The 72,089-nt window shown below is 37.9% G+C and overlaps 3 protein-coding genes, 1 long non-coding RNA gene and 1 pseudogene across 5 annotated transcripts; 1 reads left to right on the top strand and 4 right to left on the bottom strand.

Moving 5' to 3' along the window:
- Nucleotides 1-21,314: 21,314 nt before the first annotated feature.
- LOC148691781 (uncharacterized) lies at nt 21,315-23,533 on the top strand. The gene has a single exon (XM_088683410.1). It carries the CDS (start codon nt 21,416-21,418, stop codon nt 23,531-23,533), a length of 2,118 nt encoding a protein of 705 aa, XP_088539536.1. The 5' UTR covers nt 21,315-21,415.
- A 12,383-nt stretch (nt 23,534-35,916) lies between these two features.
- Nucleotides 35,917-36,906, bottom strand: LOC137736029 (putative pre-mRNA-splicing factor ATP-dependent RNA helicase DEAH5 pseudogene; annotated as a pseudogene).
- An 840-nt stretch (nt 36,907-37,746) lies between these two features.
- On the bottom strand, nt 37,747-44,348 carry LOC137737138 (lysine--tRNA ligase, cytoplasmic). Its single transcript, XM_068476526.2, has 17 exons — nt 44,065-44,348; nt 43,814-43,880; nt 43,210-43,278; nt 42,952-43,114; nt 42,759-42,861; nt 41,827-41,912; nt 40,718-40,836; nt 40,571-40,633; nt 40,038-40,163; nt 39,636-39,918; nt 39,440-39,536; nt 39,190-39,349; nt 38,652-38,795; nt 38,489-38,557; nt 38,263-38,406; nt 38,126-38,177; nt 37,747-37,968 (listed from the first exon to the last, which is right to left on the bottom strand). The coding sequence occupies exons 1-17, from the start codon at nt 44,139-44,141 to the stop codon at nt 37,952-37,954; spliced, it is 1,839 nt and encodes a 612-aa protein (XP_068332627.2). The 5' UTR covers nt 44,142-44,348; the 3' UTR covers nt 37,747-37,951.
- Nucleotides 44,349-47,375: 3,027 nt separating this feature from the next.
- On the bottom strand, nt 47,376-50,029 carry LOC137738205 (uncharacterized). The gene is made up of 3 exons (XR_015954672.1): nt 49,597-50,029; nt 48,892-49,034; nt 47,376-47,696 (listed from the first exon to the last, which is right to left on the bottom strand). It is a non-coding gene; the product is annotated as an uncharacterized LOC137738205 (long non-coding RNA).
- Nucleotides 50,030-63,340: 13,311 nt separating this feature from the next.
- LOC137737524 (homogentisate phytyltransferase 1, chloroplastic) lies at nt 63,341-70,045 on the bottom strand. 2 transcript variants are annotated; one of them, XR_015954834.1, is made up of 13 exons: nt 69,773-69,994; nt 69,247-69,294; nt 68,231-68,517; nt 67,950-68,033; nt 67,783-67,857; nt 67,544-67,627; nt 66,790-66,879; nt 65,878-65,979; nt 65,415-65,510; nt 65,185-65,256; nt 64,977-65,072; nt 64,323-64,492; nt 63,341-63,698 (listed from the first exon to the last, which is right to left on the bottom strand). XR_015954834.1 is itself a non-coding variant. In XM_068477033.2 (13 exons), exons 1-13 carry the CDS (start codon nt 69,813-69,815, stop codon nt 63,657-63,659), a joined length of 1,224 nt encoding a protein of 407 aa, XP_068333134.2. In that variant the 5' UTR covers nt 69,816-70,045; the 3' UTR covers nt 63,341-63,656. The 2 variants fall into 2 exon arrangements, 1 of the variants encoding a protein (XP_068333134.2); XM_068477033.2 differs by having other exon boundaries at nt 64,323-64,427; nt 69,773-70,045.
- Nucleotides 70,046-72,089: the final 2,044 nt, after the last annotated feature.

Raw genomic sequence — 72,089 nt, 5'->3', positions numbered from 1 at the left:
CAATTTGAACCAAAAAAAAATTGTAAAGTTGCCTCACATCGTATTAAGTAACTAATTTAGAAAAAGTACAAATTTCAAAAAGAACACGCTGAACATCAGGTCTTGTATCGTGCGCGTGCATACTGGGGAAAGAGGCCTCTGAAGGACCAAGAAGTTTTTATTATTATTTCCCTTCAAGGGTAAACTATATATGCATACAGGGATATATACCTACTTTTGTAAATTTGGATATTATATTAGGAGTTGAAATGCATAAGAGTCTAGGTTTATAGTTTGCCCCTCTAATCCATATTCTAATATAGTATACCAGCTCGACTCCTTCGTAAGTGAAAAGGCAGACATTTTTGTAAGCTTAGAAGAATTGAAAAACAATAATGTATGTTTCATCTAAGGGTCTACAACACGGACCAATATTGTCTGCCCTCTCCCTTCCATCCCTTTCTATTTTTCCAGTTATTGATTTCATGTTAAGTTAATTTAATGCTCCAGATTTTGCCACCTCACACATTTTTCACTCTCCTATCTTTCTCTTCGCGTTTGCTGCTGCATTCATAGACCAAGAAACATTTTCAGCTGCACAACAACAACATCCTCCACCAAGAATGCCATTGAATTACAATTGAGGGCTGATTTTCGTTCAGTGCATAAATGCACCATACACATGGTCCACAACATAATGGAGCATTCCCAGATTCACAGTCACCATTTTTCAGAGAAACCTAGAAATTCAAACACCAAAATTTTACAAAAAATGGTTTTTTTTATCAATTAAAAAAAAAACCCAGATTGGATTATATGCAAATTTTCAAAAACAGAGAAGAACCCAGAATCCAGAGTGTTGGAAAAAATAAGAATTTATGAATTTAATCATCTAAAAGTCACGATTTGGGGATGAACAGATTAGAGAGAACTAAAAAAAATTGAAATAAACACTCGGGAACTGTGGCGATTGTGAATCAAGAGGCTAAGGCAATGAAGAAATCAATGGGAGATTGAGAAGAAGAAATCCATGAGACAGAAGCAGATGAGGGGAGAAGGGGTGGTGAGAGAGCCGAAGAGATCCATAATGGGAAGGCGAAAGGGGAGAGGGGGAAGAGAGAGAAAGAACAAATCAAACCAAAACAAAACAAAAACTGTGGGCTGAGAGTAAATATGTTTCTTGGTCTGTGAATGCAGCAGCAGAAGCGAAGAGGAAGAAATGAGAGTGAAAATGTGTGAGGTGGTAAAATCTGGAGCATTAAATTAACTCAATATGAAATCAATGGCTAGAAAAATAGGAGGAGATAGAAAGGGATGGAAAACGAAAGGGTAGACAATCTTGGTCCCTACAGCACGCCTGATGTCTTAATTATATAAGTGTATGCATTATTTGGGAGTTAAATTACGAACCAAATTGACAACCAAGCTGCGTGACGATACTCTGATTGGCATGATAGGATACCGTGTCTAATGTCTTGACAACGTATATGTTCTGTTAACTACTTATTGACCTTTTGTTTAGGCTTATCTGTTTGAAATTAATTAATGAGAGCAATATATATTGTATAAAAAGAAACTCTTCTGATCGATCATGACTAACTCATCCAGTTTGTTTTCACCTAAAAACGTAGGTGTGCTCTATCAGAAAGAAATAATACGTAAGCATGCGGCATGTAAATGTCATCTGTATCGCCGATCCTTTCTTTTTATTTTGAGAGATAATTGGCTTCACAAAATTACGGAGGAAATTTGACACAAAAACATTGTGGCAGATTTATGGGACTTCTTGTTTATGATCTTTACTTTTTATTTTGAGAGATATTGGCTTCACAAAGTTCTGAGTTTTTATAGGTAAAATAAGAAGAGAAATAGGTTCGACTCACATAAATAACCCACTACTGAATTATTATTGATTTTATGATCCCATCACAAAGTTGGATATATATCATGTGGTAGTACATTGTCAAATAAACAAAGAATCATCCATAAAAAAAGGGCATAATTCGTCAAGAAAAAATGGGGTCTACAAATTAATGTGGGTCAGTAGGATTTGATCAAAAAACAAACCCTAGTATCACCACCTTTCCTAGTACTTGGAGGAAATATAATGATGAACTTGCTGAATGATGAGGATCTAAAGGTGATGATAATGACAGATTTACCAAGGATTAAGGATCGAGTAGTGAAAGTGAACCGTGAAAATGGAGAAGTCCAGTTTTTTGGTTGCCAAGTTGGAAAAACATGACAAACGATTGTACCCAATGTGTTATTCTTGAAATGAAAAGTAAATGCAGCTGAAATGGAATTAATTTGTGCTTTTTCCAGAGGCAAAAAAATTTAAAAAAGTAAAATCAATCTTCGAATTTTCCAACTTTTGTTCTTATGAATTTTTCTTCCACTCTATAACACATACATAGTTCTAAAAATTCTCACTTAGCACCACCTAGGTGTTAGGTGGCTGGCCACCATTCCGTTGAATCCCTAGACGTTTAAAAATTAAGAAGAGGTGCCTAGACTTGCTTAGTTGTTTGGCTAACCCACCTTGGTACCTACCAAGGACGAAGCTAAAGAGGGACAAGAAGGGGCGGCCGTCCCTCCCCTTGCTGAAAAACAAGCCCAGGAGCAGTGGTTCCTCCCCTTTAGTCTCGTCAGAAGTTCTGGTTTCACTACAGTTCTGGTTTCCTTGTTGTTGCGCAGCTCTGCTGTGTGTGAGGGTTTTAAATATTTTTTGGAAAGGCCAGGACAAAATGACGGCGTTTAGGTCCTGGTTGATTTTTTTTTATAAAATTCCCATTAGTGGGACAACACCGTTTCATTGGCTAGTTAAATTCTTTTTGAAAATTCCCACTTTCGTAACCAATCAGATAGCAGCAGCAAGAAGCTGTGCCCCCAAAATTGGAATCCAATTTTTGCCCTTTCAAAAAGTCAAAAGATCTCTCCAAACCACAAACTGTAAATCGATATATGCCTATAAGGGTTCCAACTCGTTACATGAAAAGAGATTTTATTAAAAAACACATAAGTGGAGTTTACTTTTGAGAGAATTATTTCAAATTTGGAACTTCATTCATACGAACATATGTAATGACTACTAGTTTGTCATCCTAAATAGTTCAAACTTGAATAACACAATATATTTTGAAACTTTCAAGATTTTGGGATATATTTCTAGTCCAATTTCAATTTTGAGACAATGTATGTTGTTTCATGCTGTATTCCGGGCACATTGAAGAACCTCTCCACATATATATAGTTAGGGTGGTTATGTTTGTATCAGGAACCGTATGGATTACATGGTCCGGCAGCCGGACGTGAAATTTCTGCCTTAACAGTGGATGGAAAATTTGCAAATTAATCAATAAATTTCAGACACCTATTTTCTTAGTGAAAAAGGATTGGGCTAGAATATTACTTTAGGTTATCCCCTTCCAAAAATATTGACATCTTGCCCACGGTTCCTTTGGATGGATATCTGATTTTTTTTTTTTTTTTTGGTCTTTTTGTGTATGCTACAAGACAACAGGGCTGCTACGGTACCTTCTTGTTTTTGCTTTTATTGATAATAAGTTAATTATGCGACTTTTTCATAACATAAAATTTTGTAGTCAACAATAATAACTTATTGTATTGATAAATTATGAATGAAACTAATATTGTCTATTATCTAAAAGGTTTTGGTTGTCTACATGTTTTTTGAGACCGTATATCCGTTTAAATTTCGCCCCTCCCCTCCACGATTTTTGGTGCCTACCTAGCTTGCCTAAACTCGCTTAAGTTGCTACATTCACTTAGACAGAATATTAATAACTTTCATTTTGCATTTGTTTTTAATAAAATATCAAATATAAGAGCCTTATTGAATACTTGGATAAACACTCACTATATACTTATTCTCCATTTTTCAATATTTTCTAATACTTTGTATATATAATTTTATTTTGCAACTTATGTATCCCAATACAATTATGTTTTTTAAGTATAAATAGACAGTATTTATACAATATATAATAAATTTATTTAATTCCGCCTAGTTCACCTACACCTCCTCCTAGGCTCTTTTTAGGCGCTAGGTCCCAACCCACCACCTGACTAGTGTCTAGCGTCTTTTAGAACCTTACACACGTATAAATTTAGCTTTTTCATATATAGCATGTATATCTCGCTCCATAATAAGATAGTACCCACGTATTAAACCAATCAACACGATGATACTATTTATCTCATCCTGCGATCAGCAGAGCGGAATGCACTTAAGTAGGTGGTACATATAAAGATTAGAGTTCGTATTAAAGGCTATAGATATATTAAAGGGAACTTTAATGAAAAGCTCTCGGTATTATTCATTTAATGAAAAATTATATTTTTACTTTAAAAATAGTCAATCATAGTACTATTCAATTTACCTTTTATTTTATCCTTATCTTTAATTCCAATCCCATGCCAACTTCGACCATCATCACTTATACGTACACCCACGCATGCACTTTTGAGGACGACAAATTGCAAGGGAAATTCAACTGGTGTCTCACCTATTATTGCTAATGCCCACAACTCTTTTGGCCCACAATTGCCTTTTAGGCAGTCAAGTTCTTTTTATAGATCATTCCTCATTATTCAGATTCTTGAATAAATGGCTTGTTTGAAAATAATGAGGTATGACATGCAGAAAAAAGAAAGGGTAATGCTAGAGAGATCAAATATTCAAAATCAAATTTGCAAATCAAATTACGTGGTGGTTTGATGATTGAATTATTTCTTAAGTATTGATTAATGTACTTATTTTCTATTGGTGACACATTATTTGATCTGCGAATTTGGTTTAAAATTTTGATCTCTCTAGTATTACCCAAAAAGAAATGGCAATATTCTCACTTGATTTTCTTTTTAGGGCAATTTTCTTGGTAGGATACTTGGAATTAGGTCATGAGATTTGCAAATACATGGAAAGTACATTCTAGTCACCAAATTGGCCTTTTGGCTTTTGCTGCTTGTCTTTTTTTTTTCTTAGACAAAATTAGCTATGATATTTTTGAAGCAAGGGACTTTGTTCTATGTTGTTCTAGAGTATAGGATATTTTGGACTTTTTAACTATTAGATCGTGGTTTTATGTTTTTAACCAAAGATGATAAATAGTCTAGCTATTCTATAATTTGGAGCATAAATTACCTTATATTCATTCGGCACATACTTGAAGAACACTCTAGACACTCGAGTTTATCATTGAGCGTGAATCGGCCCGCAGATTCTTAAACAGGACATAGCAAATCAGTGAAGGGATGAAGCAAAGCCAGGAAGAAACAAATCGTTTGCTTGCTACATGAGTCATTGAGTTTCGGCAAAGTAGATCAATGTCCAGAGCTGAGAAACAACCACAAAGTATAGCTCTATCAAAAAAGAAGATTGCTTTTGGTGGGGAAAGGTCGCTGCTACCACAATTATGATTGATTTAGAATCTTCTTATGGGCTTAGGCGTTTCGTCCAAAACTGGTGACAAAGGAGTCTGTAAGAATTGATATGGATGAGACAGCGAATGATTGATTCGGTGGTAAAGAAAGGGTTGATGATCCCATGATTCATTCACCCTTAATCTCCCTTGAGGGTTCAAGATCCTTGGCTTTAACCTTTTTAGAGGCAAGTCTAGCCTCTCCTCGCTTGAGCATATTTCTCAATTCACTGCTTAGTGTGGGGATGCCAACCATGACTATCACAAGTTATGACAATTCAAATTTTCCTTGACGGCAACTGTATTTTCATAGTATATAAGCCTATCATCGAACTCAGTATAGACTTGGGATGACTTAGTCAAAAAATTCCACAAGCAATTTTATCGAGCCAGGATGAAAGTCTCATTCTCTTCATTGGTTAGAATGGCTCAGGCACCCGATGAGTCACCTACTTAGTACCTTTAGAGATTTAAGGTGGCTAAAAGTTTGTGGTGAGTACCCCTACCCAAGGGAAAGTATGTTTGTGTAGCTCAGAATGGCCTCAACATGGAGATTCAGAAAAAGTTCCTCGACATGAACTTCCGCGACATGTATGAGCTGGCCGAACAAGTGGAATAGTACGACTCACTGCTTAGTGATGAGATAGCCATGAAAACTGCATCACTAGGGACTTTGGACAAAAACCCAAGCATAAGTTACGCTTTTGACTGGTGACGTAGAATCATAGTATGTCAAAATTGACGTGGTTGAAACCATTATTGATAAGCCCCTCGTTTGCAAAACATTAACTCACGCCAATACGAAGGATACCAGGACCTAAACAACATTGGATGAAGTTAGAGTCAAGGCATCAAAGGTTTACACCTTTGACATTACTAAAGCCAACCCAAATTTTGACCAACTTTTTATGATAAAGATAATTAAGCTTTGGCTTGGTCATAATATACCTAAGGCTGAAGATATGAAAAGGAAGGTGTATTGCAAATACCACGATTCCAACAAACATGCTACCAACAACTGTGTGATATTTCGAGACGTCATCCAGAGTTGGATCGATAATGGTAAGCTTAAGTTTCCAAAGAAAACCCAGATGCTGGTTGACATCGACTCTTTCTTGACGGCAACAGTAAATATGGTTGATGCCCACTTGCTGAAGAAGAATGGTCAATAGAAATTGAGTGACCTTTATGCGGTGGTATCCTATGTACTTAAACAAAGTCCTCAACCAAGGTTGAAGATTAACCTTTCTCATAACAATCTTCCAATGCATCATTCGGCCCCCACACAACTTGCTGCACATAACTAGGAATCATGTTCAGGTGACTTTAAGGAACTAGTCGTACTATGCAACTGGTGCAGATCTAAAGTCACCATTACTAGGACAAAATTGAATAGCTTGGTCGAAAAATTGCAGCCTTCGGGGCGTCATAAGAAATTAGAAAGGTAAGTTAGTCCTCTAGCTCCCAACTAGCTGACCGAGCTTCAAAATAAAGGCAGATAAGGGTATTCGACAGGCTCGATCCTCGGCCAACAGATCAAATGCCTCTGGTCCAATGACGACTTAATTTCGATGGACTGTTTTAGGATGAGGAGTATTTTACTTATAATTCTAGCAATTCAAGTTCATCACTAGCACCAAGGACTTTCAAGCCACCAAATCCTAAGGATAATCGTGGGCATGGATACAATTCATATGCCAATGCGTATATTATAGAGTCCAAGGCTCAAAAGCACTAACGCTAACGCAATGAATGTAATGCTTAATGCCGCATTGAGGCTGCTAAGGCTCGAAGTACAATTCTAACATTGCAGCCCAAGAGAAAATTCAAGAAGATTTCGTGGAACAAACATCTACCATCCATGCTGAGATAACCTAATAGAAGAAGTCAAAGTACCAGTAATTGAGACTAAAATAAAAGAATCTGAAGAAAAATAAATAAGGTAAAGCTGTTACTTCAGCTTAGAGAGATGAAGGCTTCAATCGAGCACTTTGCTAAAAAGGCCAAACAGGCCATTCCTTCACTCCCACCACATGTCTTGTTAATCAAGGTTCTGCATAATAGGCATCCTCCATTCACTGGTGAGGCCTTAAAGTATGTGAAGGAATTCAACAAGAAATACTCGACCAATAATTTATATCGTCTCCTAAAGAATGCCATGAGTGTCTTGATTTGGTGTTAACTAGTCCTACCGTCGAATTTTTTTTTTCCAAAGTGAGTCAAATCTGGCCATGAAAGCTATGTTTCAGTACATTCGCGAAGCCAAAATTTTAGGATTTGAAGTTGACTCGTATGTCGACATAGACCTCATAAAACTTCCTTTCTCTTTGGATGACCTGTGATATATTCCTGGTCGTTTCCAAGTATTCTCAGTCGTCTCACTGTTCAGCATAATTGAAGCAGAAACAAAGAGGATTAAGCGGTTACATTCATAATTAGACACTTGAAACACCAAGATTGCCTTCCATCACCAAGTTTACAAGGTAGCTTAGTCTGCAGCAACCAAACTTGTTAAGAGCCTAATAGATAAAAAAGCCATCCTCGGCTTTGTAGCAAATAACACAGGTGTAGAACCTAAGGTTAGTAACACACCTAAGGTCAACCCTCCAAAAGATTTGGCCATACCTAATGCTACAAACATTCAACCACCTCTATTACTAATGAAGAATTTGATTAGGACACAGACGTGGGCTTTGGTACCGAAGATGAATCAGCATAAGAAGAACAAGATGCTGCAATAAGGCCTTCGGTCTTATATAATGTGGAAATTAACATGGTGCATGTTCTCCTTCTTGAATTCCAGTTAGCATGTCAATAGTTGAGCTTCCTAGAAGGAGATATGATGGTTGAGGATGTTACTAAAGTGGATTTTGTGATAGCCCAATGAGTTGAAAAGATTAGCATGGAAGAAAGGTTTTAATTTGCTTTATTAGAAATCTTTCCTTGGAGTTTGGCTACCAATCTACACCATTTGAAGGTCCTATATGTGACTGCGCACATTAAGGGTTTCTCTATCTCTAAAGTGTTCGTAGATTGTGCCAACGGTTAACATTATGCCGGTCTTGGTCATGAAAGCCCTTAAATGATCACCATGAGTAGCTTTGTAGGAGACAAGTCCCAGACCAAGGGTGTTTTACCTTTGGAAGTCAAGATTGGTGGTCGGTCACACATGAAAGCATTTATCGTTGATTCAAAGACTGAGTATAATGCCTTGTTCAATCGAGATCAAATCCACTAAACTAGTTGCATCTTGTCTTCATTGTATTAAGTTTTAATCATTTAAGATGGCAAGTCAACCGTAGTTCATCTGTCCGACAATTAGCCATTTGAAACCAACATGATCTAGGCCCGCTATTACGATGAACATGTGGGCTACATCACGCACCAAGGCTTTAACGCTGTCAGATAACCGACAAGTATCTCTATTCAGAAAGCCATCGAGGTTGGCACCAAAATGATTCACCTAGATTCAGCAAGACTCAGTTTAGTTGATCTAATCAACCTATCCAATGATTAGTACAACCATCCTCGATAGACGTTGCCCATGGTTTCATCGATCATGGAACATGTACTCGCCTATTGGTATGCAATTTCCAAAGAGCCCAACTATAGGATCAACTTAATTGAGTTCCTCACTGAAGAAGATAACATCAAAGCTTTTCCCCTCAAGAAGGTCAAGGCATCCACAGCTAAAATGAAAGATAATTGGTCAGAGGTCCAAGATCCTTTAAAGGAACTTAATGTAGAAATGGTTGATGACCCTTGAATTCTTTTTATTAGTGCTTTATTACCTCAGACCATAAAGGTCGAGCTTTGAAATTTACTTATGAAGTTCAGAGATTGTTTTGCTTAGATTTATCACGAAACGCCTGGCCTAGATAGGTCTCTAGTTGAACATGAGCTTAAAATAAAAAAAGATTACAAGCTATTTAGCCAACTACCACAACAATTGTTGACTAAAGTATAGCTTGACATCAAAGATGAGATTGCTTGTTTGTTGAATGCTTGCTTCATTCGGACGACTAGGTATATGGTGTGGCTGACGAACATTATGTTGGTCTTAAAGAGGAACGGTGCCCTTCAATTTGCATTGATTTTCGCAATTTGGATTTGGTAACTCCCAAAGATGACTACATAATGCCAATATGAATAATATGCTGAGCATCGGGCAACTTTCGATCAAATCAAGGCATCCTTGACTAATCAACTAGTTTTGATGCCACCCAACAAGGAATGCCCTTGAAAATTTATCTCTCAGCCACCAAAGAATCCATTGGCTACCTACTGGCCCAAGATAATGAAAACAATCATAAAAAGGCTATATTTTACCTTAGTCGCAATCTCAATTCAGCCGAAATTAACTACACAGTCGTCAAGAAAGTATGCTTGGCCTTCTTTTTTGCAAAATCCAAACTGCAACATTGCATGTTGCCCTTGGTCACTCAAGTCACCGCCCAAACCGTCATCATCTGTTACATGCTTACTCCGTCCATAGTCAAAAGTCGAATCAGCAAGTGGACAATGGTCTTGTCTGAATTCACTCTTTAGTATGTTCCTCAAAAAGTCACCAAGGGGCAGGCTTTGGCCAGTTTCTTAGTGCAACATTCTTCTCCATATGGGTTTGGGGGTGAAGATGATGAAATCAACATGCTTCAAATGTAGGATAATTTCTGGACCATGTATTTTGATCAAGGTTCTAAAAGACGCAAGGCACTAGTCAAGCAGCGAGTTAGGGCCTAGCACCTAGGCGGATTTAAGTAAATTTATTATATATTATATAATTAAATTAAATTTACTATAATAAATATATAAACATAGACTAATATGTTATCTTTTAAATAGAACAATTTATGTGAAAGGTGAGAGTTTTTAAATATATAATTATATAATTATATGGTGTGGTCTAAAAAAAGAAGATTCATAAAATATTCCCTAAAAAAAGAATAAAAAAAAATTAAAGAGTAGAAGATGATTCGTTCAGGAGAAAAAGGAGTCAGAGAAAAGATGTGAGGTTCAAAAAAAGAATATAAAATAATGAATAGAGAAGATAGTGGGACCACAAGAGGGAAAAAGGAGGAAACTGTGGGTTAGTGAAAGAGGAAAAAAATGGGAGTCATCTTCTTCCTCCCGCAACGCTGAACTTAGAACCCAACCACAACAACAAGTTTTTTTTATTTTTTATTTTTATGTATTTTTTTTCTTTAGATTCTGGCGTTCTCCACCTATCCCCACCTAGCCACCGCCCAACCTTGCCTAGCTTTGTGATAGGAGCATATTTAGGCAACTTAGTTGGCTTGTTCTTGTGCATTTACGTTGTTATTTCTTAGTTCTTTAAGTCTTTTAAGTTATTTTCGTATGTTTTCAGGTTCTAAGGGCTAAAGGAGCAAAGAAGTGCATTTTGGAGCCTTTTGGAGCCTTTTGGAGCCTTTTGGAGCACTTTTGGGCTAAGGATGGATAGCTTATGCTTGGAGCCAAAGTGTTGGACGAAAGGCAAGGCCTTGTATGCACTTTAGGACATAAAACAAAAGGCCTAGCCCATTCCAAAAACACAACCATTGCCGTGCATCCCCTCACCAACAAATAATTCAGCCACATGTATTCATCATGCACTCCAAATACAAATGTATTCTTCCATTCACTCTTTAATCATTCACTCACATGCCTCACCAACAAATAATTCAGCCACCATCCCTTTTTCCCATCCTTTGCCGTGGCCTTCCCACCATTCCCCACTCCATTCCAGCTTTCCACCAACCTGGCTGCACCCTACATGCATTAAGTAGTCATTCTTTTCATATTGCAGCCACCATCATGCATATATTCCCCCCTTAAGCTGTCACACATTCCCATTCTCTCCCCAAAAACCATCCCTTTGCCGTGCATCTCCACATTCCAGCTTTCCCCCTTCATTATTGCAGTCACCAACCAACCTAGCTGTCATTCCACATGCATTCCTTCTTTAATCATTCAGCCACATTCTCTCACATTCTCTCCCATTCTCTCCCTATAGAACCATGCAATCCCATCACACATCCACACCATTCCACACCTCCATTCACCACAGAAATTCGTCCATAATCTCCCACACACATCCATTCATACACACTTCACACCATAACAACATCCTTGAGCCGTGCAAAACCATCCATTCCAAAAAATCCTCACCATTGCCGTGGCCTCCCCTTCCATTTCCAGCACTCCCTATCCCTCCAAAACACTATCCAACCACTCCCCACTCCATTCCACATACAAATACCACCCCAAAAACCTATCCTTAGACCTTGTGCCGCAACAAAGAGGAGGAGAAGAGGGCCTAAACGTTCATACAATTCAAGTTTGAGTTGTTGGAATTTTTAGGTGTTTTCTCTCCTTGATTTCAATGGTTAAATTTACTTATCTTTGTCTTGTACGTATGAGGAACTAAACCCCCCATTAGCTAGGGGGTGATTCGAAACCATGTTTATGCTTGCAATATGAATTGATTACCTTTGGTTAGAATTTCATGAGTTGTGGATTCAATTTGTTTAACTGTTTGATTGATAACTTATTTATGTATGTTTATTGAGAGTGCACGCTTAATTTTCATGCATGAATATGACGCTAGAATATAAGTGAGTTTCACCTAATAGTTATGAACTTATATTCACAAGTAGTGGAGGTTGCTTATAAACAATCGCGTTAAATGAATTCTTGGCACTAGTTTCATGCTCATCATAGTAACGAATGCCTCGTCAACACTTATAGTTTTCATGATGCTTAATGATCTTTGATTGTATCTTTATTGTGCTTTTCACGTAAAGGACTTTTGGAGAATGTTGTGAATTGCGTTGCGCTAACCCATCCAATTCATTAACTTAAGGAAAACTTGACGGTTAATTTAAGCGGACCTAATTAACCCGGGGTGTTGAGTTTCATAATTCATCGAAAGACCAACCGAAAATCATCTTGTATGCAAGTGTAACATGTGTGGAGAAGAACCTTCTAGCTAGCATTCATCCATATTTTTCACATTCATATTTACATTCTACCCTTAATTGCAATCTGTGCATTTTAATTTAATTTCGTCCAAACACAATCCCCCCATATTTTGTTAAGTCTTAGTCATTACAATCTATCTTATTTTGTGTTTTTAAGTATTTGGAGTCTTGTGAACTTGTTTTGAGTTTTTGTTAAATGAGTTAAGTGTTTTAAAGGTTAGTTTTATTTATTTGAGTCAATTTAAAGTGTTTAGCACCCCTAGTTAATCCCCGGTTAGAACGATCCCTACTTACATCATTACTACAATTGTCACAAATAGGGTTTAATTTGTGTATCACATTCGTAACGCATCACTTTGCCTAGTCCCACCTAAACTCGTCTAGGCATCCGCCTAATATACTTTCAATTTTGTGATCGTTTGAGAGCAAATCGGGTCGGTATCCTACCATTCAGCGTCTAGGTGATCGCCTAGGCCAATTTTTAGAGTAGTGATTAATAAGAGCATATTTATGCGACTTTGTTATCTTATTTCTTTGCATTTACTTAGTTAATTTCTATTTATTATTGTAATTTAAGTTATTTTCGTATTATTGTAGGTCCAATTGGTAAAGATGACAATAAATGGTTAAATGAAGCAATTTGGAGCAGTTTTGGACTTGAATTGAATAGCATGCGTGTGGAGCAGTGGGGTTGGACGTTTTTGGTGTTTAACATGTGCTAAATATGTGCTAAAATCTGGAGGAATCAAATTTGGAAGCTTGGAAGACAAGGAAAGACATAATCTTATCCAACCTTATCCAAACTTATCTTATCTTTTCCAAACATTGTTCTACTTTATCCAACATTATCTCATATTATCTCCAGCTGCAAAAGGAGTCCTTATCCTATTCTAAATACTTCCCATCTGATTCTAGGAGTCATAATCCATTCAAACACCCTAATCCTTTTTCTCCTTGGTTTATGTCAAACCCTACCCTATATATATGTATTTCTGCCGCAACAATTGGGAGGGAGAAAACTTGGTGCCGCATGTTCTATTCCAAATTGGTGCTGCAACCTGCAAGAGCCAAAGGAGAAGGATTATGCTGCATCTTGTCATTCAATCATTGGAGATTTCAGAGTTTTTTCTATCTTTGTTTTAAGTTTCAATGTTTATTTTAGATTGCTTTTCAGTTATGATGAACATGTGTAACTAAATTTCTTTTTAGCTAGAGGTGAATTGGAAGCCATCATCATATGTTTTATATGAATTGATTACATCCCGTTATTGTTTCATAAAACATGAATGCGATTTACTTATCTGCTTTATAGATAACTTATTCTTGTATGTTTATTAAGGATGTATACTTAGTTTGCATGCAGGGATTTGATGCTAGAATATAAGGGAATTTCACCTAATCGTTATGAATTTATATTTATAAGTAATAAAAGTCACTAGTCATGATTGATTAAGTAAATTCTTGGCAGGAGTATCATGTTTTTCATAGTTTCGAATGCTTTGTCAATGCTTATGACTTTCACAGAACTTAATGACCTTTGATATGTGTCTCTATCATGCCTTTCATAGTTAGGGAACTTGAGAAGGATAATTTGGTTGCATCGCTGAGTCCAATTCAATGAACTTTGGAAAGTTTGAGAATTAATTAGTGCATTCACAATTAATTTGGGGCATTGTCATTCATGGTTTATAGAAAGAATAACATGAAATTGATTTATGTGCATGTGTTTCATGTGTGGAGAAGAATCCTCTAGCTAGCATTTCACCCATATTCCCTTTATAACTCAATTTAATTGCTGCTATTTATTTTTGTGTCTTCAAATTCGTCAAAAATCCCGCTCCGTTCTTATTTTGTGTTAGTCTAGCTTAGTTTTTAGTTTTTAAGTTTAATTTGTGTTGATTAGCATCCCTCCTAATCCCCGGCTTAAACGATGCCTACTTACTCATACTATGATTCCAAAATATATAGGGTTTAATTTGTGTGTTAGTTTCTACCACACCAGTGATTTTGATGGGTCTAGCACTACCTTTTCGGTCAGCGTGGGAATTGTTATTCAATCCCCAGAGTGAAAACGTTGGTTGTTTGCATTCTAGCTTGATTTCGAATGAACCAACAACTAAACCGAATATGAGGCTTCAGTCATCGTTCTTGGGTGGCTACATGATCTTAAAACAACCAGAGCCTTGGTGTTGGGACATTCAGAGCTTGATATTAATTTATTAAAGGAGTTTTTATGTACATAAGATGCACGTTGGCTCCATATCACATGGTCGCTACCTATATGGCTGACACGCTTTCTGGCGTTGCTTTCAAACATATTTCGTGAGCCCAAAATAGTGATGCCAATGAACTAGCCTATATACCCTTGGCGCACAACTCACGGGGGGTGAGATGATCCGGGTAACCACAATCGAGAAGTGATTACTCCCTGCTTTGGTTACTTAACAAGCTGATAAGTAAGGAGATTTGATCATAACCTGAGTCCTGTCATTACCTTCTCTAGTAGAACGAGGGCTCCCAAAAGATATCTATGTAGTCGAGGTAATATCGTCGGACTAGCAAGGACCGATCATCCAATATCTTGAAAATCATGGGGGCAAACATGATTGGAAAACCAAATATCTTGCTACAAATTATGTCATTTACAAAATGAGCTGTACAGAAAAGGCAAGGACAACCTTTTGTTATTATGCCTTGCACCAACTGAGGCTGTTCAAGTAATTAGGGAGGCACATGAAGGAATTTGTGACATTTATCAGTATGGCAGAAAGATAAGATAGTTGCTTCAATGACATGGTTATTTTTGGCTGAATATCTTCAAAGATTGAATTGAGTACGCATGAGATTACCTACAATTCAGTTACACTGACCCATACAACGAGGCACGAGCAAAGAAGTCCATTCAGTTGTGAAACCTTGGCCATTCAAGGGATGGGCTATGGACGTGATTGGAAAAACTCTCTCGACTTTTGGTTGGCAAGATTCACGTCCCAGAAATGATCGTCACGGAAAATGGTACAATTTTTATAGCTGAAAGGTTGAAGAATTACATATCTAGCCTTAAGATTTTACTAGAGCAGTCCACTATGTACTATTCGTAAGCTACTGGTTAGGCTAAAGCTAGCAATAAGGTGTAAGTCTAGAATATGGCACTTGAACTTCAACGAGGCATTGTTGGCTTGTGACGTTCAGTGACTGGGACTTATCTATATGCTCAAACTTATTTCCATGATGTTATTCTTCCTATTGAGATAAGTGTCAATTCTTTAAGGGTTGTTGAGCAGAATGGTCATATAAGCAATGAATACATACAAGTATTGATGTAATAATTGGAAGATCTAGAAGATGCTAGGCTCAACACATGCAATCTACTTGTTGCCCAAAAGAAAATTGATGAGAAGGCATATGATAAAAAGGTAAAATAAAAATCATTCAGCGAAGGAGATCTAGTATGGCAAATAGTTCTACTAGTTGGAACTAAAGATCCCAAATAAGGGAAATGGTCATCGAATTGAAAAGGCCCATTTGCTGCATATAAGGTTCTTGGCAAGGGGTCATATTACCTCAGGAATGACACAAGATTAGTGCATAGAACACTGAGCAGTGGAGAATTTCTAAAGAATTACTACCCAGTTATGTGGGAAATGAGAGAGTGAAATGGAGTCAAAAGTTAAATATGGCCGAATTTCATTAATAATATGGAAGTTACAAGCTCTGATGAAATTCATCCAAGCCATATTTCGGCACTGAGACTGTTTACATTGAGATTAAGAAAAAAGTAGGCATGAAGGATTGTAGAGATGGTTTTAATTCCAGTCACTTCACCTCTCATGTGGTGATTTCAGCTTGCCAGGTTCTCCTGTAGACCCTCATCTTCTGAATTTTTGTCATATGCGTTGCATACTCGACCAGCCGAGGCTTGTGAACTTTATAGTCCTTTTCCAGTTCAGAGGTAAATTCAACCTTACATGCTTGAAGCTCAGCAATCTGGCGATCGATCTCAGCCACACCCTATTTTTTTCTTTCTGATCTTTTCAAAGATAGGTGAGACAATTCTCTGCTGGGCCATAGCTTGCTTAAGATCTTTCTAAGCTTGAAGAGCTTTCTCGAAAATACCAAAGTGATACCGAGTCTTCTCAAGTAAAGTCGAGCGGTGGACGACGCTCTCTTTGCTAACTAGACCCTCGACCACTAAATCATTTAGGCATTTGCTGATTGAATCAATGTCGCTGGTTTTCAGGAAGTCCAGTGCAAAGTAGTCTATAAGCTATTGTAGCTTTGTCAAAGCACGGGATTCGGTGGGCGATTGAGATAAGTCGGCAGTTCTTGATCCACTATCAAGCATCGCATCTATTTGAACCATCCAAGAAAAATAAGGCTGCAAAAAACAAGATTGGTAAAGAGTAAATAAAAGAGATTTTGAATGATTAAAGGAAATATTTTAGCCTGCCTAGAAAAGACTTCTACCATGTCATATGGGGAGTAAGTCAAATCCAAATAGCTTAATGGCTAAGCTCAGTATTTTAGGCGGCTTCTTAGCTCGAACGGCTTATAAAAGTTTTCTATATCCAAAGGCCATTGAGTTGGCCAAGAAGTATAGACAACACTCTACAAATCATCGAACTGCCGATGATATGACTGTCTTCACCACTAGCAATTTGTGATTTTGTTTAGCCTAACATGCTCAGAAATAGTAAACAATCAAGAAGGAAAGTCGAACTTACAGAGTCGAGGAGACTACTTGGTCTAAAATGCCAGTCTTGGCATTTTGAGGGTGATAGGGGTAGCTTCGACATGGGTGATATGAGGAGTAGTCGTTATCTGCAGAGGGACAACGTCAACTTTCCCTTTGCCCTTATCTTATGATGAAAGAGGAACATCTAGATGTGTTTCCTTTGGTGAGGAGTGCCTCCCCTAACCAAAATGACCAAATGTACATCGTTTTCCTGAGAATCACAAGTGAAAATCATGTTAAGATGCGAGTGAGGATAAAGTTAGAAATGAAGATATATGTAAAGCAATTTAGTCATTACCTCTTCGTCAAGGAGAATCAGTCGAGCTACAGTAGATTCTTAATTTGGCAGTGGTGCCCCAACAATCGACCTTTGGAGGGCACTAATCAGTACGACCCTAGTTACCTTTTCGACGATGGTGGAAACAACGATGGGTTGTTCGACTGCCATTTCGAGAACCATTATAATTGACTCTTCCTGACCCATGGTAGCTTCGGTTTGGGTTTCTAGAGCCCAAGGAGATTTGGTGGTGTGGTTGGCGTTGGAAGGCTTCGCCAAAGTATCTTGACTCGTTAAAGGGTTAGTACTTGGCGTTGCCCTTTTTGGTCCAACTTCTTCACTTGCTTGGGGACTAGAGTTAGTTGACCCAAAGAAACCTTCTTCTTTGGTGAGGGGTCGCGATACCTCTTTTTCCTTGTCGAAGGTTTTGTTGTGGCTTTGGCCAGAGAACAAGCCGAAACAGGAACCACCGCTAAAGAGCTGGCAACTTTCTTCTAAAAAAGGGTGGACTTTTTCTTGGCAGCTACTATCGCCGTCACTTTAGAGCTCTTTAAAGTCCAACCACCTGGAAAGAAATAATAGGTCGAACTAAGTACCATAATAATTTAGGGGTACATACACAGATAACTACTAGCATACCTTCTTTTGGCTTTGGTGTGGCAATTTTCTTTAGTCGCTCCCCAAGGACCTTGCCCAGGATCTCCGATACACCGACACTGAAGAGGACGTCAATGTAGTTCTCCCACCAATTGGCAAAGGTAGAGACGACATCCACCTTAGAGGCTAGTTTATGTGTTTATTTTGTGCTTCCTCGCAGTCATTCTTCAATGTTGCCTTTTCCTTCGTTCGACCCAGCTGAGAATGAGAAAACACTAAAGGGACGGGGCAACCTTGGTTACCCAATTGACGAGCTAAAAGGTTTAGGTGGTAAACTTCAAAGCTAGAGCATCTTGACTCACAGCCAAATGGCAAGTCATAGATTAACATAAATAATCCCCAGTTCGGCCGAATCTCAGCTTCCACTATGTCATCCCATTTGGAGGTTCGGAGTGAGAGAGTTAGGGTAAGACTTTTGGCGACATACTAGGAATTCATCTTTAGTAAAGTCTTTGAGACCAAAGAAGTACTAGAAGATGTCTCCCGCTGAATGGTCTAGAACTAGTAGCGCACAAACTGAAAGCACATGGCTTCATTCCCTTTAAAAGATAGGCAGTCAGGCCTCAATGGTACGAAGTATGGAGCCACAACTGGAAGACCTAAAGAAGACCATGTTAGTGGAGGTCCATCTCTCTAGTTGTAATGTCGCAAAGGCAGTGAAAGAGGTTGGCTAGGATACCAGGGTCGAGGGCTAATGTTGGACCGCTTGCCAGTGCCTCGGCCACAGACATGTTCTTGATCAAACATTTATTCGACTTGGATTAGAAGATGAACTTACTATACGAGTAGAACAAGAACGCCTCGTGCTCTCCCCACCGAACAGGCTCGTCATCCTTCCCAGGAAGTCGGGCTAAAGGCCAGGCAACTTAGGGTGTAGCAACCTCCCTGGAAAAAAAAAAATGTGAAAACAACATCTATGCATGCAATTAACAAGTAAAGGCGGAATCATGCTTTTATGCATTTAAAAACAAAACTTTACCCATGAAATTCAAGGCCTAGTAGTTGTGGTGAACCAAGACTCAACTCAAATCTTACAAAAAAAAGAGTTGAGATACTTTTATACCTTTGAAGCACCTCTTTGCTTAGCAACGGATATTCACCCATGTGAGAGCCTTCTTTCCTTAGTCTCCTTGCTCCTTGGCTTCATGGATGTGGATGGAGGAACTTTGCTTCTTGGCTCCATGATGATAGGAGCATATTTAGGCGACTTACTTAGCTTGTTTTCGTGCATCTATGTTGTTAATTCATAGTTGTTTTAGTAGTTTAAGTTATTTTCGTTTGTTTTTAGGTCCTCATGGCAAAGGGAGCAAGAAAGTGCATTTTAAGGCTAATTGGAGCATTTTTGGGCATGGATTGGATAGTTTAATCATGGAGCAAAGAGGATGGACGAAATTGAAGCCTTGTATGCTCTTTGGGACATAAAACAAAGGGCCTAGCCCAATCAAACAATCCTTTGAGCCATGCAAAACCTCTAGCCCAATCAAACAATCCATCAAAGCCATGCAAAACCACCATTCACACACACTTCACACAAACAACATCCTAGCCGCACTCCCCCTTGCATTTCCAGCCATTCCACTTCATCATTACACCACATTCTCCCTCTTTAACTCACATGCATTCATCATCATTCACCCTAGCTGCCACTCACATGCATTCACACACACTTCACACAAACAACAATCACTTCAAACCGTGCATAACAATTCCAGCACCAACAACACTTCATTGCCGTGCATTTCACTCCACTTTCCAGCATTCCATTTCATTATTGCAGCCACCATTCACTCTTTAACTCACATGCATTCATCATCAACCAACCTAGCTATTTTTCACATGCATTCCCTTCATTAATTCAGCCAACACATGCACCCATCACTTAGAACAAGCTTTGCCGTGCAACCCCCATTCATTTCCAGCTTTCCACCAACTTTCCTAGCTGTTTTTCCATCATTATTTCAGCCACATGCACTCTCAATCATAAGAGCCACATGCATTCTTAAACAAACAGCCATATACACCTCCATTCCTTCTATAAAAACCCATGCATTCCCATTACCACAAGACACAACAACAAAGACAACAAGCTTGCCGTGGGTTCTCTTCAATTCCAGCATTCTTCTCTTCATTTCCACCACTCCCCATCCCTCCAAAATACTATCCAACCACTCCCCATCCCTCCAAACCTATCCTTAGACCTTGTGCCACAACAAAGAGGAGGAGAAGAGTGCCTAAACGTTCATACAATTCAAGTTTGAGTTGTTGGGATTTTTAGGTGTTTCTTTTCCTCGATTCCAATGTTTAATTTCAATTCTCTTTGTCTTGTACGTATGAGGAACTAAACCCCCCCTTGGCTAGGCGGGGATTCGAAATACATGTTTATACTTGCAATATGATTTGATTACTTCCAATTGCGTTTCATAAGTTGTGGATTCAATTTGTTTAAACTATTTGATTGATAACCTATTTATGTATGTTTATTGAGAGTGCACGCTTAATTTTCATGCATGAGTATGACGCTAGAATATAAGTGAGTTTCACCTAATAGTTATGAACTTATATTCACAAGTAGTGGAGGTTGCTTATAAACAATCGCGTTAAGTAAATTCTTGGCATAAGTTTCATGCAATTCATAGTAACGAATGCCTCGTCAACACTTATGGGTTTCAAAGAACTTAATGATTCTTGCTTGTATCTCTATTATGCAATTCATGTAGGGAACTTGTGGGGAATGCTTTGGGTTGTCGTATGCAATCATCCAATTCATTAACTTAAGGAAAACTTGACGGTTAATTTAAGCGGACCTAATTAACCCGGGGTGTTGAGAATTCATGGTTTATTGAAAAGCAATTAGAAATCATTTTGTGTGCAAGTATAACATGTGTGGAGATGAACCCCTTAGCTAGCTTCCCATCCATTCAATTCCATCAAATTCGTATTTACAATTTGTTTTCTTTACAATCTATCCATTTTAGTTTAAATTCGTCCAAACCTCAATCCCCCCCCCATATTTTGTTTAGTCTTAGTCTTAATCTATCTTATTTTGAGTTTAGCATTCTTTGAGTCTAGTATAGTGTTTTAAACTTGTTTTTACGTTTTTGAGTCAAATCCAAGTGATTAACAATCCCTCCTAATCCCCGGGCCAGAACGATCCCTACTTACATACTTACTACAATTGACAAAAAGAGGGTTTAATTTGTGTGCGCATAAATTCTCGCATCAAATTTTGGCGCCGTTGCCGGGGATTAGCAACTTTGCTAATCTCTTAGATTGTTTTATTTTCTTTTGTTTTTATTTTATTCCAGATTCTTAATCTTGTTTTGTTTCTTGTTTTAGGTACTAGTTTATGACTCGGAGTTCTCATCCGATTCGTGAACATATCTCGGACTTTGACGCCGATTTCGAGCGAGAATTGAGACGAAAGAGAAAGAACCCAGAACCTAGCGAATCAAGTGAAAGCTCCGAGCCCGTTTCTGAATCTGAAGAAGAGAAACCCAAGACAACAGTGGGTGAAGTAGACATGGCAGCGGACAACCGAACAATCAAGGAGCTTTCCGCTTCGGGATTGGACAATGCCGCACCCCTATGTATTCAATATCCTAGGGCGGCTCTAGGCAAGACCGATGAGTTCGAATTGAAGTCAAGCTTGCTGCATCATATTCCTAAGTACCATGGGCTGTCCATGGAAGATCCAAACAAGCATTTGAAGGAGTATGAAGTTGTATGCTCAAGCATGACACCCATTAATGTTGATGGGAATATTTTGAAGATGAAAGCTTTTCCATTCTCTCTTGTGGAAAAGGCTAAGGATTGGCTTTATGAATTGGCACCCGGGACAGTGACTTCTTGGGAAAGCATGAAGAGAGCGTTCTTGGAGAAGTTCATCCCTACTTCAAGAGTCATTCTCTTGAGGAAGAAAATTAGCGGAATCCAACAAAGTCAAGGAGAATCTTTTCCGGCATACTATGAGCGTTTTAAATCACTTGTTGCTTCTTGTCCACAGCATCAAATGAAGGAGGAGCTGCTCATTCAATACTTCTACGAAGGACTCCTTCCCATGGAACGCCAAATGCTTGATGCCTCGGCGAGAGGTGCATTGGTGGATAAAACTCCAGGGGCTGCAAAAGTTCTAATTGCCAACCGAGCACATAATGCACAACAATACGAAGGTGTTGGACAAAGAGACCCCCCACGACCACAAGTGAATGAGGTAAGTTCTATGCCCGAAATTCAATCCCAATTAGCTAACCTTACTTCTATTGTTTCTCAGTTAGCCGAGGGAATGAAGATTCAAGGACCAATGGTATGCGGGGTGTGTTCTATCCAAGGACATGCTTCTGAGACGTGGGAAAGCGCTAATGCCATAGGTTATCAAGGCCAAAATCAGCAAAGAAATGATCCATACTCAAATACATACAATCCGGGTTGGAGAGACCACCCAAATTTCAGATGGAGAGATGCACAACAACCTGCCCAACAAAGTGGATACCGACAACCCCCGGGTTTCTATCAAAAGCCGTTGGCACCACCACAAGCCCAAGCACAACCTGCCCAAAGCAATGTAGGTAATTCAAGTAATAATGATAAGATTTTTCAATTACTTACGACTTTGACGCAGGAAGTCCAAACTCAAAACAAAGAGAGGCAAATCCAAGAAAGGAGGGTGGACAATTTGGAGAAGCAAATGGGTCAAATTGCCGAATTTATGGGGCAAATTAGAGAACAAGGCAGATTGCCTAGTTCAACCGTTATGAACCCAAAGGGAGGATTTGAAACCGCTAAGGCCATCATGTTGAGAAGTGGTAAACAGGTTGGAATGGACTCAAATACATCCAAATCAAGTCAAGACGAGGAGGACAAGTTGCTGCAAGAAGAAGCACAGGGAGCAAAGCCCACGGCCAAGGCTGACCAAACCTTGCCGAATTCATCTAGTCCTCCTAAACCGTCCCAAACCACCAAGGTAAGTCCCAATTCGACTTTTTCTAGTTCTATTCCACTAAATGTGCCCTTTCCTGGCAGGTTTAGGCAATCAAAGAAGGAAGAAGCCGAGAAGGACATTCTAGAGACCTTTCGGAAAGTTCAAGTCAATATCCCGCTCCTTGATGCGATTAAGCAAGTCCCGAGGTATGCTAAGTTTTTAAAAGAACTTTGTACAACAAGGAGAAGGATTTCGAACAAAGAGGTGGTTCAAGTAAGTGAAAATGTCTCTGCTGTGTTACAAAGGAAATTACCCCCTAAATGCAAAGATCCGGGTAGTTTTACAATTCCGTGCGTTATTGGTAATACTAAGTTTGAACAATGCATGTTAGACTTAGGGGCTTCGATTAATGTTATGCCATACTCTATTTATGCATCTATGAACTTAGGTGAGCTTAAAAATGATGGTGTGATAATTCAATTAGCCGATCATTCTAATGCATATCCAAAGGGTGTTTTGGAAGATGTTTTTGGTGCAGGTTGGTAACTTGATTTTTCCAGCGGATTTCTACGTGCTTGACATGGAGGATTCACCCCATTCCACGCCATTGCCGATTCTATTAGGGAGGTCCTTCATGAAAACAGCCCGCACCAAGATAGATGTGTTTAAAGGAACTTTAACGATGGAATTTGATGGGGAAGTAATTGATTTCAATCTTTCTGAAAGTATTAAATTTCCTAAGGACGATCATTCTTGCTTTTCTATTGATATAATTGATGATTTGGCGCAGGATTTTCTCGATTCTTTGGAAAGGGATACACTTGAAACAACAATTGCACAAGGAATTGGGCAAAAATCTGGTTTTGCCGTGCCTAGAAGTGTGGAGGAGGCCGAGATAGTGGCTGCCCTTGAGTCACTACCTCAACACCATGGTAAGCCTTCTAACCCAATTTCAATTTCAGTTTCCACTAATAAGTTGTTACCCTCAGTGATTCAGGCACCCGTACTTGAGCTTAAACCATTGCCCGATCATTTAAAGTACGTCTTTCTGGGAGACAACGAGACATTGCCCGTCATTGTCTCCTCATCACTCACGGCCATAGAGGAGGAGAAGTTGATCCGAGTGTTGAAAGAGCACAAGACGGCCATTGGGTGGACTTTGGCCGATATTAGGGGAATTAGGCCGACTACGTGCATGCATCGCATACTTCTAGAGGAAGGGGCTAAACCAACTCGAGAGGCTCAGCGCCATCTCAACCCTCCAATGATGGAAGTTGTGAAAAAGGAGATTATCAAACTTCTTGATTGTGGAGTGATTTATCCGATCTCTGATAGCCGTTGGGTATCACCGATGCAATGTGTTCCAAAGAAGTCCGGAGTGACAGTGGTGAAGAATGCCGAGAATGAGCTTGTGCCAACCCGTATCCAAACAGGTTGGCGTGTCTGTATTGATTACAGGAAGCTAAATACCGCAACAAGGAAAGATCACTTCCTTTTGCCATTCATTGATCAAATGCTTGAAAGGTTAGCCGGTCATTCTTTTTATTGCTTTCTTGATGGTTATTCGGGATATAATCAAATTGTCATAGCGCCAGATGATCAAGAAAAGACCACCTTTACTTGTCCATTTGGTAGTTTTGCATATCGTCGTATGCCATTTGGTTTATGCAATGCACCAGCCACTTTTCAACGATGCATGGTAAGTATATTCTCAGATTATGTTGAAAAGATAATTGAAGTATTTATGGATGATTTTAGTGTCTTTGGGGACTCATTTGATGATTGCTTGCATAATCTTACTTTATCTTGAAAAGATGCGTGGAAACTAACCTTGTTTTAAATTGGGAAAAATGTCATTTTATGGTTAAACAAGGCATAGTTTTGGGTCATATCATCTCTGAAAAAGGAATTGAAGTTGATTAGTCTAAAATAGATCTCGTACGTTACTTACCCTCTCCTACTTCTGTTAGAGAGGTTCGTTCTTTCCTTGGCCATGCAGGATTCTATAGGCGATTTATCAAGGATTTCTCCAAGATTGCACAACCCTTATGCCGTCTCCTACAAAAAGAAGTGACGTTTGAGTTCAACGAGGAGTGTGAGAAGGCATTCAAGCTTCTCAAGAACAAGCTTACCACGGCACCTATCATCCTTCCACCTGATTAGACGTTGCCTTTCGAGCTCATGTGTGATGCATCCGATTATGCAATAGGAGCTGTTTTGGGTCAAAGGAAGAATAAGCAATCCCACGCCATCTACTATGCTTCTAGGACCTTGAATGATGCTCAACTAAACTATTCTACCACGGAAAAAGAACTTCTTGCCGTTGTGTTTGCTTTAGATAAGTTTCGTTCATATTTACTTGGCAGTAAAGTGATTGTATTTTCTGACCATGCAGCTCTTAGGTACTTATTCACTAAAAATGAGGCTAAACCGCGGCTCATTCGTTGGATGCTCTTACTTCAAGAATTCGACATTGAAATTAGGGACAAGAAGGGATGTGAAAATGTGGTGGCTGACCACCTAAGTCGAATGGTGCGTGAAGAAGAAGACCTTCCCATTTTAGAAACGTTTCTGGATGAACAACTTCTGTCTGTTGAGGTAAGTAACCCTTGGTATGCTGATTTAGTTAATTTTTTGGTGTCTAAGCAAGTTCCTAACACCTTAAGCAAGGCTCAACGTGATAAATTAAAAAAGGATGCACGTTTTTATGTTTGGGATGACCCTTATTTGGGGAAAATATGCCCGGATCAGATTGTGCGTCGTTGTGTTCATGAATCTGAATTTAATTCCATTTTGAGTTTTTGCCATACATATGCATATGGTGGACACTTTGGCACACAACACACAGCGTTTAAGGTTCTTGAAAGTGGTTTTTATTGGCCTACATTGTTTAGAGATGCTAGGGCTTTTTGCTTAACATGTGATAGATGTCAAAAGACCAGAAGTATAGGCCAAAGAGACCAAATGCCGCAAACCCCAATCCTTGTTGTTGAAATCTTTGATGTTTGGGGTATTGATTTTATGGGTCCGTTCCCTATGTCTTTTGGTTTTACGTACATCTTACTTGCCATTGATTATGTGTCAAAGTGGGTGGAAGCTAAAGCCACCCGAACTAACGATTCTAGAGTTGTTGCAGACTTTGTAAAATCTAACATTTTCTCTAGATTTGGAATGCCTCGAGTGCTCATAAGCGATGGTGGGACTCATTTTTGCAACCGCACCATTGTGGCGTTGCTCAAGAAGTACAACGTGATGCATAAGGTTTCCACACCTTATCACCCCCAAACCAGTGGCCAAGCCGAAGTTTCAAATCGAGAAATCAAGCAAATCCTGGAAATGACCGTTGGGCCGAATAGAAAAGATTGGAGCTTGCGCTTGGAGGATGCACTGTGGGCCTATCGAACGGCTTACAAAACGCCCATTGGTATGTCCCCATTTCGGCTAGTCTATGGCAAGCCGTGCCATCTACCCGTAGAGCTTGAGCACAAGGCACATTGGGCGGTCAAGACCTTCAATATGGATGTGGACGCGGCTGGAAACCATAGGAAGCTACAATTGAGCGAGCTTGAAGAGATTAGGCATGAAGCGTATGAGAATGCCCGGATTTACAAGGAGAAGACCAAGGCCGTCCATGACAAGATGATTAGAGGCAAAACCTTCTCAATCGGGCAGAAAGTGTTGTTATTCAATTCTCGTCTTCGATTATTCCCGGGTAAGTTACGTTCTAAGTGGGTTGGTCCTTTTATTGTCACTAATGTTTTCCCTCATGGTGCAGTGCAAATCAAAAGTTCAAGGACGCAGCAAGAATTCAAAGTGAATGGGCATCGATTGAAGCCCTATTACGAGACGTTTGAGGAGCATGTCGTGGAGGAGGTACCCCTCCATGCCGTGGAACCTAGTCAAGCTTAAACGGAGGTACCGTCCGGCTGGAAGACGTAAAAGAAAACGCTACTTGGGAGGCAACCCAATAAAGTGAATAAAACAAAGCTTGTTCATTGATTTCCGAGAGATTACAAGTGAGTACAAAAAAAAAAAAAAAAAAAAAAAAAAAATTTGTATCTAACAAAGAAAGAGAAAGATGGAGCCTTCACAAAGGTTGTGTATGTGAAGCCCCACTACGTGGCAACACTCTAGGAGCAGGAGGCATCGGAGCGAGAGGCATCGGAACGAGAGGCATAGGAGCGGGAAGCACCGAAGATAGATCATTCAAGGCCCCAATCCTTGGTGGAACGCTAAATGACGCAGGAAAAAGGTGCCTCTGGAAGAAAGACGCAAGCCTTTGACGGTCACTTTGAATTCGACCTTGAGATTCTTGCATCTCATCAAGCTTCCTCTTCATGCCTGTCGAGTAATTATTTGCAAGCACGTGCAAACTTCTATTCTCGTGCTTAAGCTGTTTGATCTCTTGCTTGAGATTTTCCACCTCTGCCATCAATGATTCAACCTGACGGGAGCGAGCAAGTAGGCGTTGGCCCATGTTGGACACAGAGCCCGCGCACTGAACACTGAGAGCTAGGGACTCTTGAACGGCCAACTCATCGGATCGTCCTGAAAGCAGCTGACTATCTTTAGGAGTGAGGAAGTTACGAGCTACTATCGTAGCTGTTGTTGCATCCGTCATCACGGAGTCTTCACCTGTCAGAGGGCCATTAGAAGATAAGAAAGACGGGCACCATACCTGACCCTGGCGCGGCGCAACCGGATCACTGCTAAGACTCAAATCTAAGCAAATGTTAGACGGGTTAGATGGGTTAGCCATTTTTCAAGAAGTAAAAAGAGAAGGGTTGGATGGAGTAAAATCTCAACGGGCCGGAGACGATTTTCACAAATGGGCAATCTTCAAAGTGTGCATGTTAGAGGTGATCGATCACCTCTATAAAATGAGAGGCGACACAATCACCGATTCAGAATTGAAGAGACACCACTCTTCAAAGCCGGATTTTCCTGCGTAAAGTTCGCCAGCTCTTCAGACGAAATCCCGGCTTTTCAGATAAAGCGTGCAACTTTGTCAAAATACATCTGACAAAGTTGAAGACGCGTGGAGGCCAAGAATGCAGCTGCACACTTTTGCCGACAAGCGTGGGTGACAAAGCCGAAATCCCGGCTTTTTCAGATAACGCGTGCAACTTTGTTAAAAGATCTCTGACAAAGTTGAAGACGCGTGGAGGTCATTGCCACATCCGCACTACTACTCGCCATTACAATTCCTATATACATCAACATTCATGGCAAGAAATACACCCAAAAACGCATGACTCTTCTTCTCGGCCGAGAATGTAGCTGCAACCAAACCTCTCAAACATGCTCAGTTTTCTTCTTCTCTTGAGAACACATATTCAACCATTGATGTATCCCCCAAAGAAGATACCAGATGCCTGGAGTACAGATGAGGCAAGAGGAAACAAGGGATCGAAGCATGTGGAGACAAGCGCAACAAATATATGTGCTGATTCATTCGCTACTTCTGCAAAAGCAAAAGTATCTCATATCATCAAGGGCGAAAGCAAAGGTATCTCATATCATGATCTTTCCCTGTCCTTTCCTTTGTCCTTGTTATTACTCGCATGGCAAAGTAAAGTGAGCAATCAGCCGGCACTTAGAGTCAGTCTTCCGATCTGGAACCGACTACTTGGAATCTATTCCCTGGTTGCTTACCTAGCGTTGCTCTCGAGTAGTCATCTTCAAAGGTTGATACACTTCCAGAGAAGGGACCACATCTGCTTGGAGAACAGCTAAGACGAGTGACGAGGAAACATCAATCTTGTGGATAGTCAGCAAACGCAACAACTGCATATGCTGAGTTATCGTCTAACCCTCTTCAATACGAATTGGAAAGATTGAACAAAGAAACAGGTCATCACCTCCACCTCGTGCTTGCCTGCCATGTGTCAGCATCCTCCAGCCCAGTTCAAGATTAGCCTGTGGAAAAACTCACGATCAAGCCTCAATGCAATCACCAAGGAGAAGATGGAATTTACACTCCATAACCAAATTTGCATCCCTAAACTCTTCTCTTTGTTAGATATATTCTGCCATGTTTAGTATATTAGTTGCTGTTTATGTGTTTACTTTTGTTTGGTATGAATTTAGGCTTAAAACATTGTGGACAATGTTTGATTGAAGTGTGGGGGGGTAACTAAGTATGTTGATGCAAATTCGTTGGATTTTATCACCTATCACTTCACATGTTGTTTCTCACTGTTTTAAAGTGTTTTTAGTGTGTTTTAGTGTTATATAACAGAAAACCCTAGAAAAATTCGAAAAAAAAAAAATTTTGAAAAATACCAAAAAGAGTCGTTTTTGTGTGTTTGTGTCTTAGGGTACCTTCCAACACTTGCCTCAGGATTTGGTTTGTAATTGCATGACTGTTAAAAAGAGTTATAAACATGGAGAAAAGTTTGATTTACTCTTGGTATATGCTTGGTTATGGTTATAATGTATGACTTCACATGCAATCATAAAAGAAAAATTAGTTTTTGTAACATGCTTGAAGGAAGGAACTCAAACAAACGCTACAACCTTGTGACACTTGAGCCTATAACGTTCTTTGGAGAGTATAATCTGTGATTTCTTGTTTTCTAAAGTCGTTGCATGATCTCATCATTCTTTGCTTGGTTACTACTTAGAAGGCGTTTCATCATATAGTTCCAAATGCTAGAACTCATGCCCATTTCATTCAAAGCATGTTATTGATTTGCATAACACATATTCAAGAAGAAGTTGTGTAGTGACCACCACCAAAGCCAAATTGCCGTGTATCCTACTTCATTATATGTTTAAGATAACCCCATTGAGCCTTGTTAAGCTTACATTCTTTGTTAACCCACACTATCCTCACCTAGCCTAGTTTAGGACAGTCCACACCCTTATTCTTAAAAGATAGTGAGCATGACTTAAATGAATTCCTTTTGAGTTACATTATGAAAGAAAATGAGTGTGGGGGAGAGAATGTTTGTTCTTAAGTGTTTATGTATGTTTTGAGATTCAAAAGAAAAGAAAAACAGAAAAGAAAATAAAGAAAGAAAGGAAAAAGAGCTTGAAAAAAAAAATGAAAGAATGAGTGATAATGAAGAAAGGGTCCAAAACACCAATTCTGGCCCTAAATTGTCTAAATTCTCCCTTTTTGTTCAAAAGTTGAGTTTTCATTCAAAAGTGAATTCTAAGTTGATTCAAGTGCTCTGCTCACTATTTCTTTAAGAACCTTTGTTTTCCATATCCCTTCTTTGTTATCCACACGCCCCAAGCCCCATTACAACCCGTGACTTCAATCTTGAGTGTTATGTGTTTCAATTTATGGAGTTTGAACTTGGTATGAGCATATGGTGTCACTGGTTCTCGCATCTAAGTAGTAGCATTCCATTCATGAGATCATACCTAAGCATGCTTATTAACTCCAGAAATTGCTTCCTTTGAGATACATATATGTGAGTGTTCGTTTTCATGTTTACATCAATCTTCTCACATGTAACTAGATTAGGGTGTGTAGTTAGAAAATCTGAGTGAAAATTGAGTGCATATCTTGTAAGGAATTGAGCAAATTCTCTAAGGCATGTTACTACATTCAAAACATGGTTTTAAATGCTTAATTGTGAACTAGTATGTGGTGACGATGATTAAGAATGTACTTAAGTGTGAAGATGACTAAAATCTGTGGGAATGATGATTTTTAACATGTCATGTGCACTGGAAATCCCTAAGGCAAATGTTGGAAGGTGTAGGTTGTGTTTTGTTCATTTTTGTCTAGTTTCGTGTTCTTTTGTGGTTTTGTTTTGCTCGAGGACTAGCAAAAGCTAAGTGTGGGGGAATTTGATAGGAGTATATTTAGGCAACTTACTTAGCTTGTTTTCGTGCATCTATGTTGTTAATTCATAGTTGTTTTAGTAGTTTAAGCTATTTTCGTTTGTTTTTAGGTCCTCATGGCAAAAGGAGCAAGAAAGTGCATTTTGAGGCTATTTGGAGCATTTTTGGGCATGGATTGGATAGTTTAATCATGGAGCAAAGAGGATGGACGAAATTGAAGCCTTGTATGCTCTTTAGGACATAAAACAAAGGGCCTAGCCCAATCAAACAATCCTTTGAGCCATGCAAAACCTCTAGCCCAATCAAACAATCCATCAAAGCCATGCAAAACCACCATTCACACACACTTCACACAAACAACATCCTAGCTGCACTCCCCCTTGCATTTCCAGCCATTCCACTTCATCATTACACCACATTCTCCCTCTTTAACTCACATGCATTCATCATCATTCACCCTAGCTGCCACTCACATGCATTCACACACACTTCACACAAACAACAATCACTTCAAACCGTGCATAACAATTCCAGCACCAACAACACTTCATTGCCGTGCATTTCACTCCACTTTCCAGCATTCCATTTCATTATTGCAGCCACCATTCACTCTTTAACTCACATGCATTCATCATCAACCAACCTAGCTGTTTTTCACATGCATTCCCTTCATTAATTCAGCCAACACATGCACCCATCACTTAGAACAAGCTTTGCCGTGCAACCCCCATTCATTTCCAGCTTTCCACCAACTTTCCTAGCTGTTTTTCCATCATTATTTCAGCCACATGCACTCTCAATCATAAGAGCCACATGCATTCTTAAACAAACAGCCATATACACCTCCATTCCTTCTATAAAAACCCATGCATTCCCATTACCACAAGACACAACAACAAAGACAACAAGCTTGCCGTGGGTTCTCTTTAATTCCAGCATTCTTCTCTTCATTTCCACCATTCCCCATCCCTCCAAAACACTATCCAACCACTCCCCATCCCTCCAAACCTATCCTTAGACCTTGTGCCACAACAAAGAGGAGGAGAAGAGTGCCTAAACGTTCATACAATTCAAGTTTGAGTTGTTGGGATTTTTAGGTGTTTCTTTTCCTCGATTCCAATGTTTAATTTCAATTCTCTTTATCTTGTACGTATGAGGAACTAAACCCCCCCTTGGCTAGGCGGGGATTCGAAATACATGTTTATGCTTGCAATATGATTTGATTACTTCCAATTGCGTTTCATAAGTTGTGGATTCAATTTGTTTAAACTATTTGATTGATAACCTATTTATGTATGTTTATTGAGAGTGCACGCTTAATTTTCATGCATGAGTATGACGCTAGAATATAAGTGAGTTTCACCTAATAGTTATGAACTTATATTCACAAGTAGTGGAGGTTGCTTATAAACAATCGCGTTAAGTAAATTCTTGGCATAAGTTTCATGCAATTCACAGTAACGAATGCCTCGTCAACACTTATGGTTTTCAAAGAACTTAATGATTCTTGCTTGTATCTCTATTATGCAATTCATGTAGGGAACTTGTGGGGAATGCTTTGGGTTGTCGTATGCAATCATCCAATTCATTAACTTAAGGAAAACTTGACGGTTAATTTAAGCGGACCTAATTAACCCGGGGTGTTGAGAATTCATGGTTTATTGAAAAGCAATTAGAAATCATTTTGTGTGCAAGTATAACATGTGTGGAGATGAACCCCTTAGCTAGCTTCCCATCCATTCAATTCCATCAAATTCGTATTTACAATTTGTTTTCTTTACAATCTATCCATTTTAGTTTAAATTCGTCCAAACCTCAATCCCCCCCCCCCCCATATTTTGTTTAGTCTTAGTCTTAATCTATCTTATTTTGAGTTTAGCATTCTTTGAGTCTAGTATAGTGTTTTAAACTTGTTTTTACGTTTTTGAGTCAAATCCAAGTGATTAACAATCCCTCCTAATCCCTGGTCCAGAACGATCCCTACTTACATACTTACTACAATTGACAAAAAGAGGGTTTAATTTGTGTGCACATAAATTCTCGCATCACATGACTTCTTGGATATGGATGAAGGAATGGATTCTCCATGTTCCCAAGAAAGGGAACCTCTAAGTTTCCATACCAAGGAGAGCATTGAGGAAGAGATGAGTGACCTAGGAAGAAACGGATTCTAGTCCATTCTTCCTAGGGTGGCCGGCCTCCTAAGAGAAGAGAGAGCTCTTTGTGTTTTTCTCTTTTCTCTCTAGAAAACCCCTTATGAGGGAATAGGTTACAATTTCCTTTTATAGCCACTTACATTGAGTGGCATAATTGAAAATAAAACCAATTCTCCCTCACTCTTTCCATGGCCAGCCATGTGGGTTCATTGGGCTTTCATGCCCTTTGTGGTTTCAAGTTGTCACACAACTTGAGTTATTGGACTTGACATTCGAAGCGCATTGGGCCTTGAGGCCCAAAACTAACCCGAGGTGTAAAATGAACTTATTCGTTTGATTAATAAACATATTAATTAATCCTAGCCATAAATAATTAAACCATTTAATTATCCTTACTTATCTTCATTGTTTATTTAATCTCTACCTTACACGGTGTACGATCCATTAGGTTGCTTTTAGCGAGGCAGTGGGCGATTATAACTCTTCAAATCGATTGTGAATTGAAACTTACTTTCAATTCTCCCTTTAGTGATTATACACCTTTAGTGCTTCCACAAACCATGAGTGACACCTAGCAGTATGTCATGGCTACCCAAGCTAATCAGAAGAGGTGGAGAACCTATTCAGTTTAGGATTGCAATGCGATATGGTCTTTTTCTAATACAATACTCATGACCACATTCTTTGATTTGATAGTTTATTCATATCTACTATCCAATGTGATTCTCTTATTTATATGATTACCTTGAATGTGATTTGGAACGAATTTCTAAATCTCATTTATACTCTGGCTAGAGATTCTTAATCACACCATCGAGTATTCTCCCTCTAACTGTTTGAAGGTTAAAGATCCCTTATTGTGCATTCACTTGTCTCCATGGCTAAGTGGCTTAACCCCAATTATGTCATGGACACCCTTTGATGGAGTGACTTTGACATAGTCAAAGATCAAGTACCTAAGACAACTATGATGCCTCAAGTCAAAGGACTACTTTGCATTATCCCAACCATGAGTTTTCATGTGACATGAGTATGAGAACTCCTTGTTCATCGCGTTAAGTGGATTCATTCTCTATCAAGCACCTACATGTTTGTGTTGGTGTCAATCACAGCAATGACTCAAGACCAGTCACTCTCTCTAAGAGAAGACATAGCACGTACTAATCTTAATGGACTGTGAATGCCCAATTGGCAATCCTATGATCAAGAACGTTTAGCATATGTATACGAAAGAGAATGGTTTCATGAATCTAACTTCTTTAGATCACATTCTCCTAGTTACATATTCCTGGGACTTATCATTTAAGCATATAACATTTATATGTGAAGGTTGGTCTTCATCAGAGCCATAATGGAATCTGGAATATTGTCCTTGAAGAGTGGACCGAGAACTTGATGGGTTGCCTCCTCTTCATTTGGAAATCGGAAGAGTTTGATCGTCTGGCGGTCCATGATCTCTTTCACTTTCTGGAGTTCATCAGACATTTGTTGGCAATAGTTTGACGAGGCCATTTTGAATTAGGAAGGATGATTTTTGGGAAACGAATGAAGGAGGGATTTTCTGGGTTTCGAGGAACGTGAGAACGTTGGGATAAAATTGACAAAGTTCTTGGGGAAATTTTGAAAGCGTAAAGAAGAGGGATAAGTTCTGAGCTTTTATAGGCAAAATAAGAGGAGCGATAGATTCGACTCACATAAATGATCCACTATTGAATTATTACTGATTTTATGACCCCATCTCCATATTGTTGTTAAAAAAATAGATAACAAAGTTCGATATATATCTTACGGTAGTACATTTTCAAATAAACGAAGAATTATCCATAAAAAAAGGGGCATAATTCGTCAAGGAAAAATAAAATTAATGTGGGTCAGTAGGATTTAACGAATATAACAACCCCTAATATCATCACCTTTCCTAGTACAGGAATCAAATACAACAATTTTAAAAAATAAAATCAATCTTCTAGTTTTCCAACTTTTGTTCTTTTGAATGTGTCTTCCACTCTATTACGCACACACTATTCTAAAATCTCCGTGACTTCATCTAACGTCACCCAGTTTTTGCTTCCATTAATTCAGGTGTTTGATTAATTCCTAAACGTTTGAAAATTAAGAAAGTCTATACCTGTTTAGGCATTCGCCTAACCCACCTAGGTCGTCACTCTCACTTAAACTAAAAATCGATAACTTTTATTTTGCATCTGTTTTTAATAAATTCAAATGTAAGAAACTTGTTGAGTACTTGGATGAATACTCATATATGTTTGTTCTCCATTTTTTCAATATTTTTTAATACTTTATAATCTATTTGTCATTTTGTTTTGCAATTTATGTATCACAATACAATTATGTTTTTTTTTAAGTATAAATAGACATTATTTATATGATATATAATAAATTTACTTAAATCCATGTAGGCCCCTGCTAGACGCTAAACCCGAACCCACCGCCTGACTAGCATCTAATGTCTTTTATAACCTTGTACACACTTATATTTAGCATTTTCATATATAGCATGTATCACTGGCTCAATACAAGATAGTACCCACGTATTAAACCAATCAATACGATGACACTACTTATCCAGCGCTGCGATCAGTGGAGCGGAATGCACTTAAGAAGGTAGTACATATAAATATATAAGAGATCGTATTAAAGGCTATAGATACATTAAATAAAGATAAGAGGACCAGCGATGAGACTCAAACATGCATGCGAAGACTAAGCGAGTGGTATGTTGTCTAATTCCAATCCCATGCCATCTTCGACCATCATCACATATAGTACCAATGTCCAACGACTAACTTTTGAGGACGACTAATTTGCAAGTGCAAATTCATCTGGTCTCACCTATTATCCCTAATACCCACAACCCTTTGGCCCACAAGTGCTTTTTTGGGAGTCAAGTTCTTTTTATAGATAATTTCTCGTTAGATTTAGAGACTCTCGATCCCGTTCCATAAAGTCAGTTTATCCAATTATTGACCGAAACTGTAAAAAGTTCACAGAACACCAGGGTTTAGAACAATTCTTGGCTTTCTGAGTCTCGTAAGTCACAAACAGTGAATAAAGTTAGATGGTCTCCTTCGGGCTGCGAAAACTTGGCCTTCTTTTGATCTGCTTGGCTCTGTTTTTCTCTAGGCCTGTAGAAGATATTTCCTGCGTGAAGCATGGCAATGATGGTCACAATTTGATCATTGCATCCGAGGTTCGTACTGGCAAGCAGCATTTTCGACAAAGGTGGATCCAGAGGCAACAGTGCTATTCTACTACCCAATTTGGTCAGTAACTCCTCTTCATCCAAAGCTCCTAGACTTTGCAGCTGTTTCGTGGCAGACTGGAGTGCTTGGGGTGACAGTGGATCCATAAACTCAAAAGGTTTAAGATCATTGATCCCCATTGCTTTCATCGTAAATGTAGTATGCACAAAATTTGTTCTTAGGATTCCTGGAACTGCGGTAGGAGACATCTCAATGTGAAAAGCGCTCTCGGTGTAAAGGCAGAAACATTCCCCTACCCCTGTCAGCCCAGCGCTCCCAGCTCTTTGCTTGGCTGATGCTCGCGATGGTGGAGTTACGACCAGCAAATCAATCCCAAGCGCCGGGTTAAAATTATTTTGAATATCCCATCATGGTCAAAGAGGCTTCAAGCAATATTGGTTGCAACCACTTTTCTCTTCCCTGAAGGAGCAAAGCAGGCTTGAAAATCTTCGATTGCTCTGCTCTCGGCTGGGCACCATAAGCTGGTAGAATAATCAGTTCCGGAGCTTCGCCACCAACTACTTTCATCCTTTCATGAGCTTCATCAAGCATGATCATGGACTACTGAGACAGGTTTTTGTCACTCAAAATTTCCCTTAAAAGCATCAGATCGGTCATGTACTTGATCACAGTATCCGATCCAGTATAATCATCAAACCCAATACAGTACCCAACTTCCTCCCCTAATCGACAACCATATTCATCAGCAACCCTTTTGGCCACGGACGTGGCTGCAACTCTTTGTTTTGCCTGGCTTCTCTTTATCTATGACAATCGAATTAACTAAACAATTAAAATTTAAATAGAGTTGTACATTAAAAAAATTGTGTTTATCATTTTTCCTTTTATAGTATATACGCAACTATATTTTATTGTATTAAAAAGTGAGAAATCTAACGCAAAATTAAGTAATAAGTCAACCACAATATTTAAATGTCAAGCTCCCATTCAAGCACCGTTCTAAAAATCCCTACTTAGCTCTCCCTACGCCCACCTAGACACTAGGCGACTGGCCAAGGTCCCGAATAATCCTTAAGCATTTGAAAATTAAGAAATGGCATATAAATCTGCCTAACCCGCCTAGATTGCAATTCTCACCTAAAAAGAGAATATAAACTTTAATTTTTTATTTTATTTTTTAAATAAATTGGGCAAGCATTACCACATGCTTGTTTCCCCATGTTTTAATCTCTATCATTCTATTTGGCAATTTATACATCACAATACAATTATGTATTTCCTTAAATATAAATACACATTTGTTTATATATTATATCGCGTTTTTGCCAAAAAGAAAAGGAAAAAAAATAGTTCTAAATCTAGTTCAAAGATTTTCACTACAACTTCATTATGCTCAACAGATTTTGGCTATGCAATTAGGATATCAAACGAACCAACAAACAGAAGGTAAGAGAAAACACATACGGGGAAAATGTGAGGGATGAGATGAGACTATCGTACATGACGTGACGAGAGAGCAACTTTTTCTTTTCAGACGAAAGCGATCCATTCAAACAAACACACACACACAACGGGAGTTAGGGATAACAAAGTTTGGCAATTCATAAATATTAGTCGCATTCACTCATGTAAGTGTATTAATAGTTCAGACAATTATATATCTACGTAAAATACTTTAGATATAACAGTGAAAATCAAACCAAAAGTTACATCTCGCCATCAATAAGACCACCGCTTGAAGTCCGATGAAGCTACATAAAATCGATGGCTGAGTCCCGATAATCTCAAGCACCCAAAGTGGCTGAACAATGTCAAAAGAACAATGGTTAGCGCTCCATGTCTAAGTAAACAAATTAAACATAACATTCTTCAGCATAGCATAAACAGAAGCAGAGTTCAGGTCCACAAGGTTTTCTAAATTTTTTCCGGGAAAGTTACTCCAAAGGAAGAGTTGGTACATTTGGCAGAAGTCTCATCCTGTGGTTTCATAGCCGGGAAGAGTAGAACTTCCTGTCCAACCACAAACAATATATGGTGAGAAAAAATTCATACGTAACATACACAAGATTGGAGAGAGAGAGAGAGAGAGAGAGACCTTGATATTTTGTGAATCGGTTAACCACATACAGAGCCGATCAATGCCCAAACCCCAACCACCAGTTGGAGGTAACCCGTATTCAAGAGCTCTACAGAATGATTCATCCAAAGCCATTGCTTCATCATCACCTGATTGTCGGTCCTGAAACTCAAAAACATGTATCATCACAAAAGAAATTATACAATTTTCTATAAGATACCATAACTAAACAATTAAGTGATACCTTGAGTTGATCAGCAAATCTTTCGCGTTGTACCACGGGATCATTCAACTCTGTGTATGCATTGGCAAGCTGGAAAGCAAATGAAAATCATTCACAATCTTAATGACAAAGAAAAAGGTAGCCAATAAAGAAATCATTCAAATCTTCAAGTTGGTTGGCATACTTCATGCTTGTTGACAAACAATTCAAAACGTTCAGTCAAGCCAGGTTTCGATCGATGCCACTTAGCCAAAGGACTCATTATCTCAGGATGGTTAATGATGAAAGTGGGATTTACACACGTCTCTTCCAAAAAGTGCCCAACAAGCTGCATAAATAGAAAATGAAACAAAATGATGCACGAGTCATTTTCCATAACCATCACTCATTAAGATTCCAATCAAGTGACAAGGATTTTTCTTAACTGACAATGGAAAGAAAATATAGACATCTACAAGACATCTGATAATTCACCGGCAATAACTGACAAATTCAAACAAACTCCAGAGCAGGACAGATGCAATGACGCAATAAGATAGTCATGGGAATTCTTTTATGAACAAAAATTGTCATATCATAAATGATAACTGAAAATTGTCATCAAGACTAGATATTTGAGAAAAGCATAACATTGCATTGATTACAATGTCATTCCACCAGCACACAAAACCAGAGGTACGTGATTTTAAACAATATATAGGAGGAAGAAAAAAATGAGTTACCTTGTCCAACAAACGAGTTGTTGTTTCAGGAGGGGAACATTTGACATCAAACTTCTTGCACGCATCCTTAAGATATTGGTTAGCTTCTGCACTGGAGAGATTCTCTGGACTTATGTTGAGACCTGCAATCTTATTTAATTCCTCAACCATGTCGATCCTTCTGCAGCAGTAACAATTAAAACCACCAGATAAGTTTTTTTTAACATGTGTTTAAGCTGTAACATGCATGACCAAAATATAGTTTACAGACCTGAAAGGAGGAGTAAAGTCAATCTCAATTGGATCCTTGTCGAGCCCATTTGAATGATACTTGATTTTATACCCACCAGTTAGCTCCTTGACCATACCTATTTTAGACTTAATATATTAGCAAACAAATCCAAGTAGTCTCAACAGGGAAAGGGACAAGGAATCATTGTTCAAGACATGCATCATTTGAGCCATACCACTCAACATTTCCTCAGTCAGCGTCATCAAATCATTGTAGTCTGCATAAGCCATGTAGAATTCACAGGTAGTGAATTCAGGATTATGAGTCAAATCAATGCCCTCATTTCTAAATTGTTTTCCAATCTCATAAACACGATCCAGGCCACCAACAACAAGCTGCTTGAGATAGAGTTCCGGTGCAACACGCATGAAAAGCTTCATGTCAAGTTCATTGTGAAAAGTCATAAAAGGACGGGCAGCCGCTCCACCAGGAATCATATTCATCATAGGAGTTTCGACCTGAGGATGGGAGATGCAGAAGCAAACGACAGATATAAGGACACCAAAATGTAAGACACTACCAACAAACTAACATGAAAATGCAGTGAATACAAAGGTTAACGTGATGAAAGACTAACTTCCAAGAAGTCCAGATTGTCCAGGAACCTTCTAATATATTGAATGACTTTATATCTGATCTTGAATATTTGCCGAACCTCATTAGTCAATATTAGATCCAGATAACGTTGACGATAGCGAGTTTCCTACCAAGAAAGACAGTAAACACTGAAAACAACAAAAAATGAACAATATAAATTATAATGGGAATAACATAGTACGACTATTATTTACAAAATGTAAAAAGAACAAGTAAAAACAAATCACAATTTGACAAACAAACAAACAGAAACAAAGAACAAAAGGGTGGAACAAAACAATAGAGTAGACAGGACAGTAAGTCATTAAAACATCACCCCCACAAACTAAAACCTAACATAGAAATGAGGGTACCAGTTGACATCACATCAATAAATGGAAATCAATATTGCAAATACAAGCATGAATATTCTAGATAGACATAAATCATTAGTAATTCCGACCCCAAAAATTTAATCATAGTGTTCTCAAAGTTAGCAAAAATAAGTGTAAAAGTTTCATCATCAATTAATACCTGGTCTTTTAAAATGTATGCTTCAGGATTCCTGGGACTTCCTGGGACCCATCGATCCGTTTTCTGCAGAATTGTATGTTGTGGTGTCATGAAAAGAGCTCAGGTAGCGTAAACAAAGTCAAAATACAATCATTGCTCAGTGATCACCTTGACATTAGCATTATCAGAAGCAGGACCAGCTTTCTGTCTTGGCATCATATGAAGACAATGTGATAAGACTATAAATGATCTTGGGAAAATGGTCAGCTCCCCCCTCTTAGTCTTTCCTGTGAGATGAAAAGAGAAACAAATCAGAAAACTGTATAATTCAGAAAAACTAACAGTTCATAGTCCCAAACAACACAAAATCCAGCAGTGCCTTCATCATTAGATGCCTAAGGACACGTTATATTACAAGGCCCCGTTGAATTTAGAGAGAAACCAGTAAAGTTCAAAAAAAAAAAAAAAAAAAAAAAAAAATACAAATGTTCAAAGATACCAGCAGAAAGCTCAGGATGTGTTATGGTTTAGGGGCCTATAACTAAAGCTTCAGTCAACTAGACAGGAAGGCAGGAAAGCCAAACTTAATAGCACATTATGAGAGTGAACTTGGACGAAACTATCATTAGATCCACAACCAGTGAGACCAAAATCAAATCCACAATGAACGCAAGCACAAATCTTGTAACTCTGCCTATAAGTATGAGATTGAAGAAAATCAGCAATTTAAGATGAAAAAAATCCAAAGACTAGGCAACTATTCAGTATATCTTTCAGGATCACAGCAACCTTGTAAATCTTTTTCATTTCATCGTAGATTTAGAATCTTCGCCCTTGTCTTTTTTTAACCATACAAAAGTTCTCAACACACATACAAACATGGAATGACTAGCCAAATTGATCAATAATATACTTGAAAAAGTAAAGCAACTAAACATTTCCAATGCTTGGACACAGTGAACACCAATTCAGCGATTTTTTATCTTTTGGCAAAAAAAAATATATATATATATATTCCAAACTATTATAATCTATGGAGATGGGATTTGAACTCGGCTCAAGGGCACACTGCCCTGGCCAACTTGTTTAACTCACATCAGCAGTTCAGGGATTCAATCACATAAGTCTACAGCTACCCTTTACCCAGGTTGAAAAGAAAAGGCTTCTCATAGTTTCATTATAAATTGGATTTTATATTAAAAAAATAAAAAATGATCTCATTCCAAAGGAAAAATCACGACTAACATGCAAAAGGTAAGTGAACGGCTACTACAAACCTGGAAACCCAGTCACACCGACAATATCACCACGCTTAACACTAGAATGAAACTTAGAAAATTCAGATTCATCCAACTCTGATTTTCTGCATGAAAAATGAAGTCCTTTAAGTAATTTTGATAATGAAAAGTAAAAGAAATAAACCCAAGAAGGGATGTAATAATGTACTGAAAAGATTAACTCAACCACATTTAATGAGAAGCAAAAAGCTTGCATCTACCTAGACAGGGATAAATCCAGAATTTTCCATGGTAATGGCTGTCTTGCAATACTTAAATACAATAATCAGCTTTCTAATTTTGCAAGACTAATTTCTCTATATTATGTGATCACAGAATTTCACTTGCATAGAATTGGGGAATTAGATGGAAGACAAGAAAGGATGGACTGAATCAGTGGCTTTTATGTGCAACACAAAAATAAGTATTTGTAGCCAGGTCAAATTTTCATATAGTAATATGAGACAAAGCTGAAACAACTTTACCATTTCTTTCATTTCTTACAGGATTGCAAAAGTAGATACTGGGGAAAAAATCGAGAAAAAAAATATGAAGAGGGTAGATATTCAATGTAGTTGTTGTACCTAAAAGTGTTTAACTAGACATAATACAAATACAAAACTGTCTTTAAAAAGAACATTCATCCTTCTGCATTGGAACTCCTTATTTTTCATTAAGTTTAATCTCATAAAAAAATGTCTTGAAAAGAACATTCATCCTTTTGCTAATGAATCGATTAGTTATTAGATAGATCACATAGCTTGTAATTTTTAGTCCTTCAGAGTTCTGACAAAGAGAATCAAACAAAACCACTGGCCTCCAACTAAGAGAGCACATTTCTCAGTAGGAAATTAAACCACACACTTCAACAAAAGGAGGAGAACCAACTGTTATAAATATTCAAACAAGTGGGGGCGAGAACAATTTTATACCTTAAATCAGCCATGACTTGGACCTTCTCACCATCAGGTCCGCCACCATGCAAGTCATAAAAGAAGAGCTTAGAGCTGGAAGATCTTTTACTCATGATTCGCCCTTGCATAGGAGTAAAATTTTCAAATCAGCAAAGATAAAATGCGTGACAGATGATACCCTAGATAAATTTAAAACTGTAAATTTGAATACCAGCCAATGAAACAGTGATATCCTCAAGATGCTCCCCATCGTTTAAGCTTCCATACTTCTCTACATATTCATGTACGGTGATTGAACAAAAGAATTTATGAGGATATGGATTTTTATCTGCCTTCTGGGTAGCAAGATACTTCAGTCTATTTTCATAGTATTGCTGCCAAAAAAAAGTCATGATGCTCAGGTCATAACTAAGTAAGCTTTGAACCATTTAGATGGAAAAACTATAAGACAACACAAATTAGTGAGCACCGTTGGATCCATTTCGTCATCTTCAGTTGCTACATCTTTCTTAACTTGCGAGCTTGCCAAGGCAGCAGCCTGCGAGATAATTGCAAATTTATTTCATATAAGATTTCATAATCAAATACGGTGAGCACTTTCCTGAGCAATAAGCAATTACAAATTATCACTCAAGTGTATCCAGATTTCAAGTGACTAAATAGTATCAATTCACACTTTTATGGATCAAAACAAAACACCAAATATAGAGTTAATGGTAAACCAATACTTACATATGCAACAAAAATCAGATTCTTAAGTATCGCATAATGTAAATTTGTGAAAACAGAAAAAACCAGTATGGTGCATTGCGGTATCAACTCATCTCCAGGGTTCAAACATTGACCTTATACAACAAATTAATAACCAAAATATACTGAATGACCACGAAAACACTACGGGAACACTACTTGCATAAAATTAGATACACCACTCAGCCAAAATCAGGATAAGAAAACCGATTATGATGTTCACGCCCATTACCTATCGACATTCGGGACGGAACTGCCGCCACTATAACTAAAAAAAAAAAAAAGAAGTAACAGCATTGTCAGACAAAAGGTACCAGCTTTACCTTCTCCTCCTCTTTTCGGCGCCTCTCCTCTTCCCGCTGCTTGTTCTTCAACTCCTTCTTCCGTGCACTGTAAGCACGCCCACACGAAATTCAACACGATCAATACCAAAAAAACAAAAACTAACACCTTAAGCAGCTAAAACAAAAAACCATACGGATTAAAAGCAAAACAAAAAAAAAAGTAGTATGGCCGGACTTCGAAGGCAAACTTTCCTTTCTCAGGAACCAAACAGGGGTTATTCGGGACGTACTTTTTGCTCATAGCTCCTTCCGATTCCAGAGTCGAATCTGCGAGTGATTTCGGCGTTTCGTCGGACGTGCCCGCCATTGCAGCGATTCGGAACGAGGGTGGAAAGTGAGAGAGGGGGTTTTCTGGGGTTTCTTGTGCCAGTGGAGCTAGGGTTTGCCAACTGGGGTAGTAAAAGATTACAATCCGTTTCGGTTATATAGGGCGGGCAGCGTCGGAATAAGTTCATATTTTACAGTATCATATTTACTTTAGCTTGGTTAGAACGCAATTCGGATTGGGGATTTCACTTTATATATGACATTCGCTTTTTTATTTTTATGAAGTTGGATTTGTTTTGGGTTGTTTTATGCGCCCCACGATTATTGAATGCACACCGCATCCTAATTTATTATTCAATGGTTCATATAATTTAAATAGAAAAAATTGCAGCAATGGTCTATTAATTTTAACTTAATTAGAGCAATGGTTCATTAACTAAAAGTCTATTATCATTGGCCTCTCAACTCATCAAAACGTGCAGTTATGGTCATTTTTTCCAACTCCATTAAAACTTATGTCAAAAGGAATCGCATGTCATGCATGTAAGATTAAATTAAGGGGCAAATAAGAAAAATTGTATTAATGGTCCTCAACTTTGATTCAACTAAAGAAATAGTCTCCCAGCTTCAACCCAATTTGAGAAATGATCTCTCAATTTTAATCCAATTTTAGCAATAGTCATTCCAACATAACTTATTTTGATAGAATTCTAACGGAATTTACGAAAAGAACCATAGCTACACGTTTTAATGAGAATGGACCAATGGTACTGGATTTTTAGTTGAGAGACTATTGTTCCAATTTGATTAAAGTTGAAAGACTATTACTACAATTTATTCAATCTAATATGATATGACTATTTAAGCCTCATATTGTTTGGAAAAAAAAAAAAAAAAACCTGTTAATTTATGAATACGTCCCTAATCAATCTCAATATGTATTCTAAATTATCTTCTTTAAGGTATCAAAGCCATTCCAACCCTCCCATCATGACATAGAATCAAATGAGTGCAACTTACCTGTGCACCCCAATTCTAATTCCATATCAACAGTTACTACAAGTATTGCATAGAGGTATCTGATTCACCGCAATACTGCATAGAGGTATCTGATTCACCACAATATTAACATCAATGTGGAGCCAAAATAATCTCAAAGTTTTTGAAGGTGACACGTGGACTTTCAATTTAAAAAAACAAGACTGACCTTATTAAACAGGCAGGCATCCCACGCACAGCTCACCATCATAGGACATTGAAAAATTACTAATACACTCCCAATTGAAGACAAACTCTATCAAGTAAGTAATTCCAATTATATTTAAGTAAGGAAAAGTACCTTTATTTCCAAGATATTATTAACACAATATCTTGGAAAATTCTCACTAGATTAACCCTAAAATGGCCAGCCACCTCCTCTATAAATACCTCATTTCTCCACACAAAAATGGTGCGTATTTCTCTACACATAAAAACCCTAAACACTCCCTCTCCTCAAAGAGACTAATTTAGGCATCAGACATCTATTGGCCAAAACCCCCAACTCATTGTGGGAGCGTGAGATTTTTAGTCTTTGATCAAAACTGTTGAATATTTTGCAAATGCATTTTAATCAAGACTGAAAACGGCGGAAAATTGCATCGACAATTAACTTACCTGGGCAGCCCAATGTCAATATGTGTGCATTTGGTTCCTTGGAAAAAGGATTTAGATCCTCTCTCCGAACCCCTCATTGGGGATCCCAAGGATCAATGCATAGTAACCATTCATCAAAGATCGTGCGCCCACAATTTTTTCTTTTTGTTTTATATTTTTCATGCAAAACTGTACTGCTTTTCATTTAAAAATATAAAAAACATTCAATTGTGGCTGCACAATCTTTGATAAACGGTTACTATGCATTGATCTTCAGGATTCCCAATGAGAGGATCCGGAGAAGATCTAAATCCTTTTAAAAATACAAAGTCGCAGCCCACCGAGTTTAGTAATTTTTATTTTATTTTATGTGCATTTGGGTGAATGTGGTAACTCGGTTTTTTATTTTCTCAGTCGTTTTTCATCATCCACTCTACTGAACTACTAGCAAAATTGAAAAGTCGTGGAAAGGAAAAAGATTTGGGAAGGGAATAGCTGAGATGGCTGCATTGCGCATAAAAAGATTGCTTTTCAATTTATTGTTTACACTAACTTTACTAAAGGATTGAGCTTCAATATGCTGGATACCTATCTGTAATTGCATACATGTACATTTGAAAGAATTTTAAGGATTGTTGCTATTTTAATGTTTTAATTGCTTTGGATTGCGAAGAACCGCTCACAACAGCTGTACATTGGGAGTGTGATTGTGTTAACTAGGACCCTTATCTCCAACTAGTGTAGCAGCGTAATGAAATCATCTCAAGTTACTATATCACCAGAGTAAAAGTATGAGAACCTTGAAAGTTCACCATGCTAATAAAATTCACGAATTCTCCAACAGAATGGGCTTCCACTTTTCATTGGCAAATCAAGAGTTTGATGATAAAACGTAGCTCCGTGGGGATCATGATAAGCATGTTTAATGTGTAAATAGGGTTGTAAGTAGACAACACAATTATTTTTTATTTTGTTCCTTATTGTAAATAAGATTTCAACGTATATAAATGGTATAACCTATTTTGCGCGCACGCGCGTGTAACTTTTTACGTGTTTTATATGATTCTAAAACCTGCAGCATCACACGGGGGCCTTCCTTTAGTATTAGCACCAGAGCTGTTGCCCGCGCTTGGCCGCGGGAATGTCAGATGGATTATAAAAACACCGCATTAATGGATGCCCACTGAAGCCTTAAAATTTTAAAACCGTATAATACAAAAAGGTTTTACAACACTAAAAATCTTGAACTCTCGCATTTTGTTCCAAAATTATACACGCACTCTAAAGAATCACCGAAGTTCCGCATTCGTTGTAACCCCCAAGGTAGACCACCCATCCTGGCCAATACCAACACCCTAATCTCTACTAATTATCTCTACTAACTAATAAAACACTCATTGTCAACCAAAATTATATGAAATTACCAATTTAACCCTCTAATTAAAATAGAACATGAATAAGAAATATAGAGCAAAAATGTAATTTCACACAATCAAATTTTGCTGTTAGTCATTGATAGAGAGATTAAAAAAGACCTCTCTCAATGTTATTGTGTCATAGTAATAATTTATATTACTTCTTTTATTGTAACGAAACCCATAGTAGTTTGCAATATTCAAACACTTTTAAACATTTTGGATTAGAACACGGGCAAATGAAAATATAAGTTAATGCAAAATCTTTAGCACATCAACTTGCAAAATATTTGCAATATACTGAGATCTATCACAAACAAAACAACGTCAAAACCAAAACTACTAACTCCCCAAAAAATCGAAATCAAGCTTAAAACACTTAAATTAGGAAAAACAGTTGGAGAAGCAACAACTGACATTATTTTCCAAAGCTTTTCAAGGTTGGCAATATAATGCATATGCTTCCCAGGAGCTTCAACATGAAAGCTTCATAAATTGATGAAATGGATTGGAGCAAAAGTAATTTGAATGCCTTCTTCTTCGTTCTGACAACCAAAAAAAAAAAAAAAAATTTAAGATTAGATATTACAAACTGATGTACACATAATAATAGAATTGGTGTCAATTTCTCCATGTTATAGCAATACCTCATAACAAATCGTCGGCAAACAAAATCAGTTTAAGTTTTTGAATTAAAAAAGCCAAAACACATTTTCAGAGAGTCCATTAGCCAGACAAAATCATAATAGCCAATAGCAGACAAATCCAGAAAAGGATAGAAACAAATAGAATCATTTAAATTTTGTATGCTGTTAGTTTCTCAAGTAACCTTTACATATTCATGCAAATTATGCATGTATTGGGGCGCTTTAAGCAGAATAGTAGTGTATTATTCAGAATTTATTTTCAAATGATCACAAATGAATCTCCCACTATTCTACTTAAAACACTATTATTCTACTCAAAACTAAGTGAAAATTGCGTTGTTTTTATAAAAACATTGAAAAACATATGAACTCATGCCCAACTTTGATTAATCCATCATTCATAGATGACTAATTCAACACTAAGAGTTGATAAGAGAACATTGGAAAACATATGAACATTTAATGAAGAATTTTCCAAAACCCACAACTAAAACCCACAAATTTAAACGAAAAACTCTATAAAATCATGAAAAATTTAATAAAATCAGAGTATATATCAGAATTCAGAAAATAAGTCGGAGGAAAACATTAGATTATTGAGCAAGTATTAAATAATGGGTTCACCATATTTATAACTCAATAAATTCAAAGAAAACTAACGAAAAGTCCAAAAAAACTTCCCTTTTAATGAAAAGCCCTTTTTAAAGGTATAGTGAATAGTACCAGAAATATGTATAAATGTGATTTTTCGTTAAAAGTGATCAGTACGGGGAGTGTTTTGTTAAACCTCCCTAAATTCAATCCAACATCAAAATTCTTTGAATTATATAGTTAATCCTATATTTTTTGCTAATGAATATTCAAAGTATTTGGTGATAAAATAATGCATAACAGAATCAATCATCAATTCATTAACAACTAAAAATAATATTCATTAAACCTACAATAGTATAAATCTATTCAACAGAAGTTAAGAGAACTAATAATGAATTTGACCTACTATTTTATTTGTATATTCGATTTTTAAATTCAGTGTCTATAAAATTTGTTCAATGGAAGCAAAACACCCAACTCTATCAAAATTCAGTATTACCTTCAGTTTGGGAAGGCTGGATTCTCACCTTCTCTGGGGCCTGGTTCTCTGGAAATCGTCATGAGAGAAGGGGTGAAAGAGAGTGTTTGAGTGTTGTATATTGGTACAAAACCAATTAGATAAACATCTTCCAACGGTGCAAACTGAAACTTGAACAAATCCAGAATAAAATGAAAATAATTACAGAATATAGGAACAAACCATACTTTGTCAAATGACATATTCAAGCTGCATATAAACATTTCCAAGTAAATTCATATCTCAAATCAAAAGAGAATAGAAGAAACCATACTTTTATACAATATCATCAATTAACTCAGAAATATTTCTTAATGCTAGCTAAAGAATTATCAAAATCTTCATGGAAGATGTAGTTCACATCATCATCAACATATCTAGCATTTTCTCACTCCCAAATCTTTATAAATTTTCACGCACAAATTTTTTTTCTTTTTCAAGAAAAAGTGAAGCTTTTCACACTATATCTATCATTTTCATAGGACCCAATAAGGAAGAGAAATGATTTTTTTGGGTGCAAATTATGGAGTTTCTTTCACTCTTTCTCACGCAATTTAAAACCCATCTCAATGAACTAAACAAAAAGCTGTAAAAAGAAATACCCAACTATTAAGCCAATTTCTATATTGTTGATAAACGATAGAATAATTTACGTTAAACTCATCTTATTATAAATTTATGATTTACCGGCACAGCGAGCGAGGGAGTTCCAGCGGCCTTCGCCGTGGTTAGCAATGTAATTCATGAGAGCTAGGTCTTCCTCAACAGTCCAAGGCCCTCTTCACAGGTCCATCATCTGATCCTCAGCTTCCTCATGATCATGAGAGCCAGTTTCATTGAGGATTTCTGCCGAGACTTGTGATGATGGGCTGTTGCAGCCTCTACTTCCTTTCGCCATGTCCATCTCCAGAACATCAATTCTCCAAATGGACACACAAAAAAAGGGTTTGCTTAATGCTTTCCTTGAAGAAAAAAAGGTGTGAGACAGAGAGAGACGAACCTTCTTGTGGTGACCAGGAGTTCCGGGCTTGAAAGACAGCTCGAGAAAAACCTGTTCTGGAAGCCAATCGAAGAGAGTGGAAGGAGAGAGATACCCCCGGTTGCCCCAACTTTTCCAGCTTCCTTCCGTTCCCAGAGGAGCAACACGTGTACATCCATACTCCCTCCCTTCCTAGATGACGAGCACGCATACGAGAAATTTTTAGGTGTGCCGGGAACACCATGCCACGTGGTGTTCCCTCACACATAAAAATTCAAATTTATTTATTTATTGAAATAAAAAATTGAAGTATATTCAAAATTTGAATTTTTATGTGTGAGGGAACACCACGTGGCATGGTGTTCCCGGCACACTGAAAAATTACTCCACGCATACAGCCAGCCTCATTTCTATCTTAGGTGACCAACACGCGTACATGATGGGTAAACCAGTAAATTCACTGCGCAAAATGGAAAAAAGGGCTGCTATTAAAGAAACTGGAGGGCATTTTCGCCAATTCACTGTTAATGAACACTGTTTTTGTGTTGGGTTTTAGTATATGTATAATGTACCCTAAGATTTTGCACCGTGTATGTTGTTCCAAATGGAAAACCGTCATCAGCACGCACATCTCATGACGACACATTTAATCAGCAGTTCTTCAAGTTACGTCTAGTTCACAGACATGTGCTGCACATGACTAAGGTTGAGTGACATTTTCATATGATGTAGTGTGTCGATGGTACTATGTAAGAAGAAAATATTTAACTCAAGCTTCTGCTTTTTAGGCACAGATCGTGGCTCAATTGGTTCATACACTCACTTCCGTTCTCCTTCCCTAACAATGCAGCGGTTTCAAGCTTTAAACGAAAATCAACCAGACCCTTCTTAGTACAAAGACAAATACAAAAGACATTATCCATTGTAGATCTCAATCTCACAATCTCAGGGAAGGGACGGATAGTATTTCATGTACTGAACCAGGTCTGTACCAGCGGAAGCGTTGTTACAGATACTAGGGTCATGAACTTCTGATCAAGCGTCCACCTCAGATGTGGTTACTGATTATTAATGTGAGAGCCAGGTTGCTTCACGATTTCTTTTGAGTTGGTTAAATGGTGCTACTTAAGGAAATATGCAGAAAAAGACTACGAATTTCATATAGGTGATTAGAGATCTGGTTTACAAATTACATGGTAGGTAGGTAGTTCTCATTGATTTCAGTAATGTGAGAGTTGTATGTTTTACAGACTACAGTAGTGATTGAATTGATTAATTTTCACGCACATCGCAAGCAACCATCAACATGGAGTTAGAAAAGATGAGAAGTGAACTCAGACATGTCAAAGGAACGCATACAATGGCTCAAAACGAGACTATTGATGCTTCAAGGAGGGTAGGCATTTTTAACGTCATTGACGCTAGGAATACTTTATGTTTCTTAAGATATTTTATTTGAATAGTAAGAAATTTTACTTTTTGATTATCAGATAAACAATCTAAATAAATGTCGACTGGAGGATGCGAAAATGCTTAAGGAGATAAATTCTATAAAGGTGTTGGAAGACTATAAATAAATTCGAAAGGACGTGTGTACCTTTTATGCGGAAGCTTGAATCTCAACACGCTCCTACAAACACGAACAACTGTTCTGACCCTCTGTGCACATCTAGAACCTCGCAGGTCATCAGGTTGGCTACAATATGTTGAGTTGCCCCTTAGTTTTCGCCTCTCAAGATCTAGAGCCGAAAGTGATAGCTCTAAAGACCTAACTAGAATATTTGAATTGTGGAAAAGTTTGTGTTTCTTATATCTTTCTCTCTTCCCTAAAGCCTCCTTATATAGTGGTTGGGAAGAGTATACAAAGACTGAAAAGCCGATGAAAATCCCAAGTATATTCTAATATGAATATCTCTTGATTTTCATCTAATTATCACATCGATAATTAGGAGGTTAATATCCTCATGTGGGTGGAATATCCCTTGATATTTATTTATCCCATAAGATAAATCCTACATCTCTCACTCACCCACATAGGGTGTGGCATAGTCTCAATCAACACACTTAGTTCACATCCATTATAGTCTATCTCCTCATACAGGAAATGGGACGCACAACCTTGCGAGAAAGAACGTACATAACAAGGAGCACTGCCATTAAGCTATCACTAAACAAACAACAATGCATCACTCGAAAGTTCATCGTTTTATGCCCCAGACTGTTTGTCACACACCAGACTTGACATTCTTTATCCCTTGTTAAAAATAATGTCATGTCTCACAAGTATCATGTATCCATGTCTTATGTTTGATAACAAATATCAAAAGACGTCGCGCAGCTAATGAATCACATGACATGGTGTTATCTTCAAACTATCTTCTTTAAGCTCTCATGTTAGTCTAATTTGATTTAACTAGACACGCATCTTGGGATAGTAGCTAACTTGACCGTCTTAGATAAACGTGCTAAAGTAAAGATCATTAAATCTCATCTTTCTAATGTAGACTTTAGTTCAAAAGGCATAAGGGTGGAATCGTATAGATTCCTTGTGGTTCACACAGTGATTGAAACAGGGATCAATTCATCACTCCCACAATGAGTCAGTTATAGCACATACAGTATGATTTGTATGCTATGGTGTATCCTCATTTCAATGAGTGTGTCACATGTCCATTGGACATACACCATACGGATCTTAGTCTAGTCGCTACACAAGCGCCTAACCTGAGTTTTCTAGCCTAATCGCCTTCTCGGCGCCCACCTAGATACTCATATCTAGCTTTACAAGCTTCAACATGAAACAAAACTCATGTTCGACTTCTGTTAAGTCTCATCTTAGACATTTCTAAGGTGACATTTACCTTGTGCATATTGGTACGTTCAACATACACGTGTCCGATCTCGTAGCCCAACGCGTTGAGAAAACAAATGTCTCATCCTACTCACTATCTCAGCGCCAGGGTGAATCGTTCGTGTGAAAAACAGATTCTAGCTTGGTGACACTCTTAAAGATGTGTAAACAATCATTTCAAAAATAAATATGAAATGAAAAACTTCAATACCTTTTTATTCAATAATAATGTCAAATACAAAGAAAAACACATCAAACCCTACATAAACCCATATTCATTTTACATGAGTCAGAAACGAGTTTCTAATTATGGGTTTAGTCATGGGATCAATTTTCATACTGCTGGTTGAGATATGTTTCAACACTACTTCACCCTTGGTAACCTTGTTCCTAAAGAAATGATATCGTGTATCTATGTGCTTAGATTTGCCTTGATACTTAGGATCTTTAGTGTATGCTAAGGCGAAGTACTATCATAGTAGACAAGTACATCTTCTTGAACAGCTGATCCAAGGGCAACATATTCTGATTCCATTGTGGACAGAGCAATACAAGTTTGCTTCTTGCTACACCAAGAAACAATTCCACCTCCAAGGACAAAAGCATAATCTGAGGTGGACTTGTGTTCATCTCTATCGCTTGCCCAATCTGCATCATTATATCCTCTCAACTTCATATCCCCTCCTTGGTAACATAGGGCTAAATCTTTTGTTCCTTGCAGGTATGTCATAATCCTCTTGACGACTTGCCAATGAGCTTGTCCAGGATTACTTTGATAGTGGCTTACTGGCCCACGGTATGGCAAATGTCCAGACGCGTGCAAAGTATTGCGTACATTAGACTTCCTACTGCAGAGGCATAGAGGGCATTTGCCATTTGTTCTTTCTCTTTCTTAGTCTTTGGACACTGACATTGTTCTAAGGACAATATCGCGCCTCTTTCAATATGAGTATCTGTGGGTTTGGAGTTCTCCATCTTAAATCGTTCAAGTACCTTCTTAATCTAAGTCTCTTGAGACAAAATTAGAAGTTTCCTTGAGCGATCTCTCGTGATCTTAACTCCGAGCACATAATGTGCTTCACCCATATTTGTCATCTCAAAATGGGATGATAACCACGCTTTCGTGGTTTATATGGAGGTTTTGTCATATTAGGATGTCGTCAACATATAAAGAAAGTATGAGAATACTTTTCCCAGATTTCTTAAGATACACACAGTGGTCTTCCTTAATCATCTCAAAACCAAATGAAGTGATTGAATTATGGAATCTAATATTCCACTGTCTAGACGCTTGCTTGAGGCCATATATGGAACATTTTAGGCGGCAAACTTTGCGCTCTTGTCCCTTGGCCTCAAAGCCTAGGGGTTGATCCATGTGTAACTCCTCGTCTAGTTCTCTATTAAGAAATGTTGTCTTAACATCCATTTGGTAAAATTTCAAATATGGTTGAGCAACAATAGCTAAAATGAGGCAAATAGAGGCAAACCTCACCACAAGGGAGAATGTCTCTTCATAGTCTACACCCAATTGCTGAGTGTATCCTTTTGCCACAAGGCGTGCCTTATATTTGTCAATTGAACCATCGACCTTGCATTTGATTTTTAAAACCCACTTGTTTCAAATGGTTTTACGTCCAGGCGGAAGGTCAACTAACTCCCAAATAGTATTTTTGTCCATAGAGCTCATCTCTTCCTCCATTGCAGTTATCCACTTTTCTTTGTCCGTTGAAGACAACGCTTTTTTGTAAAAAGAAGGTTCATCTTCCTCTGAAGGTATGCAAATGTAGGCGTCCCCATCAACCTCAAAATAACGTTTGAGAATGTGGCCTCTCTTGCTTATTCGAACTGTGTGACCTTGAATTTCAGAGTCTACAGTCCCATCATTGGGCGTATTCTTTTAAGTGTTTATGAATACTTTAGTCGTCCTACATCATATTTAGTGACCATTGGATTGGAAATTAATTTCCCTCCATCGCATGAAATGTTACGTGTTCTTCATCTTTCTCCAACTCATGGAGATCAAGGTTTTTGACAGTATCACCAACTTTTGGGAAGTCACTCTCTATGAATTCCACATCACGTGAATCAATGTCGGTTCTCCCTCAATCTGGATGTTCACCATACAGCACATAACCTTTCGAGTTTTCACAATATCTTAAAAGATATTGTTATTTGCTCTAGGACCCAACTTTCCAAACTTATGTGATTGATTATGAATAAATCCAGCACAACCCCAAGGACCCAAATTACCCATATTGGGTTTTACATCATTCCAAAGTTTGTATGGAGTTAAGGGAACCGTCTTTAAAGGCACACGGTTAAGTATATACGTCGCAGTCAATAAGGAAGGAAATATTTGTGAAAACTAGTTCATTTGAGCAACATCTATGCATGCAATTAATAATTAAAAGTCTGAATCATGCTTGTATTCACTCAAAAACAAAACTTTACCCATGAAATTCAAGGCCTAATGAGTGTGGTGAACCATGACTCAACTCAAGAACAAAGTGAGTTGAGAAATATTATACCTTTGTTGATTCCTCTTTGCATAAGCAAAGGCTAATCACCCAAGAGATAGGGCCTTCATTCCTTACTTCTTAGCTCCATGGATTTCTTGGATGAGGATGGTAGAATGGATTCTCCAAGTTCCCAAAATAGAGAACCTCTAAGTCTCTACACCAAGGAGAGCATTGATAAAGAGATGAGTGAACTAGAGGAAGTAAGATTGCTAGCTAATTTCCTCTAGGGTGGCCGGCCTCATAGAGAGAAAAGAGAGCTTTGTGTTCTCATCTTTTCTCCAAAAGAAACCATAATGATGAAATTTTATAAAGTTCTTTATATAGTCCCTTCAATTAAGTGACAAAAGAACCAAAACCCTTCATCCTATAATGCGGCCAGCCTTAAGGATTCATTGGGCTTTCAAGCTCTTTGTGTTTTCCTGTTGTCATACAACTTAAGTTAATGGGCTTGACATTCAAATCCCATTGGGCCTTGCGGCCCAAAACGAAACCGAGGTCTATAACGAACTTATTCGTTTGATTAATTAACATATTAATTAATCATAGCCATAAATAATTAAACCATTTAATTATCCTTTCTCATCTCAGTTGTTTCTTCAATCTCTACCTTACACGGTATACGATCCATTAGGTTCCTTTTAGCTAGGTAGTGAGCGATTAGAACTCTTCAAATCAATTGTGAATTGAAACATACTTTCAATTCTCCCTTTAGTGATTATACACCTTTAGAGCTTCCACAAACCATGAGTGACACCTAGCAATATATCATCGCTACCCAAGCTAATCAGAAGAGGTGGAGAACCTATTCAGTTTAGGATTATAATGCAATACGATATTTCTCTAATACAATACTCTTGACACATTGTTTGGTTTAATAGTTTATTCATGTCTACTATCCAATATGATTCATTTACTTATATGATTACCTTGAATGTGATTTGGAACGACTTCCTAAATCTCATTCATACTCCGGCTAGAGATTCTTAATCATATCATAGAGTATTCTCCCTCAAGCGGTTTGAAGGTTAGAGATCCCTTGTTGCGCATTCACTTGCCTCCATGGCTAAGTGGCTTAACCCTAACTATGTCGTGGACACTCTCTGATGGAGTGACTTTGACATAGTCAAAGATCAAGGACCTAACCACAAGACAACTATGATGCCTCGGGTCAAAAGACTACTTTGTATTATCCCAACTATGAGTTCCCATGTGACATAAGTATGAGAACTCCTTGTTGATCGCATTCAGTGGACTCATTCTCTATTAAGAACCTACATGCTTGTCTTGGTGTCAGTCACACCAATGACTCAAGACCAATCACTCTCCCTAAGAGAAGACATAGCATGTACTGATCTTAACGGACTGTCAATGCCCAATCGGCAATCCTATGATCAGGAACGTTTAGGATATGTATACAAAAGAGAATGATCTCATGTATCTAACTTCTTTAGATCACATTCTCCCAATTACATATTCCTTGGACTTATCGTTTAAGCATATAACATTTATATGAGACGGCTTTAAACAATAATATTTGCCCTTTATATTAAACTAGATTAGTTTAACATGTGAAATGTCCATAAAGTATCATCATATGATTGGCTTTAGGGCACATTTCCAACAAATAATGCATCACCCCAAAAAGATATGGGGACATTTACATGCGCCATCATAGACCTGACCATGTCTAATAAAGTTCTGTTTCTCCTTTCAGCAACACCATTTAGTTGTGGCGTGTAAGGAACAGAAAGTTGCTTGCGTATCCCCTTACTTTCACAAAAAACCTTTAATTAGTCAGACAAATACTCACGTCCACAATCAGTGCGCCTTTTTTATTCTCAACCTCAGTTACGAAGCATTTGAAACAATCTAAAGCTTTATAGCGATGAGCGATCAAGTACACATAACCATATTGCGTGTAATCATCAATCAAGTCAGAAAATAAGAGGCGCCATGACGGGCCTTCACACTTATTGGTCCATAAATGTCAGAGTGGATTAACTCTAACAATTAAGTAGCTCGAACAGCCTTTCCAAAAGGCTTTCTAACTGTTTTGTCAGCTAAATAAGACTCATATACAGGCAGATTGACATTAGTGAGTGACCGCAACATGCATTCTCTAACTAACCTTGTCATTCTATCTTGCCCTATATGCCCTAGTCTAGCATGCCGTGTTTCAGAATTAACATGTTTAATAACAGTTACTAAAGAAGTAGAAGAACAAGAATTAATCAAATCCAAGCAAACAAAATCGTTCTTTATTGAACCATTTCCAATTTCAACTTGATCCAAATAGATCACAAATCTAGACTGGCTTAAGTCAAAACAATATCCTTCATATAAAAGTATAGTAACTGAAAGCAAATTAAATTGCATTCCAAGGGCGTGCAAGACATCATGTAGAAATAGTTAACACACAGTGCTTAGTTAAAGTCGATACGAACCAACTCCCAAAGCTTTTGTACGACTTCCTTCACCCACGTATACCCAGTATGACTTTGCTGGAAAACGTTGATACTTTTCGAACCCCCTTTTATCTCGCGTCACATGCTTGGTTGCTCCTGTGTCTACAATCCAATTATCGGACATGTGAGCAACATGTATATGCAAACATACACAAACAATGACAGATTTAGGGTTAGGGATTACCTTTCTATTCGACTCAGTGCAATTACGAGCTAAATGTCCCTTCTTTTTACAGTTAAAACACGTTGACTTGGATTCGTCTTTGTTGCCACGTTTACCTCTGTAGGCCTTGATCTTATTAGAATTAGGAGCCAGCTTTGCATCCTTTTTCTCAGACTTGGTCTTACCTTTTCCTTTGAACTAGTTGCCCTTTTTGGATCCACCTTGAGTCAAAAGGGCAATACTCTGGGTCGCCACTTTGAGCTCACTTTCCAGTTCAACATGACGCGAGATGTCATGAAATTTCTTAATTTGATCATTGTGCGTCATGATTTGTTTAAGGGCATCCCACGAGTCTAGGAGGGGCCTAATCACAGCTTGGACTTGCTGTTCATCGATGAGGATACTCCTAGCAGCTTTCGAATCTTGTATCATACTAGACATCTTCCTAAGATGTTCAGATGTAGAGTGCTTAGGATCCATCCTTAAACTTCAACACTAGACTTATCAGCCTAGTAGTTAAGGTTCCACTAAAAGCAAATTTCAGCTGGTCCCACATCTTCTTAACGGTCGAGTACCCTTCATACTCACCAATAAGATCATCATGCATGTTGCTTAACATAGTAAAGTGCGCACTTCAATCTTTCTTGAACCAAGATTCATAAGACCTTACACTAGCTGTATGCTAAGCCGCAGTGGTTCCATCTCTCTCAAGATCAGGCTCATCCACCGAAGCCTCAAAACGCTCCAAGAGCTCTTGTTCATTGAGAAAATATTGGATCTTCCTATGCCAAATATCATAATTGGTTCCAACTAGCTTTTATCCTTTGGTCAAATCAGCAACAACATTATTGGCAGCTATTTCTTTCTACAAGCGTGAAATAATTTTGACATTATTAATTACAGTTCTTACATTTATTTATTTCAAAAACTCATTAGAAAATATTTCACTTTTTCTCCTAGGTTGAAATTAAAAAATCCGCTAAGTCGCTCGTAATTACCATTCAATTCTAAGAGTCAAGATCATATTTTCTAATTATTTTCAAATCCGGGAGGGGTGGTAGCGCGAAGCTTTTAAAAACCGAACCTCTTTGACACCCAAAGTGTTTCCTTAAAGATTTTTCCTAGACACCACATTAAATAAGAGGTGACCATCAGTGAACCCCAATCTAATTTCATTATTTTTTATTAATTAGGTTATCTTTTTTTTTTTTTTTTTTTAAATATTCTCCTCAAGAATATTCCTTTCTAATTTAAAATTCTCAATCAACATGAGCAAATTTGATCGATATTATCTCTTTTTGATTTTCCTAAAATCTTGGCATGTGTTGAATATTTTTTTAAGGGTTAATTAAGAACGTTTCCTTAATTTTAGTAAATTAAAAACATCTCTAATACCAAACCTAAATATACACTTACGTAGGTCAATGAACCACAATGATTCACTCGCCAACTGTGTCCCAAAAACACAGCCCACGCGCCGCCAAAAGCAGCAAAATTAATTAATTAATTTTTATTTTTTTAATAATTAATTTAATATTGCGCGAACTCACTCACCGTGGGTGGCGCGTGACACACACGCGCCGCCTTCTGGTGGTCCGATGCCATTCTTTTGACCTCCGTTGGATTGAACTCCCTGAGATGAATCCAACGATGTAGCTAACATCCACGAAAACCTAGCGTTGTACTCGTACTTGCTTAGGCCGAGAGTGGAAGAGATGAACCACTGTTCGTCCTCTTCTTCCAAAAAATCTGGAATTTCCAGATTTTTCACTCTCGCAATGCCTGTTTACAGAGGCCATAACTTAGCGAATATAAATCCATTTTATGCGCATTTTATGTCGTTAGGAAGATCAGATTATCATCTACAATTAAGTCTTCTTTGGTGAATTCCAAAAACAACTCTAACCACACGAAAAAAGGGTTGCAAAAACCTTGAAAAAATTCATTTTTCATGCTATTAAGAAACTAGGGTTTCAATTATCTCTCTAACCACTTGGATTTTCTTTACCAATTTTTAAACATAGTCTCATATGAATGTAAAGAACATAACCCAAGCGTTAAAACCCAGGAAAAATAAGTATGGCAAAAACGAAAATTTTAAAGACAAGCATTCATGGCGTATTCATATAAACATAGTCCCATATGAATGTAAAGAACATAACCCAAGCGTTAAAACCCAGGAAAAATAAGCATGGAAAAAACGAAAATTTTAAAGACAAGCATTCATGGCTTATATATATCTATCTCATGCTTTCATGTGAGGAGTGTGTGAGTGGCTCTAATACCACTATTGGAAGATTATAAATAAATTTGAAAGGACATGTGTACCTTTTATGCGGAAACTTGAATCTCAACATGCTCCTACAAACATGAACAACTGCTCTGACCCTCCGTGCATGTCTAGAACCTCGCAGGTCGTCGGGTTGGCTACAGTATGTCGAGTTGCCCCATGGTTTTCGCCTCCCAAGACCTAGAGTCAAAAGTGATAGCTCTAAAACCTAACTAGAATATTTGAACTATGGAAAAGCTTGTGTTTCTTATATCCTTCTCTCTTCCCTAAAGCCTCCTTATATAGTGGTTGGAAAGAGTGTAAAAAGATTGAAAAGCCCATGAAAATCCCAAGTATATTCTAATATGAATATCTCTTGATTTTCATCTAATTATCACATAGATAATTAGGAGGTTAATATCCTGGATGGAATATCCTTTGATATTTATTTATCCCATAAGATAAATCCTACAAGAGAAGAGTGAAATTATTTGCAACACATGAGAAAGAGAAGTATGAAGTTGATTCCATGACAGAATGTGTTGAAAGAGAGTCGGTAGAACTGGTTGTGTCGCTGACGACTGTCTGTTCGTATTCATAGACTTCTTGGTTGTTACTTTTCAAGCCTAAAGCGTATATTCAAGTAGCGTTGTGATCTCAAAAACTTAAAGGGGAGAATCTCTACAAATTAAGGTGCATGCGCTTGGGTGAGCAAATGCTTAGGCAACCTGCTCTCTACCTATGTCAGGGAAGTCTACCCTATCATGTTTACTAAGGGAAGTCTACCCTAGCGGTGACCAAGAATTTTAAAATTCATTCAAAATTAATATTTGTTGAATTATTTTAACTCCTTTTGATTCTTGTAATTTTAAAATTTTTAAAGAGCAATTTATCTTTAATTTCATAGATTTGAAAAAAGCAAAACCTAATGCCTACAAAGTGTTTCGAACTACCCACCCCAATGAAAACGGAGTGGAACTGTTTCCACTGCACCAACGAAATAATTGTGACATTTCTTACGTTTTCCTTATTTATATTTTATATATAGGATGTATAAAAAAATTTGGGGCCCCCCCAACTTGGGGGCCCTAGGCGACCGCCTACCTTGACTACCCTCAAGGCCGGCCCTGAGCTCGGGTGAGCGAGTGCTTAGTCAAGTGATGTATTCTAGGCAACCTGCTTCTACCTATGTTAGGGAAGTCTACCATATCATGTTTACTAAGGGAAGTCTACCTTAGCGGTGACCGAGGATTTGAACTCCACTACGAGAATAAGCAAGTACAAAGACATGCTTTCAGTAATCCATGAAAATATTAGGAGTAAAGATAGAGAAATTTACCCAAAGAGAAGACGGTGAGGATGTAAAATTGCAAAAAGGCGGTTTTAGGAAACTGGAAGAATCGCGAAGGAAAATTGGTAGAGTTTTAGTAGAGAAAGTGAGATCAGGGGAATGAGTTGTGACGAGGGAGGTTTACATAGCCTTGAGCATGTGATTTCAATCGTTGATAATGGGGCGTCTAAGTCGCAAGATTGTGGAACGTGGCATCCCATTTACTTTGCTTTGAGAGCTAAAGGGACATGAAGTAACATCACGGTGCATGTGACCACGCCTGTCTACTCCGCCAGTTTGTCGTTGGCACGTTTATCAAGCACTTAAACGTCTCCCGCCTCTACACTGCCAAAGGCACAGATGAGATAAAATCAAGTGCCTGATGGAACGGTGGGACAAGAACATCCAAAACACTTTTTCCAACCGAACAAGGATTGTCTGCCCTTCCACTTCCGGTGCCCTCCTATGCCCTCATGTTTTGTGTGGTCACAATTAAGCCACATCAACATTTTATATTATTTTTTATAGAGATAATAAGACAAAAATGAATAGTAATATAAAATGTTGATGTGGCTTAACCATGACCACATAAACAAGAGGGCACCGGAAGTGGGAAGGCAGACAGTCCTTGTCCTTTTCCAACCGAGCACTATTTGGAGTGCCGACCGGGCATTGCAATTCCATGCCCAAGAAGGGACCCTTGACAAAGGAGTTACAAGACTTATTAATGCTAGGCATTTAGGGTTTAGGAAAAGTTGCTCCCAAGCACTAGAGTCGACAACCTACAACTAGGTAATATAAAGTGTTTTCTGACCACCAAAGGCACGTGGGAAAACCAACAATGTTGTAGTACAAGTGTTTAGGAGCAAGTCTACTCAGACGTCAATCTGGTCATGTGGTGATTCATAGTCAGGAGCAAAGGCCTACGATGGGACTTAAAGGTGGTCGAAACAACGCTCAGAGAATCAAGGTTGGATAACCAAAGTAGAACGGGACACTTAGCATGCAAAACTCTAAAAAGGCGTGCAATATCGACTAGGCATATGTAAGTTCACTAAATAATGTCCAACTAATGGGTAAAAAGGTGTCAACATACTAGTCTACATAAGTTGCGTATTAAATGCCAGGTAAGTGAAAGGGGGTAAGCACAAGGCCTCTGGGTTCAGTGAGGTCCTATATAATGGGGTGGGAACCTCTGGTAAGGTGATCAGAGGACTAAAAGGATAGAGAATTCATGCATTTAGTAGAGCACTATTTTTAGTCTTAAATCAAATATGATCCAAGCAACACAGTAAATGCAACCTACTTTTGAGGGGTGAACAACTTGAATTTTTGAGTCCATTTCATTTTAGTCCATATCCCAAGCCCACCAAAGGTTTAGTGTTTTAATTTGTCAACTTGCAAATTTTGAGCATTAACATAACTCACAAAAGGTTTTAATCGAAGGGTTCACACAAACACATTCATATGATTGTCTGCAGCCTGGAGTGTCTAAACCTACCCACACCCCAAGTATTTTACATGAATCACAAATGAAATAATGGTGTACTGTCCGACATGCTGCTGATTTCCATTCGTGTATGTAGCTATTACTATGATGGTTATGACTATGAGACCCATGGACAACATTTGTGAATCGGTGCAACGAAATGTGTCTTCGAAAGTAGCTGCCTCAGCTTCAGCCACTCAAATTTTTTATATTCCTTTTTATTTCTCAACAAAAGAATGACATCCTCTTCTGGAAATCCTAGCTATTCTTAGCATGATATTAGGGAATCTCATTGCTATTACTCAACAAGTATGAAACGTGTGTCGCGTACAATCGCAGGACAGATCAAAAGTGTGTTGATGCATGTAAAGCAAATCATTCCGACATTTCAATCGATATGCAAAAAAGGTTCCAGACGAGTCGAGTGCATTATCTTGTGTATGCAACATGCTAGATCAATGTTCTCTCTTGTTCCTAAAAAAATTCTAGGAATCCAGTCCAGGAGGGTGAAATAATGTACCAAGGAAATAACAGAGTACCAAATGCAGATAAACGAATGCAGTCACTGGATGCACTCATAAGTTTCCTAATTGTATTCTCAAATTCCACCTACAATGGCAGTTGATTTTCACCCCTTTTAAGTTTATGAAGGCAACCTTTACTCCGAAAAAAGTTGCAATCGTCATCTAACAAGCGGTATAAGTAGGTACTCTGCATAGAACAGCTGCAAGAAGAACAAACAAATGAATTACAAGTAATACCATATTGGAATTTAGACAAAATGAAAGAAATCACCTACAAATTACGTACAATCCATAAAATCGACAACTACAGTAGCAACGGTATTTAGAAACAAGTAAAGCCGGAAATCGGTCTTAGTTTGGGAGCCTCCAGACGGAGTCCAATTTCAAGACCATACAAACCAATGGTTTTACTAAATGATTTTTTGAGGAATTTCTCATCTCCAGGAATATAGGCATTTGTCATGCCTGAACAAATGTTAGCCCACGAGAAAGATAAAGCAACCAATGACGATATTATGAACAGCAATCTGCGGACTTGAATTAGCGTGTGGAACATATGTAAGATGTTGACAGAAAAACTGATGAGCAAATTGTCTTCCAAATCATGTGATACATTCTTTTGCTATTGGAATGCAAACTGTTCGATGCATTCAAAAGCTGCGTATTCTAAAGAATTTTGGATGGTGACATGCAAGGCTCTTCCTCCCATAAATGCGAGATACATTCTCAACAATACATGCGTTTTTTTTGGATGGTTCAACTTTTGGTTTCTGATATACTTTTTTCTACCGCAATTGCATTCAATAGTGGTGGTAAGCATTTACCTTCCATATAAACATGTAAAAGCTTGTGATTGCAGCTTTGCTGTTGAGATCGACAGATTTGGCCCTGTTCCACAGTACCGAAGCCAAAATTGCATGTCCCAAAACCTAAACCAATGCAAATATAGAAGAAATCAATCTCCCTTCTTGGCACATTGTTCGGATGCTAGTATCTGAACAAAAATTCAATTGTAAGAAGGGATTATCAAAACCTACTCAAGGTTCCCCAAAAGATTATTAACTTCTCTTCAGAATTTAAGACCAACGCTCGTTCTCATGTAAAACCGAACACATGAAGAATGAATTCACAAGCCATACTGCCCCTATGTACACTACAAACTGAAGTGGCCTCATTTAACAGTTCAACTCTTACAATGTTTGCATTTGTGAAGGAAGCCAACGGGTAAGAATCAGAGATTCGAGTTAACGAGCGATCAGTAGAATTTTAAGAATCCTTAAAGAGGGACACCTAAACTTCACAACATAACCAACTATTTCTGTTAGCAAGCTTATCACTACTTTTGTATTTCCTTTAGAATTAGACATGTATAATTCAAAAATTATAGAGAAAGGAGAAACTGAACCATTCAATAACACGGAAGTAGTGAAGATTGGGTAACAATTGCTACTGTTTAGATTTAGAAACTAGAACATTACCGTGATGCATTTGCTCAACATGAAGCCAGATGATGCTCCCACTAAAACGGCAACACCATAAGCCATTTCAAGTAGCGAAATACAAATCCAAAAGACCTGCCCAAAGATAATTAGAATCAAACAATATATGTTTGCTAATCAACTTAAAAGTCTGACGTAGATTACATATCTATGAATATATGTATATATGCGTGTGATAAAAGGTTACCCGCTTTTGCCCCATGCGTACTGTAAAAGATCGGATGCCGAATATTTTATCTCCCTCAATATCAGGTATGTCCTACATGATTTCACGGTATGAATATAATTGATCATCATCCTTTATTATTATACGAACTTCATGAATTAAAATAATAGCAAACGCATATCGACAAAACAAAGTTTTAAAGTAGATCTATTACAGTTCTAATTGAAATGAACAAAAAGAAAAGGTTTTACCTTAAATAATGCTATAACAACTGAGAAGAAGCTCATAAATGCAGTTGCAAAGATTAGGGGCCTAGAGAAGGCAGCTGGTCTTTTGTACACATGCACCTGGGAATCGTTAGATAAATTAGAACCCAACCACTGAGAGCGCCCCCGACTACATGACAAAGATGATCAATCAATTACAATACTAAGTAGTTTATCTGAGTATTTCCCGTTCATAACAATTGCCCTCACAGCCGTCTGATGTGTGTGAACATGCAGACATGTTTGTGCTACAGGCACTGAATTGGACACTGACAACTATTGCTCCATCAGACACGAGACAGTGAAATCTTTCGGTGATGTTAAAGAATCAATTTATGATGGCAAAATACCCATCAATGTGGAAAACATATTGCATAACTCAAGTATTTTCTGAGAGAATGAAACAATTGGAAGCTATAAATTGATTTCTTCTTAGAAACTAACAAACCTGCATGTGCAGGAAAAAAGCAACTTGGACTATCACCGCCCGAACAGCTAGGATGCACATTGCAGCAACTACAGCAGATTTCTTCCATCTCAATGGTGGTAACTGAGTGTATAAAAGATTCAAAAACCATATTAGAGACAATTGTATTTAATATATTCATATATTAAATAAGCATCTATAAGCTCTGAAAGGAAATTCTCAACAACAGAATAACCAAGATCCATGTTGTTGCGCCAGGTTTGCTTCAAACCCACGCAGTATTACAATGTGGTGGTAAGTGCATTTTATATGAAAATGAATAGGATGAACGTTTGGTCAACATGTCACTAGGAAAATCATCCATACCATTGTCAAGGAAACCCTATTTGCCAACTATCTTATCAGAAATCTCAAACCCTTAGTACTTAAACAATTGTAATTAATATATTTCACAATTAACAATAGTCTGGTCATTCACCCAATTTACTCGTCCAACATACCCTACTTTCTTCTAATCACATCTGCACACTCATCATGTGTATAATGCATATAGTTCCAGATAAATACATCCCGACGAAGGACTATGCACATGCTTCTTGTGCAAGGAACATGCAATGCGTAACGATGATCATGGATATGTTAAAAATTCATTTTTCTCTGTCGGTTTTTTTTTTTGTTTGGGAGAGAGGGAGCACTCGTCCTCTAAACGACCACCTGCATCCACTCACTTGACAGTTCTGGCTTACAGATTAGTATAATTGCTAGATTTACATGGAAAAATTTTAAATACTTAAGTTCAGCCTTCAGTATTCTATGAACTGATAATACTCTTAAACTTTCCTCAGTTTGGCTGTCATGAGTGACATTTGCTTTCCCAAAACAGCTATTTAAGGAACGTCAATGAGATGATTATACACGAGCAAGCCAACTCACATTGATTGAATAAGCAGTTCCAAGTACAAAGCTGATGAAAAGGGCCCAAAACAATGGCCATGAACCAACAACCCATCCTAGCCAAAAGCTCTGTAGAAAATAACGGTTACAATCAGAATGTGTTGAAATGAGACATGTATCTTCCTCAATTTAAATTATAACAAAAGCACATAAAATGTTTGAGATATGATTACACTTGATGAGAAATCCAGACACCAAGTAAATATTGAACTTCTAATCCCATTTCGCTTAGTTTTATTTACCTTTAAATTTTACCCCTTCAATTGAAATAACAAGGCCAGGTTTATTAGTACCAAAGTTTCAAGTCGTGAAGACGTGATGATAGTTGGCAGCACAAGAAGAAAATTGAACAAAAAAATAGGTATCAAATAAAAGAAACAACATATCTAGTACATGAAGAATGTACATGGTGGAAATGAATTCATAGTAAATTTTAATTCCGTACAGATGGTTGTAATAGAAGTGTACAGTAAGATTGAGAATAGCAGCTCTTCTTAGTTCTGATTTTCCACGTAAACTAAGGTATTCCTGTACTAGTAATTTGGTAGCATTCAGATGTAGAGACAGTTTGATTTTTTTATATTCTCAATCTTTTCTTTCTCACCTCCTTATGTTTCTCACATCTCTCTTCTATAATCGAAAAGGAATGAAAAGCAAAAGGCAAGGAATTATCAAAAGGCGTAAAATAAATGCGAAAGTTAGGTATATATGTATTCCACACTGCTTTTGATACCATAATTAGGAAAGATGTCACAATCATGATGCCAGTTCCAATTGAATATTCCCCCGATGCCAATGGAAGATAAGGCTTGTTAACCTGCAACATAACATGCAATACAACTATACAATTAGACAATTCACAAATCTTCCATGTAAATAAAAGAGCCTATCCTGGAATTCTACCAGTTGAATCAGCGTAATGGAATTCTTATTCCCAATCATTCAATGCTAGCAGAAAATTGACAAACCTACCTTGTCTATATCGATGTCAGACAACTGATTCAAACCAACAATATAAATATTCATAAACAGAGCAGCAACTACAGCCTGAAAAACAAAAGACAAATTGTGTGAGAATAGCAATGACGACTGTACCCATGTAATCTTTCAAGGTTATCAAGAGTTTTCAGAGGCATCACCTCCAGCACCCCCGTGAAAAACAATGGAGAGAAATCAGACAGATTCTCGACTGCAAGGAGAGAAACTGACAGTATGCTCAATGCCTGCTTAGAGAAAAACTTTGGTGAGCTCTCTAAATCAATTTTAAACATCAAAGTAAAGGACAAAAATATAACAGTAACGATCCTAAGTGATTTCCACTCACTACAAATCACAAGCATATATTAGTGGGAGTTCTATGTCAACAAGCTAAATGGGACAATGTCAAGATTGGTGATGATGATTGTGTTAAAAACTTAACTGTGCCTATAACTGTGTGCGGCCTTGAAAACCTGTAAAAAGCATCAACACCATTTTTGATAGAGTTCCATATGCTTTTCGGATTATAAGTATCAGGTTCGGATTCAAGAGGGTGGCCAGCAGTAGCATTCACCAAGAACTTTTTATCATGCCTCCTGTAGAATGTAGACTTTTCCTTAGTGCCTATGGTATGACGCTTCAAAAGATGTTGCTGAGATCCAGCACCACAGTATCTTTCTAGGACGACCCATGCTTTGCACCTTGAAACCCTGACTGCTACATATGAACCTATAAGCACAAAGATCGGGGTGACAAAAAGTTGTCAACATGGAGGAGTGAGAAAGGCAAATCATACATCACTTTTCATATCAAATGAGAGTTTGAAGCTTACTGTCTTACCGTTTCTTACATTTGGATAAGCTAAGTATAAGAAGAGTAGATTGCACAATACATTGCTAAGTGATGCACCATATCAATAATACACAGAATTCTGACTGTGAGGTAAAATTTTCTTTCATATAGGAAAACATGAATCAGTTGGCCCACTTTGTGTTCACCAATCAGAATCCTAAACTAACGAGTTATGGATTTATCTTGGAATCTGAATGTTTAGGAGCCCTTACACTTCAATGTAATTTGAATTCGTTTCTCAAAGCTAATAAAAACCTCCATCACCACTTTGCCTTTCAAAACTTCCAGCCATATGTAACCCCGACTAAGATTTAAAGCGTAAGCAACCCACACTTCAATCGAAATGGGCATCTATAAGTGAATATGACAGTGAAGAAAGCTCTCTCAATGGAATATTACAGATCTCAACACAGCAATGCTGCACGGTTACCGACAAACATTGATGACCAAGATGTCTTCAAACAGTACTACAAGTATTTAAACTAAGACCACATTTCAATCACATGAACCATGCTGGCGAGCATACGCACGTATGGAATCACAATACGAAATTTTCATCGCTGAAAATTTAAAGGGAGATTAGATGTTATGTGGGACCAGCAATACCTGAAAAGCAGTTCTTGTTGGGATTGTCCCTTCTCCAATCGCTACTACCTATGAATTTGGATAATGCATCAGAAAACACACTAAGCAGTTCAATTAGCAGAAACTCACAACCAAACAGTAAGGGCCCGTTTCATAACCATTTCGTTTTCAATTTTTGTGCCATAGATGGTATGTGGGAGAAACACACAACCACATACTGAGGGCCTTAGTATAGATCATATCGTTTGTTCAAATAAAAAAAAAAGACACAGATGAGTAATATAAATTATTTCAGTCTGCTGACTCCATACACTAAAAAAGAAAGAACCTTTCAACAAGATGATTTTCCCAGATGGTAAATACCTCCAACAGCACAAAATTAAATGAATTAACAAATAACCCAGCATTTGAAGATCTGAAACCATTACTAATTACAAAGAAAATAAGAAAATAAGAAAATAAATTAATAATCAGAGCCATCAACTCAAGAACCAGAGAAAGCAGAGAACTAATTCTAATTATTTTCTGTAAATTGAAATCGCAATACCTAAAGATGCTTTGGGGAAGGACCCAACAAGCGCATAATCCATTTGCTTCAGTTCAACTATCAACTGAGAGACCAGGGTGAAAATGCAAAACAAAAACTCAACAAAACAAGCACTGGAGAGGGGAGAGAGAGAGAGAGAGAGAGTCTAATCAAATATTAATTAATGACGTTAACTGATACCTATAAAATTGAAAGGATGCGACTTGCGAGTCAACTGTTCACACGTGTACAATGCCCTTCTAATTGACGATGTGGCAAAAGAGTCGGTGACATGCTCGGGACCCTTTGTATCGTTACCTTACAAAAATATCTGGACCAACAAAACGAACCAGTCTCCGTGTTCTTTCTACCTACTTTCCATATATTTTCCCCCTCTATTTTTACATAGTATCAGAGCTCGGGAAAATGAAAAATCTGTTGTCTTCGTTGTTCTTGAACATGATACCAATTTCAGTATGGGTGGACCTTAGAAACAGACCTTACGTGCTCATTACCTAACAAAAGTATCTGGACCAAAAAATCTGTCCTTTCTACCTTACCCCATATATTTTCCATCTACGTATTTATTTATTTTTTTTAAGAGGGAAAGAGAGGTGGAGGGAGGAAGTTCGGGTGAGGAATCGATTTCAGCTGGATTGAAGGTGCGTTGTGACTGTGACCTGGTAATCTTATACCTTTATTTATTTATTTTATTTTTTTGTTCATTGGGTGTGTTTTTGTCACCAAGAGAAAGGTTAAGGTTGTCATTGCCGAGAAAGAGAGGCAGAGAAAGGGAGCTAGTCAAGAGGAGGAGGGTTCGATTTCAAGTAGATTGATTGGGACCCCGTAAATCTTATACCTTTAATTTCTTTTTTGTTCACTGGGTGTGTTTTTTGTCGAAGAGAGAGGAATAGCTGGGAGAGGGAGTTGGGGTAAGGAATCGATTTCAACTAGAGTGAAGGTGTTTTGCAGCTGTGATCCAGTAATCTTGTACATTTAATTTATTTTATTTTTTAGTTTATTAGGTGTGTTTTTGTTGCTGAGAGAGAGAGAGAGAGATTCAGGTTGCCTTTGCAAGGAAAGAGAGGCATAGAGAGGGAGCTAGTGAGGGGTGTGAGCGCTCGAATTGGTATGGATTGAAGTTGTGTCTGGGTTGTGGACAATGGTGGTTCATCCAAAAGCTCTGAAGGAACCGAGATTGTGATGGTCAGTCTTTCAAGTAATCCAGAACCTCTGTTATAATCCATTTCCATTCCAATTTGGTATTTATAATTTTAGGATTTGAACCCATAATGGTGGGTGGTTACCACTAGACTTGGTTGAAATCTTGAAATTGGATTTTAGATATATAGATGCAAAACTTGTGATGGGTTGTGTTAAATTGTGTAGATTTGTAGCAAGTAGACATAGAAGTGTAATTCGATAGGGGATGAGTTAGAAATAGACGAAATTGTGATGGAAAAAGAGGATGTAAATGCAGGGGATCATTCTGGTGTAGGGGATGAATATGGTGCAAGGATAGTTGAATTAATTTTTCCAATGGTGGACGATGATTGAAATCAAAATTGAAAATGAAGTTTGAGTCGTTGGATGAAGGCTATACTTTTACAACAATTATGCACTTGCAGCGGTTTGGAGCATAGTAGTAAACAGTCCAGTGATGATGAATGTTGGTTAAGGAAAGAATTTGTTTGTTGCAAACAAGGCAAGAAGATGGTAGATGCTAATCCCAAACCTAATAAGAAAGGTAGAAGGGGAGATGCTAGAACTAACTGCAAGATGAAAATTGCGCTGAATAAGGGAATTGGTTGTGAAAATATTTCTGTAACAGTTTTCAATGAAGGACACAACCACCTAATGTCAAGTGCGTCACACTTATTTAGATCACAACGTCGGGTTTCGGGACAAAGAAGGCAATGAGAACAATATCTACAAGCCAATATTTTCATAAGTAAACAAGTGGATTTATTGCATATGCAAACTGGAGGAATTGAAAATATTGGTTGCACCCCCACGGATATGTATAGCATTGAACAATAGTTACGAGATCATCTATTTCAAGATGCGGAAATGTTGAAAGAGCATTTTGAGGATGAGAAATAGAAAAACGATTCATTCTATTTCAAGATGGAGATTGACGAAGGCAGAACACTTGTCAATTTCTTTTGGGCAGTTGCCTAAGTCCCTACGTGCTTACATCCATCTTAGTGATGTAATTGTGTTTGTCACCACTTTCAACACCAATGCATATGAGATGATGTTTGCTCCTTTATTAGGAGTTAATAACCATGGTCAAACCACGGTTTTGGGTTGTGCATTCTTGAAAAATAAAGAAACC

The sequence above is a fragment of the Pyrus communis genome, chromosome 13 (genome assembly GCF_041283825.1).
Source record: "Pyrus communis isolate YQ-2024b chromosome 13, ASM4128382v1, whole genome shotgun sequence".
In the NCBI taxonomy this organism is placed as follows: Eukaryota; Viridiplantae; Streptophyta; class Magnoliopsida; order Rosales; family Rosaceae; genus Pyrus; species Pyrus communis.
Note: the sequence above shows the minus strand (reverse complement) of the source record. Positions and strands in the feature narration are given on the sequence as shown.

What these genes read in the sequence shown, in the direction of transcription:
- LOC148691781 (XM_088683410.1), top strand. Translation starts at nt 21,416, where the DNA reads ATGACTCGGAGTTCTCATCCGATTCGTGAACATATCTCGGACTTTGAC.
- LOC137737138 (XM_068476526.2), bottom strand. Translation starts at nt 44,141, where the DNA reads ATGGCGGGCACGTCCGACGAAACGCCGAAATCACTCGCAGATTCGACT. An exon ending in CAAGTCATGGCTGATTTAAG is followed by an intron (nt 41,913 to 42,758) that starts GTATAAAATTGT and finishes TTTTTCATGCAG; the next exon opens with AAAATCAGAGTTGGATGAAT. An exon ending in ACAATCTGGACTTCTTGGAA is followed by an intron (nt 39,919 to 40,037) that starts GTTAGTCTTTCA and finishes TCCCATCCTCAG; the next exon opens with GTCGAAACTCCTATGATGAA.
- LOC137737524 (XM_068477033.2), bottom strand. Translation starts at nt 69,815, where the DNA reads ATGGATTATGCGCTTGTTGGGTCCTTCCCCAAAGCATCTTTAG. An exon ending in TACGCATGGGGCAAAAGCGG is followed by an intron (nt 65,073 to 65,184) that starts GTAACCTTTTAT and finishes ATCTTTGGGCAG; the next exon opens with GTCTTTTGGATTTGTATTTC. An exon ending in TGTTGAGCAAATGCATCACG is followed by an intron (nt 64,428 to 64,976) that starts GTAATGTTCTAG and finishes GCATTGGTTTAG; the next exon opens with GTTTTGGGACATGCAATTTT.